This window comes from Lathyrus oleraceus, chromosome 7 (assembly GCF_024323335.1).
Source record: "Lathyrus oleraceus cultivar Zhongwan6 chromosome 7, CAAS_Psat_ZW6_1.0, whole genome shotgun sequence".
In the NCBI taxonomy this organism is placed as follows: Eukaryota; Viridiplantae; Streptophyta; class Magnoliopsida; order Fabales; family Fabaceae; genus Lathyrus; species Lathyrus oleraceus.
In genome coordinates, this window is record NC_066585.1 from 123,195,323 (window position 1) to 123,267,411 (window position 72,089).

Here is a 72,089-nt window from a genome sequence, read left to right on the forward strand (position 1 = left end):
TTATAACGTAAGCTAATTCAACTGAACTGCAAATATTAGTATTTTTGTTTTTACTATTGTAACGTATTTCTTCGTGATAATTTAATTATGCGTTCTATTGATAGGTTATTGGAGAAGATTTGTGTTCTTCATGTTGAGTAATTTTTAATTGGGTTAACAAAGAGTAAAAGGAGAGATGGAAAGTTGAGATATGTCAATTACTCGAATTTATTTTCCCCCTATTTTGATTGACTTTTTATTTAACATTGTATATACCATTGGGCACAAATATAAAGTTTCATAACTTCTCCATATCAATTTTTGTTTCAATTTATAATCAAACACCAAAATAAAATTATAATATATTGAATACCTCTACTTCTAACCGTTACATATAATTGTTAATTAACAAATATTTTTTACTCACAATCTTGCTTACTACCCACACATTGGAGATCTGAACATTGTTTCTGTTCCTCGTAAGAATATATCATGTTTTAATTGCATTCGAGCCGAAACTTCCTTGCTACTCATGCATGAGAGGAATGAAATGTTAATTTGTACTTCGCATCGTAATGGATAAACACCGTTCATTTATGAAAAAAAATCGTCACGGTGAGGAGGAGAAAATGTTTGATTGGTTGAAGTCATTTTTAGGTGGACGACGGATATTTGAGAAATAAAGATTTAGGGGGCTAATTGGTTACGACCAAGGTTGGATCTTTCGTTTGGGGTTACTGGGGTTTTGATCTTGATGGTTTAGGGGTGAATATGGGTTTAAGTTAGGTTAGGCTTAGGGTTAGGTTAAGGAAGAAAATGAAGATTCATCTTCTTCAAGGTTAGGGTTCGTCCAAGAGGGGTTAGGGTTCTTATGGTTCGTTCATAAGGGTTAGGGTTTTTGGGTTTTTGGGTTGAAATTATTAGGGTTCATGTGAACCCAGGTTAGGGTTTATCTGGGAACCCTAGGATTTGTCTATTTAGGATTGAAGGTTTAGGGTTCTTAAGGGTTTGAGTGGTTATGGGGTTTTTAAATGAACACTTGAAGTTTCCGGTTGAACTTGAACCGGAAAATTGGGTTTATGGTGGTTTAGGGGGAGGTCAAGGTGGAAGAAGGGTGGTCGGAGGAGGAAGAGAAGGGTCGAAGTTGAGAGGCGAGATGATAGACCAATGTTTGGTTCAAATCGGATACACGAAGAAAGTGGAGGACGTTTCAGCTACAGAATCTCAGGGGAAAATACCTTATGAGATCCCTTATCAAATAGGAGAGGCGCAAGCATCATTTCAGATCCCCGTGCCAATATCTTCTCATACAACAATTCAAGTACCGATTCCACTACCTTTTCAAATTTCAGTACCGATGAAGTCAGAAGACCCTATTGTCTTCCATGTTCTTGCACCGTTCCCATTTGAAAGTACTAAGTCAATACCATGGAATTATAATACTATGGCGTACGTCGGAGAGAAGCATCTAGTGCTAGAACCGACAATTACTAATATAGATGGTATTGGAGGTATCACTCGGAGAGGAAGAGTGTTTGCCCCCGAACAACCACTAAAGAAGAACACTCCCATGAATTCAAATGGGAAAGAAGCCATAAGTTCAAGGGAGGTACCCTATAAGAAGGTTGTGACTCAAGAAAAAGCGGAGGAGTTCTTAAAACTTATCAGAAAGAGTGAATATAAAGTGGTGGATTAATTAAACTAGACGCCTTCTAAAATCTCTATACCGTCTGTTTTTCTAATAGAGGAGCTCTATTGAAAACTTTGAATGAGGCGCATGTCACCCAAGATATAACAGTGGACCAGTTTGACGAAGTAATGGCTAATATTACCGCCAGAAAGACAGTCCCATATCAAGGCCTTGCATATATCAGTTAAGTACCAGTATAGCCTCCTCTCATGGGTATTAGTAAATATAGGCTCATCTCTGAATGTCATGCCTAAAAACACTCTCGGGAAGCTGAATGTTGTGAGGACTTCCATGAAAGCTAGCACGTTGGTAGTCAAGGCTTTTGATGGTTCGAAAAGAATGGTAATTGGAGAAGTCGACCTACCAATAATGATATACGTTTATGGTTACCTTCCAAGTGATGAACATTAACCCATCTTACATTTGTCTTCTAGGACTACCTTGGATCCATGTTGCATGAGCCATCACTTCCTCCCTTCATCAGAGGTTGAAATTTATAGTAGATAACAAGTTAATAATTATTTAGGGCGAGGAGGACATGTTTATTAGACACCTATCATCGTTTAGATATATTGAAGCAAATGGAGAAACATTGGAGATACCTTTCCAAGCTTTGGAGATTGCAGCGGCCAGTCGGAGAAAAAATGTTCCGAAGAAAGAAGGGCCAGTCTCTACATGGGAGAAGATTTCAAATATGACTGAAAGTGGAGATACAATGGGATGGAGCAAGTTGTTGGAACTACCTAAGAAGAATGATTGGTTCAGGATGGGTTACAAACCGACCAATAATGAGTTCCAGAAGACCAATCAGAAGAAGCTTTGCACGCTCCAAGAAACGTTCCATAGTGTTGGATACAAAAGTGAGGATCATGTGGCTGTAGTTGAAGAAGGAAATGAAGATATGATCAACTTGGTGTGTCGCTTCTTACCGGATGCTACTATCAACAATTGGAAGTCCGTTGAGATTCCTAAGATGATTTCTAGTTCAAAGTAATTTACTATTTTTCTAAAAATTATAATAAGTCCTTTGCTCTGCCCAAGGAAAATGGATAAGCTTTATAAGCCCCTGTTTGTTTCAATGACTTATTTATCAATAAAATCACATTTTTGTTTTCAATTGAGCTCCATTTTCTTTCATTTCATGTTTTTCAAAAAATGGCATTATCCTTTTATACACTCTCATTCCTAGCACTTCATTCAAAAGATAATAATAAATCAAAATCTTCCTCAATGCAGATTAATAAATAAACCTATTGAAAACGAAATTGCTATAATCCCTTACCACTTAGAATTCCCAATTAACCAAGTGGAAGAAGATGATGAGGATGATTGCAGACGAGGTGGCAGAAGGGTGGCCGGAGGAGGAAGAGAGGGGTCGGAGTTGAGAGGCGAGAGAGAGTGGGAAGAGAGAGGTCATAAAGAGAGAGAGAGTAGAGAGAGAGAGAGAGAGGGAATAAATGAAGAAATGAAATGGAAGGAAGGGATTTGCAATAAGTACTCCATCGGTCTCCTCCTTGCTGTGTGCCAAGTGATACTCAATTATGCCCCAGATCAGTTGACTATCTCAGTCAACTGACGATCACGTGTACACATGCTTATCATGCTCCCTCTCCGACTTTACATCCCAACTCTCCATTGCGTATACTTTGACTAGTAAAACAAATCAAAGACTATGATTTCAACTCCTATGGGCCTTCTGATCATGATCCTTCGTCCCAGAGAGAGTAAATCGTTGACTCTCTCCCCATGGACACTCCCCTAGCATTGGGCTTCAAAAAACTAGTGTGTTGTGCCTTCCTTATCATTTATACCTCCTAAGTAAGAGCCCATTTTGTTGAACTAATTTTGCACCTCGAGGTTGTGTTCACTTTGTTTTTCCCATTTATTTTCTTTTAATTTTAGATTAGTGGGTAACTAAGCTATTTTAGGAATAATTATAATTTAGTTAATTATTTAATTAATGTTTGATAAATTGTTTTAATTTAATAATTACTATAAACAATATCAAAAAGCAAATAAAATTTAATGTTTTACGATTAGTATTAGGATAGTTTAAGGCTATTAGGTTAAATCAAATAATCAATTAGGATAATTAAGTTTATTTTTTTAATTAATTTAATTAATATAGTTTATAATTAAATATTTTATAATAGAAGTACTTTCTCTTAACATACAAAATAATTTTAAAAAATGATTAATATTACTAGGGTGATATTAGGATTAATGTTTGGTTTCTAAATAGGTTATATAGTTAGGATTAAGATCAAATCACTAAATAAAAACATATAAATATTCTATAATAATTGGGTTAAATTTCTTATTTAAATAGAATAGCAATCATATGTATGTAATGTACCCTAATTTCTAAATCAAGCTAATCATACATTTTTGCAATCAACTAAAATAAATTAATATCAAATGCTAACACATTCAAATAACCGGTTCTTTTTCCTTGTGCATTGAGATACTTTTTAAAATCAAACATTCCTCCATCATTGATGTGTTGATAACTTTAAAAAAAAAATATAAAACCAACAAACACACAAACATTTTTTAGCCGAACTACGGTACTTTGATACCTCATAATGCTCGAGGGTACGTAGGCACATAGTTGTAACACTCTGGCGAGTACAATTATAAAAAATATTTTTTGTTCCTTCTTAATTAATCTTGTCTTAAAAAAAATAGTAGAATAATCTTATGGAAAATAAATAAATAAAGTATTAATCAGAATAATAAGTAATCTAAATGGACATCCTTTAGACAAACAAACTTAATCCTAGAATTAGAGAAGACTCACATTGAGTACAATGGAAGTGCGGGGTGCCTAACACCTTCCTTTCACTTAACTGACTCCCTAACCCTAAGTATTATTCTTAATTTTTTGGTTTTATCATTAGTTTTATGCTGTTAAGGAACGAATAAAGGATGGTGGTGACTCTGTAAAATTTCTAGCCGTGATACATTGCATATCACTCTTTCTACTTATTTTAAAAAGTGTCTAAGACATAACGAGTCCACATTAAGAAATAAATATGCATCAAAAGATATTTTCTATTCATCTCTCTATTTTTTCATGAATGTTGTTGAGAAATTCTATTAGCTATATATTCAAATATTCTTATTCATACTCTTATTATCCTTATAGATAAATATGTGGTAGAAACTAATGTATATATGCATGCTAAGTTATTTATTTGTTTTATGTATTAAAGTAAAATTATAGTTTTAATCTTTATGGAAATCATGGCTTGTTTTCTTCGGAAAAGTTTAATGCGAAGAGTTCCAAAGGAAGAGCCAAGACTGAAGATCATAGGTTGGCTTTGCATCATGTGAAGCTCCCCATGTTCAACAAAGTTTTGGGTCATTAATCTAGAGGGAGGTCTTTTGCATATGTTACGCGTAACTCTCGTAACCATCAAGGTGTCTTTAACTTCTCCTCTAAGCTTGCTTAATAACTTATTTTTTAAATTGGAAAGAAGGAGATGAAGAGGTTTGAAAAAGCATATGTTGGGAAGGTTTTGGACCCTAATTCTTCGTATAATATGTACAAGATTTTCACCATGAGGGGTATTTTTCTCTCAAGGTGACTCCCATCGGAGCCAATCTTTGTCTTCTTGAAGAAGATGAAGAAGGTGAACTCAAAGCTTTAGTAGAGGGGGTGAAAGATTGGATTGGTCATTAGTTTTCGAAGGTCAAGAAATGGAAAGAAGGTGATGTTGATCTGAAGAGATTAACGTGGCTGTCGTGTTATGGCATTCTTTGTCATACATGGTCTATCCCATTTTTCATTTTCCTTTCTTCCAAGGTTGGAAAATTTGTTTGTTGCGATGAGAATGCATCATATTTTTATAACTTGGATGTAGCAAGCATTATGGTTAGGACTTCGTGTGGGATGCTGATTAACGAGTTGTTCAACGTAAGGATTAATAAAACCTCCTTCAGAGTAAGAGTAGTGGAAGAAACTATTTACCTTTCTACTATATTGGTGAAGAAATATATTTCTTCTTCCCTTTCAGATTCTAAGGGCCCGTTTGAATCAGTTTTGCTTTTCACTTTTTAAAATATGTTTTATAAAATTGTTTTGGAAAAGTATTTTTAAGAAGAGAACTATTAAAAAAATTATTTGGTAACATGACTTTTCAAAACTGTTTTAAAAATGAGAAAATAGAAATATTTGTTTGGTAAATTATTTTTAAAAACAGTTTTAAAAATGAGAAAATAAAAAATGATAACTCAATTTTTAAAAATTACTTTTTTAACTAATATAAAATGAAAAACAATTTTAATAAATAATAATTAAATTTTTAATGACTCATATTTATATATACAAGTGTAAATTTTATTACTAAATAAAATCGAGATAGAAACTTCTTGTGATTAAATATATGATTTAATTCCTTTTTAGAGTCAAGTTAATAACTTGTTCAAACAAAAGTTATCAAAATTTTATAGGGTATATCAATATCTGAAGCATACATATGAAATCAAACTAACATAAGTATTTAGAAATAACCACTAAAATTCAAAGTTGCTTGTATGAAAATGTAACATAGAGATAATTAATTCACTTAATTGCTACGGTGTACCCACATCTCATCTCTAATATGATTTCTCTTCATTGTCATTACAACTGCACCTTCATTAGATAACCTTGTTAAGTTGTCGACATTGGAACTTGTTCCTTCTATGATAGGACCTTCTTGTATTCCCTCAAGTTCGATAGGATCCATTTCTTCCCATATCCTAAACAACTCGTCCGGTAAATTCCACTTGCGTATGTAATTGTGAATATCACAACACGCAATAACTATGAGTCGTTGCCTAGAAGGCTTATAAGGAGACATCAACTTTAAAATAGGAAATCTATTTTTCAGCACCCCAAAACAACGCTAAATTGTCATCCTTAGAGAGAGTGTCTATAGTTAAATAACTCTTCCAGACTTCTGGGTTGTCTACCTTGACCTCTATATTCTTGTGCGTGATACCTTTCACCCCTATAAGGGGGAAGAAAACCTCCAATACATGGATACCCAGAATCAACGAGATAAAAGGAACCTTCATCAAATAAAATATATGTTAGTTCAACTTTGTTAATTTCATTGAACATAATTTTATGTTGATACCATGACTTATCTCTAGGTGGCCAAGGAAATTCAGCATTTTGATTTGTAATTGCATCCAAAAGAATCTTTGAATCATGTGCACTTCCTTCCCATCCCGAATATACATACGTAAACATCATGTTAAAATCACAAGCACACATGACGTTTTGTGTGATTGTTGCCTTTCTATCTCTACATGAAATTTGTTTTTCTGCAGGAACCGATGCACTGATATGTGTACCGTCAATCGCACTTATGCAATTCTTTAAGACATAACCCAAATAATATGAATAAGTAAACCATAATCAAATTATGTTGAAATAAAGATACAACTACAATAGAAGAATATGAATTATGTGCATACCTTAAACCAAGGATAGTATTTTGAACTATTTTTAATTCTTTCAGGAAACTCTTTGGACTCTTGCTTTATTAGTTCCTTTCCAAATCGACAAACTGCCCTTAATACCTCCTTAAAATTGCGTGATATTGTTTCAGTGGAATGTTGAAAGCGGATTGAAGCAACTCTATGACGAACATTATGACCAATTATGAATAAAAATGTAGCAACCTTCTCTTCAACAAGCACATCTCTTGAGTCACATAAGTAGTTCTTCTCCCGCAATTCATTACAAAAATTAATAAAACATTCTTTCTTCATTCGAAATAAATCAAAACAACTCATTCCAGATCCATTTAATACTTCAGCAACAAACTCACGACCAGTCAACGAAGATGTCAACACCTTTACTTTGTTAAAGTATTTCTGATGATAATTATAAATCATACTATTAAAGAGAAATTCTGCGAATTCATCATCACTTGCATAAAAAGTAGAATCATCACTTGCATCAATATCAATTCTGGTTAGAACCTGTCATACAATTTAATAACAAAACTTTAAGAATGGTACATTCAATAAAAAGGAAATAAAAAGGTTTTATAACATAACTATAAAATTCAAAATACGGCATAAAAACACAAACAATTGTCAGCAAACAGAACAAAGTACACAATCATAAAAATAATAAACAAAGTACTAAGAGAAGTATGTCTCATTACTATCACCATAAGTTTAAGTAAGACTTTATCCTTAAAGTCTAAGTACCCATCCACGTTTCCTCTCAACAGACATGGCGATGAACACTTCTCTCCAATCAGGATTCATAAACTTTTCCAAAGCTTTTCCATATGCATCATGTGGAATGTCTTCCATCTCATCCAGAACAGTCACACACTTAGTAAGAGAGCAGTCTGATGTTACACCTGAAGTAGCCTCCACACTCCTATCCCTATACCTCTCAGCTTTTGCCAAAGATGCTTTAGCCCATGCCAAAAGTGCCTCTCCCATCATATGTAATGTATACTCTTTCTTTGATCGTACTTGAACTTGTCTCTTTCCACTACGTGTGATGTGCTCAACTTCATGTAGATCATCGTCTGAACTATCATCATTAACACGTACATGACTCGCACTCCCATTGTTAAGGTATTGATTGTCAAGCTCATTTTCTTCATTTGTATTTGGAGGGTCTTGAGTAGATGAATGATGAAGTACTCCAGTTGCATTATTTTTGTTGAATATGATTTCCAACAACTTATAATGATCACACCCTTTCTTTTGAAATTGAGAAGCTTTATCATGTACCTAAAATCAGTTGCAAATAGATTAAAAACTTTCAAAACATTATAACTATATTTAACAAACAGTAAATGCATTATAATCAAATTGTTAAACAAACAATAAAATGTTTTATCACAGAGGAATTTAATGGTAAATTGAGATAAAAGAGAGGAATCAACACAATTATATTGATTTTGGTATAACAAACAGAATCAAAGTGGTTCTGACGTGGATTACAGTGTATAAAAAACGATAAAAATGACATAATAAATGATAGGCTAGGAAGTTTGAGAAGCCTAAAATCTCCTAAGAATAACTTCCAATTTCTAATTTGCCCACTCCCCTGCATCCGTTTGTATTAATTCTAACCGTATCTCATGCTTTTTGTCCCTTGCCACAAATTCATGCCTTGCCTCCTTATGAGGGTTCAGTATAAGTAAAGGCTTTAAAATGAAACAATAAAATAATACAGAAAGTGCAAACATACAGACAAAAGAGAAAGAGTAATATAATGCATCATGTCGTAGGTAAGAAATGTTTGTTGCTTCTGTTGCTGCTTGTTCAACAGTTGTTACCAGAAGTTAAAGCATTGTAAAGTGTACAAACTAAGATTGCTTCTAAATTACAAGAAAGTGTACTATAAACTATAAAGTTTGGTTATATATGGTATGATACTGGTGGCAATAACCTCAAGTATTTTCTAAGGAAAGTCAAGTGATTAAGAAGTTGTTCAATCACTCTCCTAGTAACTTTTGAACTAACCGATTGATTGGTAACTTGTGTCAATGGATTGGTAAAAAATTTATAAGCCAACCAACTGATTGGAACATTAAGCCAATCAATTTGATCAAGGTCAAGCAATTAACCAAACTATTAAGACAACACATTAATGACTTGCAACAACTCTATATCCAGTATTAACCAAGCAATTAACCCTTACTATCTTTATTTAATGTTATTTAGTGTTTTATTTCCGTTGCTACTTACTCTTAAGAACATACTAACCTTGTTTAAAGCTTAATTTGAGAAAAATATAAAAGTACTCGCGAATTTTGAATACCACAATTCACCCTCTCTTATGCTTTAAGTCACTCTTCCAACACCATCATCATGACATCAAGTTGCAAACATCACTCGTCCAACTGTAAACCATAAGAAGGTTCTAAATTATGAGACTTATGATAGACTTTTCTAAAGGGACACATGATCATGGAAAATGATTGAAGCACGAGTATCAAATAATCTTATAATACCCATCTTACCTTAAAGGTTATATGCCCCCAAAACCATTTTTTACTATATATCGACAGTTAAAGGATCATATTAAGGTACACATTTTTTAAATCTTAAATACCTCTCACAATAGTCAGTAATTTAGGCGTCGAAGTATTTGCATATACCACCTCTCGACGGCAGACCAAAACTTCAAAATACAATTTGAATCCCTTAGTTCACCATCAACCCAAGCTCACTCTTTCAAAGAGTGGGCTTCCTATATCTCATACCTGATTAAAATTAAATGTTGTTTCGTATAGGCCAACGGCCTAGGGACTCACCTCTCCTGTCAGCCAAATGCCTAATAACACGAGTTCCACTTATTCCCCCTGATTCATCAAGCTCAAGGTATAAATACCTTCACAAAGGATTTTCAGGTACACACTTTCTAATCTCCACTCTCATTGCAGTTTTCTCAAACACTAAACTGACTTGGGCATTGAAGTGCTAACCATGCAAGTACCCCTATTTGAATCGTCGTATTGGAGATTTGCAACGTCGAGTCAAGATCGACACCGATCAAAGACGCTGACCCAAGATCAATACTTTCGGTTCAAGAAACATTGTGATCGCAGCCTTCGATTCACAAAATCATATCGTAGAGTCACTTGTGAAGCATCGCTCCATCGTGATTTTTGCAATCTCATCCATTTCTGGTTCCATAACGGAACAAATACTAATACTTTAAATGACAAAAACTCAAAATGAAAATGATTAAAACACCAACTTTAAAATTTGACTTTCAACTTATTTTTATGGAATTTTTTATCTTACTTTAAAAATATATACAAAATAATTTAAAAATATATACAAAATAATTTAAAAATATAGGTTGATTTAATAGTAGAGAATAAAAATATTTGCATGTACTTTTATAAGATTAAAAATATGATTTTTTTTATGATGATAATAACAAACAAAACTTTATAATTTTAAAAGAAAAAAATTATTTAACTTTAAATTAGAATATTCTATTGTTTATTTATTTATAGAGATATTATAAATAACTAATGTAACAAATGGTGTATGAAATTTAGCATAAATTGGTCATGGTTTATAGATAGAAAAAAAATACTTTTATAAACTTATGCAAATATGTAAGTGCATTACATTCACTTTTTATTTGTACTACTTAGCTTTTCATTCACTTGACTCAATTATAAAAAATAATAAAATTGGTTATAATTACATATGTGCCATTAATGAAAATTGTCACTTTTCTTCGTATTTTTCATTTGAGATTTGAAATACAGAAATCCAAAATTAAAAATGAAAAACATATTAAACCTGTTTTTGTTTTTCACTTTTAAAAACAATAAAAATGAAAGAGTTTTTAAAAACAGTTTTCTAGAACATTGTAATCAAACAAATTTTTAATTTTATAAATTTTGAAAACAAAAAAACTGTTTTTAAAAACTAAATCAAACACACCCTAAATCTTTGGCAACTCTTGAGTGTTCTTCTTTGGAGGATTGCATTGGGAAGGAAATTGGTTCCGAGGAAGACAAAGTTGTAGTTTATCGAGGCAAAATGCATGATGGGTATTTTCAAAAGTATTTGAAGGACAAAGGTTTATTAGTTTTAAATGATGTCAGTACGGTGAAAAGTGTTTATGTTGTGGAGAAGCATTGTGAATGAGCGAATGTTAATGTACTAGGAAGTAGCTCAGATGGTCTAGGAGTCATAGATAAGGCTACTGCTCTTAGGATTTTTGGGGATGGTGAAAAGTCAAAGGAAGTGGTGGGACCCCATAAGGTTAATGCGTATGTCAAGCTTCAATCGGACCAGGTTAAGGCCTCAAGTGATTGTTTTGATTTTATGGTGAAGACCCAAAAGTCTTGTCCCTTAGTGGGCCATAGGAAAATGGCAAAAAAAGAAGGGGTAGTGCAAATGTTTCATCTATCAGATCAACAAATAAGGTAGGGGAGCGATCAAGTTACTCTGGGGATTATTTCCCCTCTTCGTCTTCAGTACCAAGTGTTCCATCCCTTGTGTGTGTAGAGAATTCTCTTTCTCAATCGTTTAACCAAAGCATCATCAATTCTATACCGTCAAAGAGAAGTCATGGAAAGATTCTCATCATCTCCAGTCTTTGTTGCCGAATTTGTCGGTCTCTTCGTCTCGGGATTCTTATAAAAGGTGTTTTTCTATCATAGATTCAGAGGTCAACCAAGGAAACAAGAGGTTTTAGGCGGAAATGGATTTCAAGGTGTCGAAAAAAGTTTGGGAGATCATCTATTCTCTAGGTATATCTGGAGAAGGAAGAAAAGAAGATTACGAGGACCAAATTAGGAAGATAGAGATAAGAGATAAAGAAGTATAGAACAAGAGGGAGAAAGAAAAATTTATTGCTCAATGAATTTTTTGTCAATTAACATTAGAGGGGGTGGCAACAAGGTCAAAAGGAAAATGATTGCTCAATTAATTCAATCGGGAAAGGTGGATGTTTGATTTATTCAAGAATCCAAGCTTGCTTCTTTGGATGCCAACTTAGCTGCTTATCTGTGGGGAGATGCGAATATGGAATGAACTGAGTCAGGTGCTATAGGGGCGGTGGGTGGAATCGTTATTCTGTGGAGGAAGGACATGCTTAAGCTTTCTTTAAGTTTTAAAGGAGAAGGTTTCATGGGGGTCAATGTCATTTGGAGGGGTCAAGAGATCTTCTTTATGAATGTGTATTCCTCTTGTCATCTAGTTCTCAAGAAGAGGTTGTAGAGGGAGTTGATAGCTTTGAAGGTGAAATTTAACAGGGGGAATGAATAGTAGGGGGGATTTCAATGTTGTGTCTTATAGATTATAAAGGAAAGGAATGAATGAAGGAGGTAGAAGAGGGAGATGACATATTTTTATTGTTTCATTGAAGAGCTTAACTGTATTGATGTTCCTAGAATTAGAGGTTGCTTTACTTGTTACAATAGAGCTGGTTCTTCCATGAGCATATTAGATAAATTTTTCCTTTCTGAAAATGTGATTGCGGATTGGAAGATTGTCGGTCATTATGTTGGTAAAAGTGACATCTTCGATCATTGCCTTATTTGGTTAAAAGCGTGCCACGAGGATTGGGGGCTTAAGTCGTTAAAATTCAACAATGTTGGCTTAAACACAAGGATTTTTCTAACTTCATCAATAAAGAATGGAAGTATTTAAAGGTCTCGGGAATAGGTGATTTTGTTTTGAAAGAAAAACTGAGAATGCTGAAGTTTAGCTTAAAGAAGTGGAACGTTGAAGATTTCGATTGGATTGATTTGAAGGTGGAAGATGTGGTGTCAGAGTTTAATAAACTTCATTTTTAGTGTGTAATTCAGACGCTACTTTCATTGATGATTTAGTTTTGAAGAGGGAGTTCGCTACTTCTGAGGTGTGGAATCAACTGATCTTGAAGGATTTGTTAAGACAGAAATTGAGAGCTTCGTGGTTGAAGGAAGGCAACATGAATTCTAGCTTCTTCCATAGGGTTATGAGAGCTAGATACAGAAGAAATTTTATCTCTTCTGTTAACTCATCTGATGGCATGAAGGAGAAAGTGGATGAGTTCAAAAGTGAAGTGCGTAACTTTTTTAAGGCTAGCTTTCAAGAGGAGAATATGTCTAGACTGGTGCTCAGTGGTGTAGATATGTTTTGTCTCTCTAGTGAGGACAATAAGTATCTTGAGGTTGCATTTTCGGAGGAAGAAGTTAAGGTTGTAGTGTGGATTTGCAACGATACTAAAGGCCCTAGGTATGACAGTTATAGTTCCAGTTTTATGCAGAATTGTTGGGAGACTATTAAGAGGGATATGGTTCGATTTGTTATGGATTTCTACTCTAAGTCTACCTTGTCAAAGGCTACTACAGTTTCTATCATTACACTTATCCCTAAGATCAATAATCTGTAATTCTTGGTTAACTATAAACCTATCTGTCTGGTCAGTTGTTTTCAAAAGATATTGGCTTCTCGTTTGAAGAAGATAATAGGAAGTCTCATTTCAGCCGACCAAACGAATTTTGTTCCTGGAAGAAGCATATCTGATGGTGTTGTGGTGGTCAACGAAATTTTGGACCTTGCAAACATACGAAAAGGGAGTGTATGGTTTTGAAGATTGATTTTGAAAGAGAGTACGATTGCGTAAGTTGGGATTGCTTAAGGTATTTGTTGAAAAAGTTGAACTTTAGTGAAAGGTGGATAGTGTGGATGGATGCTCTCGTTTTCAAAGGCTCCACGTTGATTCTTATCAACGGTACTAAAACTAAGGATTTTATGGTGGGTAAAGGGATGAGGCAAGAAGATCTGTTGTCTCCCTTCCTCTTCATCATTGCTATAGAGGGTCTTACTAGGCTAATGAAGAACGTGGTGGATTCAAGATTGTTCAACGGTTTCAAGGTGAATAAAGAAGTCTCTTATAGTGTTGTGCAGTTCGCGAATCACACATTTTTTGTTGTTGATGGTAATTAGGGTAACCTTTAGTGCATCAAGGATTTACTCATAGGTTTCAAAATGTTGTCAGGTTTGAGGGTTAATTTTTCAAAAGTAGTATAAGTTGTGTCAATTTGAACCTTGAGTTCTTAGAAGCGGCCTCAATTTTTTTTTGCATTACGGGGTTTATTCCATTCCTTTCATTTCTGGAAATTTTGGTGGGAGATAGTCTGAGAAAGGCTAAGACGTGGAAATTTGTTGTCGAAGACTTAATGAGAAGATTAGCTATTTTAAGAGGTAGAAATTTGTCAATAGGAGGTATAATGGTTTTAATCAATTTGGTGTTGAACGCAATGTCAATTTTTACCCTGTCTTTTTACAAGGCCCCTACGAATATCATCAAGGAGATTATAAAAATTCAAAGCAATTTTCTATGGGGAAGTTCCTATAATTTAAAGCATATTAATTGGATTAATTGGAATTAGATTTTCTTGAATAAAGAGAATTTAGGGTTAGGGATTAAGGATATCGTCACTTTTAATAAGTCCCTCATTTTAAAGTGGAAATGGAGAATCATCATGGAAGAAGATGCATTATGGAAGGTCATTTTAGAGCACAAGTATTCTTCTTGTTCCTCTAGCTTAGCTTTAGCGGTGTTGAGCAATGATGGTAGAAATATATCATATATTTCGGGTACAACAAGGTGTGTCATGCCTCAGAAAATGAGAACACGACGCTCGCGAAGCGCAATCACACGTTCGCGGGATGGACTAACAGAGTCGCTATCAAAATTTATTTATTCCTAAAGAGGGAAAGGGAAAATATCGATAAAACCCCTAAAAGAACGACAATGAATTTGCTCGTCGCAACCAAATCATGATTCGGGAGTCGATTACGCAAGGGGAAGGTATTAACACCCCTCGCGTCCATTGTACTAAACGGGAAATGCTTGGTTAGCTGTGAGCATTAGTGTTAGCTTGAAATATTAGGCTTCTCAAGTTATTAAAAGGGAAAAGAATAGGACTAAAAGGTTTAGTTTTTATTAGGGCGTTTGACGAGACTTTGAATCTCTCTCTTACTTATCTTTGGGTGCGATGGAGAACTCAAGGCTACGTAGTTCTAGGTAGAAAATATTTTTTTATTGGTTAATTTTAGCGAAAGCTATTTTGTGTCAATCGACGAAAAATATTACTTGCCCAAAAACAGGTGAGGAGTGGACGTTGCATCATATTGAATGGATTTACAAATCAAGATTCACGGGAAACGTCACTTATCTCAACTCACATGATTGTAGACGAAGCATTGACTGACATCATCTCGAGAAAAACTACCTTTTGTTTTTGAAAAAAGTTTGAAGATCAAATGTGCAACATTGAGAAAAGAGTTTGATGTGTTATATGTATTTTGAATGATGGCGGGAGCTTGGATGGGAGAGATATCCATCTGGTATCCTAGCCTCTTGAGCTCGTGGTATCCACCATATTCCTTTTCCACCTTATTTGCAAAAGATTTTGATATTTTTAGTTGTTTTAAGGTTTTTGATTGAGAAACGGTTTTCGAAAGTCGCATTGAAAGTTTTATGGATGGAAAAAGCTTGGATGGGCGAGATATCTATCTCGAATCTTAGCCTCTGGAGCTCGTGGTATCTACCACGTTCCTTTTCCTTTTTTATTGAAAAATGTTTAATAAGAATTAATTTTTTTTCATTTTGATTTGGGAAAATGAGTTTGACGTTGGATCACGCTTTTTATTTGTGATGCGAAATGGAAACGATTTGAAAATGGTTGATGGTGAAATGGATTTGAAGTTTGAATGATGACAACTTGGTGTTAACCAAGTGTTTTTGAAAATGAAACTTAATATTGACCAAATGTTTTTATTTTAATGAAAGGTTGATTTCTTTTTTTATTAACGATTTGTCTAAACGAAATAAAAGCCAGAAAAATGAACATAAATTACAAATTAGGGATGGGGTATATGTAACGCGCCGAAATTTTGTTATTTGTTTTCTTAATATAATTGTGCAATTTATATGTGTTGTGATGTTATGTTGTGTTAAGGGAGACCCTTGAGTGTGGTTCACCAACCTTAAAAATTAGAATTTAAGTTGTTAGAGGTAGGTGAGCAAAAAGGTAGATATATGGGGATGGTGGGAGAAGTAGTGGTTGTTACTATTATTTACTTAGGATGATTTATATAAATAATAGTAATAGTTAATATTTAAATATTATTTTAATTATTATTATTACAATGATATATTAAAATAAATATTTGATTTGGATTTATTAAAATAAATATTTAGTTTAGATTTAATAAAATAATAATATTAGATTTAAAATAAAAATAGAAAAGTGGTTGTTATAAGGGAATTTGAAGTGAGAAGAGGGGAAGTTACAAAATACGTGAAAACTTGGGAAAGAGAGAGCTACGAAGAGAAGAGGAAAAACTAGGAGGATCAAGAAAATCATAATTATCAATAATGGGAGCATAACAATCTAAGGTAAGGGGGAGAAAAATCATTCTTATAAAGGTGTATATCCATGAGAGGGTAGTGAGGGCTCATTCCCTCTTAGGTTTACCCTTTACCATATTTCTGATTGAAATTCTTGGTGGTTTGCAATGTTTATATGATGATATGATTAGATTGTTGTTGTTATATATAAATCCTTGATTGTTGTATGAATTTGATGTGATGATGCTTGCCGAATTTTTCAGTCATGATCATGGAATAAGGATTTTGGGGATATGAACATGATGAACAAATTATAGGAAACTATAAAGTGATGATGTGTTAGTGTTTGTTGAGTGAATTGTTGATATATGTACATGGTTGATGATGAAAATCCTTAAAAATATTGTGAGGGATGTTTATAGGATGGAAATTGGGGTTTGAGACGTGTTTGGTTCGTATTGTTTTAGTGCTTCCAAACAACATCATTTTTAAAAAATCCCTTGTACGATTTTAGTCATAACTTTTGACTCGTGTCACATTTTAAGGTGGGATCCGGTGCGTTGGTTAGTTGGGAGGGAGTACTAAAATTTGGATTCATGGGAAAAATAATTGTAATGGATGTATCAGAGGGTTACAGTAGGTGAAAGGAAGTATAAAAATATGATGGATATCAATGAAGTTTGTATCGGTAATTTAATCGTTGTGTCACAAATGATTGGTATGTGTGTTAATGACGATAGTGGTAATCTAGAAGGGTGAAATACATATTATATAAGTGTATTGAATGATCAATGGGGGACCATGATGTATTATAATATTTGTGTGTGTTAGAATGAATCATAACAAAGTTCGTATCGGTAAATTATTGTGACATGGTGAATCATTTGAATTGTTTTTTCACTTGTGATTGTGATAATTCATAAGAGTAGATTATATTATGCATGGCTTTAGTTGTGTGATCGATTGTGGATCACGACATGAATTATGACAAGTATGTCATTTGTATTTTTTTCCATGCCATGCATTTATAAATTGTTGAGTTGGTGTAGATAAGTTTAAGTTCAAAGGGGAATGTTAAACTTATTCGGAACTTCAAAGGGGAAGTTCAGGATTTTGAAGGGGGGACCGAGTTCGTATGATGAACCATTGATAAACAATTGGTACCACATGCATTGGGTCAAGCTATGGAGTCTTATTGCATTTTCATTATATCGTGTGGTGTTTAATTGTGGTAAGAATGTGGATTGTGAATGATTGTGGCGCATTACACATGAATACTGTCTTTAGCATGTTATGCATGGATTAATTATATAAATGTATTTCTCACCCCTTTTTGTTTGTTGTCTATGTACTCCTTTGGAGTATTGAAAATCAAGTACCTGAGTAGTTGACGGTGCACGATATGTTGCTATCGGTAGGAAATTCTAGTGGAGTCGCTCTGATACATAACACTGGAGATGTTTTGTCTATACGGATGTTTTACCTATGTGTTTTTTATGTTATGTATCTTTAAGTAGTAATGATTGTTGTTTTAACGTACTATTGTTTGGATGTTTGGGTGAGGATTTGGATGCTGAACAAAAAGTATATTTTTATTCCGCTGTAACAGTGTGATTTATATGAATTCAAGTAAACTTTTTAACTTAGAATTATGTGGATGTGACATCCTACTAGATTTAAATATTTTTATTTTATTTATTTATTTGAATCGTGAAGTATGGTGTTACAAAGTAGAATCAAAGCCTTGTTGGTCCATCCGGCCTGGTGGATAGTGTCTTATAAGTTTTTAGTATGTGAATAGTGTGTGAGCACTATTGATATAAGTTCCTTCTAACTATGTTATTGATATGTTTGGAATATGACTGGAAGGAATGATGGTGTTATTGCTGTCGCCTTGCAAGCAGTGGCTCAAGATGTGCAGAACAACTAACAGGGAGGAAATGATGAGTTCCGCAGCTTGCTAAAGTTTTAGAGGAACAACTCACCTACCTTCAAAGGCAGGTATAATCTAGAGGGAGCAGAAGCATGGCTTAGGGACATTGAGAAAAATTTCAGGGTAATGGCGTATGCTGAGACAGATAAAGTACAGTTCGGTATGCATATGCTGACTGAGGAAGCTGATGATTAGTAAGGTAACACTCGCCAGAGATTAGAAGCTGCAGGTAGTCAAATTACATGGACTATGATCAAAGGAGAGTTTCTGGAGCGGTATTTTCCAAAAGATGTACGTGGTAAGAAAGAGATTGAGTTTATAGAATTGAAACAAAGGAACTCAATTATTGTTGAATATGTTGCTATGTTCGAGGAACTTGTGAAATTATATTCACACTATAATGATGTAGCTGCAGAGGTTTCCAAATGTATCAAGTTTGAGAATGGGTTGCGCCTTGAGATCAAGCAGGGTATTAGGTATCAACAGATTCACTGTTTTCTTGAACTGGTGAACAAATGCCGAATATATGATGAGGATAATAGGGCTCAGTTTGCTCATTACAAATGTTTGAGTGAGAAATAGGGAAAGTAGCTGAATCGTGTAAGGCCATATGGTGTTTCAGCTGACAAAGGGAAATAGATAATTTTAGACGGTAGAAGGCCAAGTGTGGGAGGGGCTCCTGCTCCTATCAAGTCCTAAAGGTGTCGTGCAGGACATCACGCCAATGAATATAAAAGTGATGAAAAGAAATGTTTAAAATATGGGAAGTCAGGACATCTGATCGCTGATTGCAAAACTAATGTACCTGCTTGTTATAATTATGGGGAACCTGGTCACAACAACACCACTTGCCAGAAACCAAAGAAAGGCCAAACTAGAGGGATGGTGTTTGTGTTGACTGGGTCTCAGCCTAACAGTTATGACAGGTTAATTAGATGTACATGTTATATTCACAGCATTACTTTGATTGGTATTATTGATACGGGTGCAAGACACTCATTTATTTATGCTAATTTTGTACGAAAAGTGGGTCTTGCTTTGTCGACTCTGAATAGTGGACTAGTTATCGACACTCCATCTAACGGGTTAGTGACTACTTCTTTGGTATGTATGAATTGTCCTTTTTCTATCTATTGCAAGGACTTTGGTATTGATTTAATTTATTTATTGCTGGAAGATATGGATGTAATTATGGGAATGAACTGGTTGGAGTTCCACCATGTTTATATCAATTGTTACAATAAAACTTTACGATTTCTTGCTACTGAAGATAAACAAGATAATGATTTTATATCTTTTAAAGAATTAAAGGAATTATTGAAAGATGAAGCTAAAGCATTTCCAATGTTTTCCTCTCTATCTATGGAGAGTCAAACGACTATTGAAGGGTTACTAGTGGTGTGTGAATTTCCAGAGGTGTTTCTAGATGACATGTTTGAATTTCCGCCAAAGTGAGAGGTGGAGTTTACTATTGATCTTGTACCTAGTACTAGGCCAGTTTCTATGGCACCATACATAATGTCCGCATCAGAGTTGAGAGAATTGAGGAATCAGTTGGAAGACTTGCTTGAAAAGAGATTTATCAGACCAAGTGTATAGCCTTATGGAGCTCCAGTGTTGTTGTTAAAGAATAAAGATGGTAGTATGCAACTATGTGTTGATTATCAACAGTTGAATAAAGTAACAATCAAAAATAAATATACACTTACGGGCATCGATGACTTAATAGATCAACTAGCAGGGGCATGTGTATTTTGCAAAAATGATTTGAGGTCAGGTTACCATCAGATTCGAGTTAAAGACGAGGATATTTAGAAGATGGATTTTAGAACCCGATATAGCTATTACAAATATTCGGTGATGCCTTTTGGAGTGTCTAGTGCACCAGGGGTGTTCATGGAATATACGAACCATATTTTTCATCTTTACCTTAATCAGTTTGTCGTATTCTTTATTGATGACATATTGATTTACTCTAAGTCGAATGAGGAGCATGAAAAACATTTGGGAGTTGTAATACATGTACTTAAAGAAAATAAGTTTTTTGCGAAATTAACAAAGTGTGAGTTCTGGCTCCCTGAAGTGAGTTTCCTCGGTCATGTGATTTCTGGTGTTGGCATATCATTGGATCCATCCAAGGTAGATGCAGTACTATAATGGGAAAATCCTAAATCAGTTTTAAAGATCTGAAGGCTTTTAGGGTTGGCTGGTTATAGTCGTAGATTTTTTAAAGGGATTTCAAATTTAGCCCTTCTGTTGACTCAATTAAATCGAAAGGGTTAGGCCTATGTTTGGGATATCTATTATGAAAAAGGCTTTTGAGAACTCAAAAAGAAGTTGACTATAACTCCAGTTTTAATTTTACCAAATTCTTTTGAACTGTATGTGGTATACCATGATGCATCTAAAATGGGTTTAGGCGGTGTGTTGATGCAGGATGGTAAGGTGGTGGCGTATGTTTCACGACAACTGAAAGTACACGAGAGGAATTATCCCACTCACAATTTTGAACTATCAACAGTGGTATTTATGTTAAAAATCCTGAGACATTATCTTTATGGTTCAAGGTTTGAGGTATATAGTGACCATAAAAGTTTAAAACACTTATTTGATCATGGAATTTCTGAAGGATTATGACTTTGGTGTAAATTATCATCTAGGTAAAGCTAATATTATGGCTAACGCTTTAAGTCTGAAGTCTATTCATATGTCGACATTGATGGTTAGGGAATTAGAGTTAATTGAACAGTTTAGAGATATGAGTATGGTTTGTGAAATGACACCGGAAAATGTGATGTTGGGTATGTTAAAAGTAAAAAATGAATTCCTTAATGAGATTAGGGAGAATCAGAAATTAGATGTTAAGCTGGTGGATCTATTGCCTTCAGAGAACGCAAGTGCAGATGGTGATTTTAAGGTAGATTAATATGGAGTACTGAGGTTTCGAGATAGAGTATTTGTGCTTGACAACCCAGAACTGAAGAAATTGATTCTTGAGGAAAGTTAATGGAGTAGTTTGAGTATTCACCCTAGGGCTACAAAGATGTATTAGGATCTCAAGTAAATATTTTGGTGGCCAGGAATGAAGCGAGATGTATCACATTTTATGGATGCGTGTATGACTTGCCAGAAATCAAAAGTAGAACACCAGAAACCTTCAGGATTGATGCAACCTTTGGACATTCTAGAGTGGAAGTGGGATAGATTTCCATGGACTTTATGGTGGGAATACTGAATACTTCTAGAAGGAATGGTACTATATGGGTGAATGTTGATAGATTGGCGAAATTAACACATTTCATTCAAATGAACATCATGTTCTCTTTACCTAAGTTAGTTGAGATTTATATCCTTGTGATAGTGAAGTTGCATGAAGTTACTTTGAGTATAGTTTTTTACAAAGACTCTCGCTTTACATCCAGATTTTAGGAAGATTTGCAAGATGCTTTGGGTACTAAATTAAAGTTTAGTTCTGCTTACAATCCGCAGACTGATGGGTAGACTGAGAGAACTATTCAGTCATTAGAGGACTTGTTGAGGGCTTGTATACTCAAGCAAGGATGTACTTGGGATGGTCATCTGTATCTGACCGAGTTTACTTATAATAATAGTTTTCATTCTAGAATTGGAATGGCGACATTTGAAGCATTATATGATCAGAGATGTAGGAAACCTTCGTGTTGGTATTAATCGGGTGAGAGTGTTGTACTTGGATCAGAGATTGTCCAGCAGACTACTGAAAAAGTGAAAATGGTCTGAGATAAAATGAAAACATCATAGAGTAGGGAGAAGAGTTATCATGATGGGAGAAGAAAAGATTTGTAACTTAAGGAAAGTGATAATGTGTTCCTCAGAGTTAATTCTGTGATGGGCGTTGGACATGCGCTGAAATTGAAGAAGCTGACTCCTAAATTTATTGGTCCATATAAGATTTTTCAAATAATTGACGTTGTTGCTTGTAAAGTGGCCTTACCACCCGATATTTTGAATTTACATGACATGTTCCATGTATCAAAATTTCAGAAGTATATTCATGATCCATCTCATGTGATTAGGATTGATGATATGCAAGTGATGGACAACCTTACGGTAAAAGCATTGCCCGTGAGAATTGAGGATCATAAATTGAAGAACCTGAGAGGCAAAGAGATTGCTCTAGTGAACATTGTTTGGGGAGGAGTAGCTGGAGAAAATATGATTTGGGAGCTGGAGATCCGTATGCGGGAAACCTACCCAGAATTGTTCGCGTCAGGTAAATTTTCGAGGACGAAAATGTTCTAAGTGGGGGAGAGTTGTAACGCCCCAAAGTTTTATTATTTGTTTTCTAAATATAACTGTGCAATTTATGTGTGTTGTGTTAAGGGAGACCCTTAAGTGTAGTACACCAACCTTATAAATTAGAATTGAAGGTGTTGAGAGAGTGTGAGGAAAAAGGTAGAGATATGGGGGTGGTGGGAGAAGTAGTGGTTGTTACTATTATTTAATTAGGATGGTTTATGTAAATAATAGTAATAGTTAATATTTAAATATTTATTTTAATTATTATTGTTACAGTGACATATTAAAATATATATTTGATTTGAATTTATTAAAATAAAAATTTAGTTTAGATTTAATAAAATAATAATATTAAATTTTAAATAAAAATAGAAAGTTGGTTGTTATAAGGAATTGGAAGTGATAAGAGGGGAAGATACAAAATACGTGAAAACTTGGGAAAAAGAGAGATAGGAAGATAAGAGAAAAAGCTAGGAGGATGAAGAAAATCATCATTGTCAAGAATTGGAGCTTAAAAATCTAAGGTAAGGGGGGGAGAAACCATTCTTATAAGGCTGTATATCCATGAGAGGGTAGTGATGGGTCCTTCCCTCTTAGGTTTACTCTTTACCATGTTTTTAATTGAAATTCTTGGTGGTTTACAATGTTTGTATGATGAGATGATTAGATTGTAATTGTTATATATAAATCCTTAATTGTTGTATGAATTTGATGTGATGATGCTTGTCGATTTTTTCTGTCATGATCATGAAATAAGGGTTTTGGGGATTCGAACATGCTGAACAAATTATGGGAAATTATAATGTGATGATGTGTCGGTGTTTGGTGAATGAATTGTTGATATATGTACACGGTTGATGATGAAAATCCTTGAAAATATTGTGAGAGATGTTTATAGGATGGAAATTGGGGTTTGGAATGTGTTGGGTTTGTAGTGTTTTAGTCCTTCCAAACAACATTATTTTTTAAAAATCCTTTGTACATTTTTCGTTATAACTTTTGACCCGTGTCACGTTTTAAGGTGGGATTTGGTGTGTTAGTTAGCTGAGTGGGAGTCATACAATTTGTATTCAGGGGAAAATCATATTAATGGATTTATAAGAGGGTTACAGTAGGTGGAAGGAAGTGTAAAAATATGATGGATATGAATAAAGTCTGTATCGGTAATTTAATCGTTGTATCACGAATAATTCTTATGTGTGTTAATGACGTCAGTGGTAGCCCAGAAGGGTTGACTACGTATTAGATAAGTATTTTGAGTGATCAATGATGGACCATGATGTATTATAATATTTTCGTGTGTTAGAATGAATCATAATGAAGTTCGTATCGGTAAATTATTGTGACATGGTGAATCATTTGAAAAATTTATTCACTTGCGATTGTGATAATCCAGAAGGGTTGATTATTTTGTGCATGGATGTATTTGTGTGATCTATTTTGGATCACGACATGAATCATGACAAGAGTGTCAGTTGCATTTTTTTCCATCCCATGCATTCATAAATTATTGAGTTTATGCAAATAAGTTTAAGGTCGAAGGGGAACATTAAACTTATCAAAAACTTAGAAGGGGAAGTTAAGGATTCTGAAGAGGGAATCGAGTTCGTACGATGAACCGTTGATAAAAAAATTGGTACCACATGCATTGGGTCGAGTTATGGAGTCTCATTGAATTTTCATTATATCGTGTGGTTTTTAATTATGGTGAGAATGTGGATTGTGAATGATTATGGTTCAGTACACATGAATACTATCCTTAGCATGTTATGCACAGATTAACTATATTAATGTATTTCTCACCCCCTTTTTGTTTGTTGTGTCTATACTCCTTTGGAGTACAGAAAATCAGGTACAAGAGTAGTTGACGGTGCATGATATGTTGCTCTCGGTTGGGCCTTCTAGTGAAATCGCTCTGATACATAACATCGGGGCTGTTTTGTCTATGTGATTGTTTTACCTATGTGTTTTTCATGTTACATATCTTTAAATAATAAGGATTGTTGTTTTAAACTACTATTGTTTGGATGTTTAGGTGAGACTTTGGATGCCGAACAAAAAATGTTTTTTATTCCGATGTAACAATGTGATTTATATAAGTTAAAGTAAACTTTTAAACTTAAAATTATATGGATATGACATCCTACTAGATTTAATTATTTAAATTTTATTTATTTATTTTAATCGAAAATTAGGGTGTTACAAAGTTGTATAAGAGCTCGCTTGGTCCGTCCGACCAGGTGTATAATGTCTTATAAGTTTTTAGTATCTGAATAGTGTGTGAACGATATTGATATAAGTTTCTTCTAACTATGTTTTTAATATGTTTAGAATATAGCTGGCAAGAATGATGGTGCTATTGCTTCCGCCTTGTAAGTAGTGGCTCAAGCTGTGCAAAACAGCCAACAGGGAGGAAATGATGAGTTTTGCAGCCGTATAAAGTTTCAGAGGAACAAACCGCACACCTTCAAAGGCAGGTATGATCCAGAGGGAGCACAAACATGGATTAGGGACATTGAGAAGATTTTCAGGGTAATGGCGTGTACTAACACATAAAAAGTGCAGTTCGATACACATATGCTAACTGAGGAGGCTGATGATTGGTGAGGTAACACTCTCCCGTGATTGGAAGCTGCAGGTAATGAAATTACATGGGTTATGTTCAAAGGAAATTTTTTTTGGAGAGGTATTTTCCAGAAGATGTACGTGGTAAGGAAAATATGGAATTTCTGGAATTGAAACAAAGGAACTCAATTGTTGCTGAATATGCTGCTAAGTTCGAGGAACTTATGAAATTCTATCCACACTACAATGATGCAACTGCAGAGGTTTCCAAATGTATCAAGTTTGAGAATGGGTTGCATCCTGAGATCAAGCAGGGCATCAAATATCAATAGATTCGTCGGTTTCCAGAACTGGTGAACAAATGCAGAATATATGAGGAGGACAATAGGACTCGATCTGCTCATTATAAAATTTTGAGTGAGAAAAGGTGAAAGTAGTTGAATCTTGGAAAGCAATATAGTGTTTAACCTGAAAAAGGGAAACAAATAATTTCAGATGGTAGAAAGCCAAGTGTGGGAGGGGCTCCTACTCTTATCAAGTACTACAGGTGTGGTGGTGCAGGACATCGCGCCAATGATTATAGAAGTGATGAAAAAAATGTTTAAAATGTGGGAAGTCAGGGCATTTAATCACTGATTGCAAAACTAATGTGTTTACTTGTTACAATTATGGGGAACCAGGTCACATCAGCACCACTTATCAGAAACCAAAGAAAGCCCAGACTAGAGGGAAAGTGTTTTTGTTGACTTGATCTCAGCCTAACAGTTCTGACAGGTTGTTAGGGGTACATGTTTTATTTACGACATTCCTTTGATTTCTATTATTGATACGAGTGCAACACACTCATTTACATATGCTAATTATGTACAAAAAATGGGTCTTATTTTGTCTACTATGAATAGTGGACTAGTTATCGACACTCCAGTTAACATGTCAGTGACTACTTCTTTGGTATGTATGAATTGGCGTTTGTCCATCAATGGTAAGGACTTTGGTATTGATTTAATTTGTTTAGTGCTGGAAGATATGGATGCAATTATGGGAATGACCTGGTTAAAGTTCAACCATGTTTCTTTCAATTGTTACAACAAAACTTTATGGTTTCTTGCTCCTGAAGGTAAATAAGAAGATGTTTTTATATCTGCTTAAGAATTGAAGGAATTGTTGAAAGATGAAGCTAAATCATTTTCAATGTTTGCCTCTGTATCTGTGGAGAGTCAGGCAAATATTGAAGGGTTACCAGTGGTGTGTGAATTTCCAGAGGTGTTTCCAGATGACATGTTTGGATTTTCCCCCAAGAGAGTGGTGGAGTTTACTAGTAATCTTGTACTTGGTACTAGGACGGTTTCTACGGAACCATACAAAATGGTTGCATCAAAGTTGTGAGAATTAAAGAATCAGTTGGAAGACTTACTTGAAAAGATATTTATCAGACTGAGTGTATCACCTTGGGGAGCTCTAGTGTTGTTGGTGAAGAAGAAAGATGGTAGTATGCGACTATGTGTTGATTATCGACAGTGGAATAAAGTGACGATCAAAAATAAATATCCACCTCTAAGAATCTATGACTTAATGGATCAACTAGTGGGGGAATATGTATTGAGAAAAATTTATTTGAGGTCAGGTTACCATCATATCCGAGTTAAAGACGAGGATATTCAGAAGACAACGTTTAGAACTCGATACGACCATTACGAATATTCGGTGATGCCTTTCGGAGTGTCTGGTGCACCAGGGGTGTTCATGGAATATATGAACCATATTTTTCATCCGTACCTTGATCAGTTTATCATAGTCTTTATTGACGACATACCGATTTACTCTAAGTCGAATGAGGAGAATGCAAAATATTTGAGAGTTGTACTACATGTGCTTAAAGAAAATAAGTTGTTTCCGAAATTGTCAAAGTGTGAGTTCTGGCTACCTAAAGTGAGTTTCCTGGGTCATGTAATTTCTTAGTGATGGGATAACAGTGGATTCGTCCAAGGTAGATGCAGTACTACAGTGGGAAAAATCCTAAATCGGTTACAAAGATCAGAAGCTTTTTAGGGTTGGTTGGTTACTATCGTAGGTTTATTGAAGAGTTAGCCATTCCATTTACTCAGTTGACTCAAAAGGGCCAGGCATATGTCTGTGATATCCATTGTGAAGAAAGCTTTAGAGAACTCAAAAAGAAGTTGACTACATCTCCAATTTTAATTTTACCAGGTTCTTTTGAACCATTTGTGGTATACTGTGATGCGTCTAAAACACGTTTAGGAGGTGTGTTGATGTAGGATGGTAAGGTGGTGGTGTATGTTTCACGATAACTGAAAGTACACGAGAGGAATGATCCCAATCACAATCTTGAACTAGAAGCAATGGTATTTTTGTTAAAAATCTGGAGAAATTATCTTTATGGTTCAAGGTTTGAGGTATATAGTGACCATAAGAGTTTAAAATACTTATTTGATCAAAAGGAGATGAGCATGCGGCCGAGGAGGTAGTTAGAATTTATGAAGGATTATGACTTTAGTGTAAATTATCATCTAGGTAAAGCTCACGTCGTGGCTAATTCTTTAGGTCGGAAGTCTATTCATATGTCGGCCTTGATGGTTAGGGAAATAGAGTTAATTGAATAGTTTAGATATATGAGTATGTTTTGTGAAATGACACCAGAAAGGGTGATGTTGTGTATGTTAAAAGTAAAAAATGAATTCCTTAATGAGATCGGGGAGAATAAATAATTGGATGTTAAGCTGGTTGATCTATTTCCTTCAGAGAATCCAAGTGTAGATGGTGGTTTAAAGATAGATGAATAATGAGTACTGAGGCTTCGAGATACAACATATGTGTCTGATAATCCTGAACTGAAAAAATTGATTCTTGAGGAAAGTAATAGAAGTAGTTTGAGTATTCACCATGGGGATACAAAGATGTATCAAGATCTCAAGAAAATATTTTGGTGGCCAGGAATGAAGCGAGATGTAGCACAGTTTATGTACGCATGTCTGACTTGCCAGAACTCAAAAGTAGAACACCAGAAACCTTCGGGTTTGATGCAACCTTTGGACATTCCAGAGTGGAAGTGGGATACTATTTCCATGTACTTCTTGACGGGATTATTGAATACTTCTAGGGGGCATGATACTATATGGGTGATTATCAATAGATTGACAAAATCAATAAACTTCATTCCAATTAACATCAATTTCTCTTTACAGAAGTTAGCTGAGATTTATATCAGTGTGATAGTGAAGTTGGATGGAGTTTCTTTGAGTATAGTTTCTAACTGAAACCCTCACTTTACATCCAGATTTTGGGAAAGTTTGTAAGATGATTTGGGTATTAAACTGAAGTTGAGTTCTGCTTACCATCTGAAGACTGATGGGTAGACTGAGAGAACTATTCAGTCATTGAAGGACTTGTTAAGAGCTTGTATACTCGAGCAAGGAGGTACTTGGGATGGTCATTTGTCTTTGATCGAGTTTACTTATAATAATAGTTTTCATTCTAGTATCAGAATGACGTCATTTGAAGCATTATATGGTCGAGGGTGTAGGACACCTCTATGTTGGTCTGAATAGGGCGAGAGTGTTCTACTTGGATCAAAGATTGTCCGATAGATTACTGAAAAAGTGAAGATGATCTGAGATAAAATGAAAATAGGATAGAGTGGAAGAAGAGTTATCATGATGCGAGAAGAAAATATTTGGAATTTAAGGAAGGTGATCATGTGTTCCTTAGACTTAATCCTATGATGGGCGTTGGATGTGCGTTGAAATCGAAGAAGCTGACTCATAAATTTATTGGTCCATATAAGATCTCATGGAGAATTTGGGTTGTTGCTTATAGAGTGGCCTTACCACCCGATATTTCTAACTTAAATGACGTATTCCATGTACCACAACTTTGAAAGTATATTCGCGATCCATCTCATTTGATTAGGATTGATGATGTGCAAGTGAGGGACAACCTTATGGTAGAAGCATTGCCCATGAGGATTGAGGATAAGAAATTGAAGAAGATGAGAGGAAAAGAGATTGATCTAATGAAAGTTGTTTGGGGAGGATTAGCTGGAAAAAATATGACTTGGGAGCTGGAGATTCGGATGCAGGAAACGTACCCCGAATTGTTCTCGTCAGGTAAATTTTCAAGGGCGAAAATATTATAAGTGAGGGAGAGTTATAACGCCCCGAAATTTTATTATTTGTTTTCTTAATATAATTGTGAAATTTGTGTGTGTTGTGATGTTATGTTGTGTTGAGAGAGACCCTTGAGTGTAGTACACCAACCTTAGAAATTAGAATTTAAAGTGTTAGGGGTGTGTGAAAAAAAAGGTAGAGATATGGGGGTGGCGTGAGAGGTAGTAGTTATTACTATTATTTAATTAGGATGATTTATATAAATAATAGTATGAGGGAGAAAACAATTCTTATAGAGGTGTATATCAATGAGAGGGTAGTGAGGGGTCCTTCCCTATTAGGTTTACTCTTTACCATGTTTTTGATTGAAATTATTGGTGGTTTGTAATGTTTCTATGATTAGATGATTAGATTGTGATTTTTATATATACGTACTTGATTGTTGTATGAATTTGATGTGATGATGCTTGTCGATTTTTTCTGTCATGATCATGAAATAAGGGTTTTGGGGATACGAACATGATGAACAAATTACGGGAACTTATAAAGTGATGATGTGTTGGTGTTTGGTGAATGAATTGTTGATATATGTACATGGTTGATGATGAAAATCCTTGAAAATATTGTGAGGGATGTTTATAGGTTGGAAATTGAGGTTTGGGATGTGTTGGGTTCATACTATTTTAGTCCTTCCAAATAAAATCATTTTTTAAAAATCCTTTATACATTTTTAGCCATAATGTTTGACTCGTGTCACGTTTTAAGGTGGGATTTTATGCGTTGGTTAGTTGAAAGGGAGTACTATAATTTTTTTCTGGGGAAAAATAATTTTAATGGATATGAATGAAGTCCATATCGGTAATTTAATCATTGTGTCACAAATCATTGGTATGTGTGTTAATGACGTTAGTGGTTGTCCAAAAGGTTGGACTACATATTAGATAAGTGTATTGAATGATGATGGACCATTATGTATTATAATATTTGTGTGTGTTAGAATGAATGATAACGAAGATCATATTGGTAAATTGTTGTGAAATGGTGAATCATTTGAAAGATTTGTTCACTTGTGATTGTGATAATCTAGAAGGGTGGAAAATGTTATGCATGGCTGTAAAAGTGTGATCGATTGTGGATCACGACATGAATCATGACAAGTATGTCAGTTGTATTTTTTTCCATGCCATGCATTCATAAATTGTTGAGTTGGTGGAGATAAGTTTAAGTTCGACGGAGATCGTTAAACTTAGAAGGAACTTCGAAAGGAAGTTTGGGATTTTTAAGAGGGGGTCAGGTTTGTATGATGAACCATTGATAAAAAATTGGTACCACATGCATTGTGTCGAGTTATGGAGTCTCCTTACATTTTCATTATTTCATGTGGTGTTTAATTGTGGTGAGAATGTGGAGTGTGAATGATTATGGTGCATTACACATGAATACTATCCTTAGCATGTTATGCACCGATTAATTATATTAATGTATTTCTCACCCCCTTTTTATTTGTTGTGTATGTATTCCTTTGGATTACAAAAAATTAGGTACTTGAGTATTTGACAGTGCATGATATGTTGCTATCGGTCAGGTTTTCTAGTGGAGTTGCTATGATACATAACACTGGGGTGGTTTTGTCTATGGGGTTGTTTTACCTATGTGTTTTTCATGTTACCTATCTTTAAATATTTAGGATTTTTGTTTTAAACTACTATTGTTTGGATGTTTGGGAGAGGCTTTGGATGCCAAACAAAAATTGTATTTTTATTCCGCTCTAACAATGTGATTTATATGAGTTAAAGTAAACTTTTAAACTTCCAATTATGTGGATGTGGCATCCTACTTGATTTAGTTATTTATATTTTATTTATTTATTTGAATTGGGAAGTAGGGTGTTACAGGATAGATTTTGTCAATGGGGAGTAAGAAATCCAATAAAATGCAAACCCAATACCCAAGCGAATGTAAACACAATAATCCCATTGTAAGAAGACCTAAGAGTAAGCGATGAGACTGGAAACAAACTGAACTCATTGTAAGAAGGCCCAAGAGTAAGCCACAGGACAGGAAACCAACCGAAATTGAAAGCCAACCGTATTTAGTTCTAAGCTAATTTAAATTGGATTCATGTATGAACCACTTTATAAGAAGCCGAGTAAGTGAATCTATACGTCTAAACGATTTTTGGAAGTTAAATTGGATTTTAACTCCAAATTCGCAACCTAGTGTAAACAAAATAAAATTACTGCAGCAACCAAATATATTATTATTATTATAGTAGTGTTATAATTTTTTAAATCAATTCATAGTAATCAAAATAAAATAAAATATAATAAATCAAGGAAATCCAACTTAATCATAACCAAAAATAACAAAGGAAAACAAGGGATGTAACTAGCAAAAACTAAATAGGGCTTACATCAAATGTTAGATACAAGCCCATAAGCAATAAAAAATGTGATTTAAACTTTCCAATAAATAGTGACTCAGATTTATTACAGGGACAAATCACACACCATTCCCTAGCATATTACTCTACCTTGAAAACCATTTTTCATCATTATTTATTTTATTTGCAATTATTTTTATAAATTTGAATCTAAACCCCCCAACACATGTTTTTGTTTAATTGAACAACAATTAAAACTCAATATTTGCGAGTAGTCCTTGAGATCGTTATTACTATAAAGGAAAAATAGTACACTTGCTATTTTTCCGATCACATGGAAATAAACTCATGAACCATACTTGAACCAATGTGGCAAAACGCGTTCTTCTTTTACCATGATGAAACCCTAACACTATGATGAATAAGTCTTGATTATGATCCTTTGTCCCTATTACTTTTGACTTGAGACCAAAGCCTCCTCATACCTATCTTGCACGCTTTGATACAAGGTAAGGCATCAAGAAACCTTAATTATCAATGCCTTGCATTCTATTCATGATCAACCATGCTTGAGTACCAAGAACCAAATGATATGATAATGATATGATGTGCTAATGAATGAGATGATATGCTAGGGTGAAAATGAGGGTATGAAAATGATAAATGAACATCATTCACTCAATGCTTTTTATTGCATCATCCGCACTTTTAAACATAAGAAAACCCACAACCGTAACATCTAGCAGCAATTTTGGTTGTTGTTGAACTCCATTCCCGAAGATATGTATTTTCGTGAGCTTGTCAAAATCGTGGTTTTGACATTATTTTAGCATCGCTTTGAATCTTTCCTATTCCTCACAGGGATTGTTTTGCTATGCCTTGTGAAAACATCACGGAAGATGTCTTGGCTTCTATGAGTTAGTTGTGAGGAAATAATGTGTTTAGGAGTTTTTCCTTCAAAAAGTTCCAGTTTGTCATCATTGATGTAGGTATATCTAGATACCAGTTCTTTTCTTTTCCAATCAGATAATGTGGAAAGAATTGTAGGAATACCTTCTCTACTTAATTTTCTAGAGCTCCTAGCACTCCAAGAATTTTATGACGTGCGTGTGCGGATCTTCATAACCTAAACCTGCAAAAGGATTACCTTACAAGATTAGAAATAATCATGTTTTCATTTCAGTTTGTCGGGCATGCCTTTGCATTCTAAGGAGATGAGCCAGACGTCTGAGACTATCATGATATGGTGTGCCATAATTGTTGTTTCCATTGTTGTTGGTGTTGTTGTTGTTTTCAGCCATGGTTCTTTGATTTCAGACAAAAGACTCTTCTAGATCTAGCATTTCGTCTATTTTTTTCTTTTTCCTGTTTTTATAGAGGTTTCTACATGTGGTTCTTTTGATTTCATGATTGAATAACAAATGATTAGCAAGAACCTTACCTTGCATAAACTAGTAAAAAGAAGAATTAATTCTAAAGGTTAATGGATTAGGTTTATAAAAAAATACATAGCTATTAACAGTATGTACACAAATATAAATAATGTTTAAAATATTAAAAACTATGTTATATCTTTACAACCTAGCACCAGTCCCCGACAACGACACCATTTTGTTGCATTGCCAACAAAAATCAGTAAGAAAACTTGTTGGGGGTAAATTTCATCATTACGTATTTATCATGCACATACACAGGTTAGTAATATTCTCCTCTACTTTGCTATTAATATTACCACATTTTACTCTCATCGTATCTCCTTTCAGTCTCAACACCATGAGATCAGTGCATTAACTAATAATTTGATATATCGTATATTAACTAATGAAGAGCAATTAAGTTCCAACAGTTTTAAAGCATCAAGTATCCACATCGATCCATACTAAAGTATGTGTGGATATTTAACCTAAACCTATCTCTAGGCTCTAGTATCTAGTAGATGATTATCTTGGATCTAGTAATGACAAACACCTTTCAATGTCAAGTCACACCATGGAATCATGTTTTAGGTAGGAAAGCTAAAATAAGCATTAAGATTAAATAGTCATCAATATTAAAGCATGAGTAGAATTACATAGAACACCATGACCTATTTAGTACATAAATATAATGACTACATCTAACCCCAACAAAGAGATTTTAGCTACGCTTATTCATGGTATCATAAATGCCGATAATTCGGCTAAACTGATCTTGGGAGTGTAATCTACCCTGTCACTTGATCAATGCTTCTGCCTTCATGCTCCCTCTCTTAATCTCCTATTGTAGACTAAAGTGAATCTACTTCGATTCTGTGATGCCTCGATCCATCGAGAATCTTTTTGCACTGAGTTGTAAACTCCTATTCATAGGAAAAATATGGACTTATCGCTAGGTGATCGTTATCTAGCCTAGCGCACCTACCCTAGTATAACATGCTCAATCCAACCTATTTTTCTTCATCAATAATAAATTCTTGCATGTCTTCCATGTGTCCTTTCCCACCTTTCCTCGCTTAGCGCACCATCATATCAACAAGAAATCTAACCTTGCTTCACCTTGAAGTAATTGCAACTATTTATGCCATATGGTCAGTCCATCCTTCGCTTTGCGAGCCTTGTTCTTCACAATTTTGCTTTATCTTGGTTTTTGTATCCTGAATTGTTATTTTCCAAACCTTTTCATCTGGTTTTAGCTATTTAAGACAAGAAAAGTTCAAACATGGGTTTTTCTCACTTTTTATAGATAAATTAAGGGTTTTGTATAAATTGCGTGTGAAATAAATTAATAAGTATCGACGTACTTGACATAAATTTGACACTTATCAATGGGGAGAATGGAATCTCTCTCATCTCTCCTCTTTTACTTAATACACTTTATATATTCTATAATTAGTCATAGACTTATTTACTAAGAAGTAGGGGTGTTCAGTGTGTTTGAGAATCAATGGTGTTTTAGAAATTATGAAATTACAAGAATCATGGGTAAAATAGACATTTTATACTAAAAGATAAATTAGTCAATTTATGATATTAATTAGAGTTAATAAGGTTCATTACTTGCTAAAAAACATTATTAAGTGAAATGGCCATTTAGTAATTAGGACAAAGTTTTAGCTATAATTATGTAACTTTGCATGCACGTGAAAATAATTAGAGAAACCAACATTTATACTTCATTTTAATTCCATTACATACTTGGAATATAGAGGAAATAGCATAATTGTGTCCCATACAAGTTATCCTTGCATATAAGGTCAATCCATCACCATAAACACAAATTCAAGAAGCAATTCTTGATTGATTGGTAGAGAAAGAACAATTTGGAGAGAAATGTATGGATGACTAGGGAAATTTGGAATAAATAAATAAATAAATAAATAAATAAATATAAATATATATATATATATATATATATATATATATATATATATATATATATATATATAATATATATATATATATATATATATATATATATATATATATATATATATATATATATATATATATATATATATATATATATATATATATATTTCTTGACTTCAAGGGGAGCACGAAAATTGGAGTAGAAAATTAAATACTTGTCGGGAAAGAATATGAAGATGAGACATTCTAGAATAGAGGTTGAATATACCATCTCCTTAAAAATAATTATTTTTACGAAATCAGAGTTCAAATGGATAAGCTAAATGTAATGAGTGGAATTCAAAATGTGGCGAATTGATACAATACCATATGTTTTCTTATTATCATAGAGACAAGAATTCAATCAATATCATCAACTCTAGAGAACTTGAAGTTGCTTTGACAAGCAGTTTAATTTCAGTGGCTTAGAGTTAATACAATCTTAATTCAAGGGATGAATGTCCAACAAATTAAATGTATTATATACCTACACTTTTATGATAAAACAATATAAGAAAAATCTAATTCTAGATGACATTGTAATGATGAACAATACATAAGATAAATGATAATATGCAGAAAACTAAAAGAGATAAGGATAGAAAAAGGTACACCAAATATATAATGGTTTGGAAATTCGTCCTCCCTATGTCTACTCCACTCTTCGCTCATTTTCACCATAAAAAATGGTAATGTCATCTACTATTTTTAAAGTTAAAGATACAAGTATTTTGAAACAACGAACTATTATCAAACCGAATACTAACAACCTAATTCTTTAATCAACACAGATCTAAAATAAAAATTCCTCTTGTTGAAGCAAATTACTCAACTGCTATAATTCAACATCTTCAATGATCTTGATCCAACAAACTTAATAGTCATAATGATCTGTTTCAAGCTTTAATTCTGTAACACACTTTACTCGGATCCGACAAAGACTTGCTTGAGTGATTGTTCTACAAATGAATAAGGACAACTCCTAACTTTGTTATGCGGCAACCTTTACTCATTTCCACCAAAGTGTTTCTTGGAGTATGAATAAAATTATTCTCTTGCTTGATACCACCAACCAAAAATATGGGGAAAAACGATCATTTATCCTAATACAAACAACACAATTTCACACAAAAAATATTAAATTTCTAATGCAACTTAATCTACCCCCTCACACTCAGTCTTTAGAATTAAGAACCACAATAATAGTTTCTTGATATAAGGTTGAAGATGATGAATATTATCTAAAGGATTTCATACAACACAACTATAAAATTTTCACACTCTCAACATTCTAGGAGGTTTTTCACAAGGTTGAATCATGGAGATAGTGTCTTTATGAATGAAGAAATATTTTCATGGTTTCTCCCAATATTCCTGAAAAAGAAAGATTGGATTCTTCATGAATTTTTTTAGTACATAAAATATAAAGATTCGATACCTTATAAAAGAGTTTCTCTTTTCTTGACATTAATTTGATGTTCATTGTTTTATCAATGTGATCATCATGTGTCATTATTTGACATCAAAATTTTGACATAGTCAACACCTCTTGAAAATAGACAAACAAAAATGTTTAAATATGTGCTAGATATAAGGCACAAAAAGATGGGAAAAACAATGTGTTTGGAGTCAAATCACGAGCTTTTATGATTTTAATCAAAGAGAGAATGAAGTGAATCAAAGGTGGTGAAGTGAAATTTTTTGTTACTTGTGATTTGAATCAAGTATGGGTGTGTGATTCGAAGTAATGATTCGAATCACAATTAGTTTTAAATAAAATGAGATGACCTTGATTCAAATCAACATCCTTGTGATTCGAGTCGTGGAGTATTGTGATTCAAATCACATAATTCTCTAATTCAAATCAGAATGACATAAATAACTTTTTCACTTCCAAGCAAGTTCATGGTCCGAATCACAACTTGTCTGATTCAAATCAAGTCATTCAAAAACCTTAATTTAAGACTTCTAACTTGAGATTTAAGTAACACTCGACATTTTGATTTATATCAAATTGCAAAAGGTTAAAAACATTTTTTTATGGATCCAATTCCAATTGAATAAATGGAGAGGTATCTCAAAGATACATGTCTAAGGAATAAAAGATAAGACTACAAGAAAATTACAAACAAATTAAACAAATACGATCAATTAAATAACATATATAGAATATTTGACAGATCATCAAAATAACAATATTGACATCAATGCAATTTCAAGATTTTCTCTTTAATGGAGTTATCATTGCAATAAAGGCAATTATCATCTTCTTCTTGATGTCTTTTTTCTGTAAGTCTTGATATTAATTATGAATATATAGGGTTGAATAATATGTTTGAGATTAAATTAAGGATTCAAGTTGCGTAAGAGTTGTAATTTCATTTTTAGATTGATGGATGATGCATGATGAATCCTATGTTGTTAGCTTGTTAATTGTTAAGAGATTGTTGTGATTAATGTTTTTTAATTGTCCGTGAACATGTGTGATTGACCAATTAATGTTAGAGATTATAATATAGGATTGATTTTGGATTAATTTTGAGAAAATAATTTCTTTCCTGTGTTCTAGTTTAGCCAATAGAGTTAGGGGTGTATGAATTGAGTCATAGCTATTTTTGATCTTTCAATCGAGTCATGAGGGTGAATGAGTCGTTACAAGAAATCAGGATTTCACCATGTTATTTAATAACAAATTAAAGTAACCTCATAAAATTTAGCATGTACATCCAACCCAACACCTTAAAATAGAATATAATCCAATTGGTGCCATCTTGTGACCCCTTTCTCAAAAATCTTGCAAGAAATTACTCTCTCCTCCTGTATACTCTCAAACACAACTTTAGATGTTCATTTATTTAGAGGCAGATAGAGGAGTAACAAATATAGGATTTACGACAAGATATCCCTTGTTTGAAATTTTTTATATATAAAATAATTTTATAGAATGTCAAGGTCCCTCATTTGTTGTTTACTTTTACCTCCTACAAACTAAAGAGTTTTTAACATATCAAATAGGTGATTGGCTACTCTATGTTCCAATGACAAATTAACAAATAAACACAATGAAAAATTAATATGTGGAAGAAATTCAGTTTTAATACTTGCAAGAACTTATAAAGATAATTTAGCAATCAAAAGGAATAAAATACACATCAATATATTAATGTAGAAAATTCCTTAATGTATGGTAAAATTATGAATTACTCGTACTAAATAAATAAATCCACTATAATCAAATAAATATTTTAAAGGGTCTCAATTTAATGCACAAACAGTACATGCAACCATCCAAAATATTAAAGAACAAAAGCTTACAATTGAGAATACGAAAATGAAAAAAAAAATCCAAATATGCTCTTTCAATGTGAAACTAATTTCTTTCTGCTCAAACCTCTTCTTATCGATCCTAATGGTAAATATGAAGATCCGAGCTTTGCAAACTTGCTCTCAAAAAATTAGCCTGATACAATGACGTACAAATCCGTAAAATATAATTTTCAACGAAAGGTTTGACAAAACCATGATACATAATGCTAACCTAAATACTCTCAACTTCGACCTTCACTAGGATTCGTCTCCAGTTATATAAATGACATATAATGGTCTAATATACTCAAGCTTTTCTCCACATGTAAATGGAGCCAAATACTTGACAAATCACTCTCTCACAACTATGTGGAGTTAATTGTCAAACTTATGATCTTACATCAAGTTTCAAATTTAGTCATCATGGTAGTGTTTTAGTCATCATATCACAACCATTATCAACAACAACCATTATCAACAACCTGAATTTTAGCTAATCCTAACAACAATATGTATCTGTATTGGTCAAAAAGTACAAGATAAGGTATACTTAGATGCTTTTGTAGGTTTATAACAGTTTTGGATAATAGGGATTTCTCAACGACAAAAAGCCATGTATGGTTGTGTTACGGTGTTTACGGTTATCTGCAAGGTTAACTCATGTAAGTAGAGAGGCTCCATATACAAGCATGTTGTTTTAGGTATTGTGTGTAAGTTTTGAGTGATCCCTTCTCCAGTTAGAGGGAGAAGTATTTATGAAAGCCTTTGGGCCTAGAATTTAAGAAACCCTTGGAGGAAGTAATCACTCGCCATTGACTATGGAAGGCTACTCACTACCTATTTTTTTAGGGAGTCATGGTATGACCCTTTCTTATATCCTTATATGGCAAGCGTGAGGGTAACAATACTATCCACATCCTCTGACTCAAGGGCGAGCCCACATATTTTGTGAAGATGTCGCCTAGGTGAGATGATGCTAGGCGAAGAACCCAGAGTCGCCCCTGTTTAAGACTCCCAGAAATCTAATGCTACACAATTCCTCAAGCATGTGGGCTTGCAAATGGCGAAGTATTTTAAGCCTTTCTTCCTGATTTTGTCCCACGGTTGATGGTTAACCGTTTGTTAAGAGATAAGTCCATTATTTTGGGACGCAACCCCCTCATATGATAGACGAGTCCCCCAAATAAAGACAACCTTGTTAATGGGATGTGAGTCCCCCAGCTTGAGGATGAGTCCTTCAACCTTGTTAAGGTGAGACCTTCCTTTTTATTGGCATATTCCCCCTCAATTGAGGATGAGTCACAACCCCTTGCTAGATGTCCCATGATTATCTAAGATGTTAGCTTGGAATGTCAATCTGTTATTTAGATGGTCATGTTTACTTCCATTTAATGAAAGTAATTATGACCTAATTTTTGAGACCTTAAACGATAGTTCCACGTGCCAAAAGCGTACTAAGTTTTACAAAATTATGAATGAGACAAAAGTGTTCTTTATGGTTTTACCTTGCTTATAAAATCTTATATTTCCATTTCCTTTGCTCTATTTTTATTCCACGTCTTATGCCAGTTCCTTTGACCTACATAGCTTCTCTACACCTCTCTAGTTCTTCGTTCACAATCTTCCCAGGTATGGATTTATTTTTTCTTCTATAGTATTTATGAGTAAGTATTTATAAAGAAATGCTTGAAATAAGGTTTAAGTTAGTGTGTAGTTGTAGGTTTTAATGAGTTATAATCATCCCATTTGACGATTTCAATAATGGTGGTGATTTTTTTTCTTCTTCTATTTTCCTAGGAATAAAAAAATGGTTTCCCCATTCGTCGTGCCTAAGGACGCCGATGACATTGGACCTTATTGTACTTCTAACAAACATATCCTCTATTTTTTAATAGAAGTGAGGGTTTCATCTTCAGAAGACAAGGAGATGGTTATCTTGAAAGCTTTTTCATCGCCGAAGAGAGTGACCATACCTGTCTCCTATAATCCTCCATCCCCCTATTTTTACTTCTACCTCTCCTTCATTACTACTACAAAAAACACATTTAACCTCGGACAAGAAATGGATTTAGCCTCGGCTACATAAGCAAGGTAACAAATGACGCCATGAAAAGTGACCACTTTGCCCCTCAGTTTTTAAATAATCGAGGGGTAAAGTTATCTGCACATGGGTTCAATGGCCAGCGTCTGCCTTTTTATTATTTTTAGAACTAGATGGCGCGCCCAATATTAAATCTCAATTTTGTATAAAACCAAGCTAATAGTGCAATATTTTTACCTCTGTTCTAAGTAAAAACCAAGGGGGTAACATTATTTTTTTATACTTTTGTTTGTACCTTTATTACAAAACCATATCATAGAATATAGAACCATATTTGCAGATTTTTGAAATAGAAATTTGTACATTTTTCCAATTTCTCAAACAGAAATGTTGCACCACACATATTAATTATTTACACCAAATGCAAATCCAAAATGGCACACACCTTATAATTTTAAAACAAAACTAAAACAAATTATTAACCAACAAAAGCAATAAAAAAATGAAAACTCTTGTACGTTGTTCAAAAGTTCTATGCTAAGATTTATCACTGGTCATTAAACATCTAAAAATTTGAATAACATTTGAACCAATTAGGATAATCATCAACAACATTAAATCTTTAGTAAAAGGAATAAAAATGAGTAAAATGAATAATTATAAATTACTAAGTGATATAAAACATGTACTTACTAGTTTTCCCATAACCCCACTTTATGATCAAGATGAATAACATGCCCATCATCCGAATCATTTTCTTCAGATAAATGACGTAAGTGTATTGCGAAACAAGGGGGCTCATAGTTAAAATCCTGATTTTCATCAATATTATTAGGAAAATATTTTCCGTGAAGAACAATTGATCATCTAGTGTTAGAAGGATCAGTGACATAAAAAACTTGTTTTTCTTGGGTTTCCATGATGAAAAGTTCATTCTTATAAGTTTCCTTTCGAAGATCAACCCGTGTGAATCCTAATTCATTGGTTTCTACACCAGTGTTACTGTCAAATCATTTGCACTTAAATAAAGGCACTTTAAAAAACAACATAATCAACCTCCAAAATCTCGTCAATGACCCCAAAGTATGCTCTAGATGCTAGTATAATATTGTGATGTTTGGAACTAGAGAAGTACATGGATTCAACTTCAACCATAAACCCACTATTTTGCATGGTACTACGATCATCCTTTGATTTTGTATAGAATGAAAATTTATCAATGTCGTATGCACTCTAAGTAATTACATTAAACTTAGACATACATAACAACCATTTAATTGTCTCTGATGCACTACTCTCTTTAGAAACTCTTTCATGAAACCAAGTTATGAAAGTTTTGTTATGCTTTGTCAACAACCATCTTTCATTCATCCGGGGAAATTTTTTCTTTATAAGACTTTTGTGAGGAGTCAGGTAAGGTTGAACTTCATCCATTTTATTCAATATATACAAATGTACTTGAAGAACTACATCTCGACCAAAATTATTAACATTTAAACCTTGAGTACCTCTACTATCATATCTTCCATCATGAGAGAGTCAAGAATTCCTATAGAATTCACTTCGATAAATAGTTTGTACAAAACTCAATAGCTTCTTCTATGATGTACCATTTAATAATCGAAGCCTTGAGACGGTGATGATTTTGTGTATACCCTTTAAAGATCTTCATGTATCACTCTACCAGATACATCCACAGTAAATAAATTGGACCACAAATTCTAATCTCCCTTACCAGATGAACAACTAACTCAATCATAATGTCAAATAATGATAGAGGAAAAAACATATCTAATTGACACAAGATAATTGTAGCCTCATGTTCCAACTCGTCTAAATTTCCAGGATCAATGACTTTACTACATATTACATTGAAGAATAAGCCCAATTTTGTTATAATTACCCTTTCATTTTTAGGTAGAATGCCACAGATAGCCAACTAATTTGAGATCTTTCATTGACACAAGTTTCTTCATATTTGATGAGTGCCCTTGGGGAACTTTGATACCCTACAAACATTCACAATTTTTTTATATTTTTTAAACAGAGTGTGACAAGTTGGGGGCAAATATGTTATATTTCCTATTTCTTTTGGGGATAACTCTTGTCGTATATCCACAACCATCATATCTTCACGGGATTTCTTACTATCTTTTGTCTTGCCTTTAATGTTGAGAAGTATTCCAATCAAAATCTCACATACATTTTTCTCCATATGCATCTGTTAGCTCAAATTTTTGACGCCCACTTCAAATTACCAAAATTGGAAAGCATGTGCTGGTTTCGACTAAGAGATGATTCGACCAGCTGAAGGTAGACTGGCTTAGTTGATTGGATAAAGATCAAGCTTATAACTGAAATTTTGGAGCAGTTCCTTAAGGAGCAGTTAGAAAATGGTTTCAATCAAAGATTTGAAATTTAAATAAAGGAGGGAAGATTACCTTCGTTAGAAACCGCGAGGATACACGTGGAAGCAAAGTGAGCGAACATACGCATGCAGGACGCCACGTGTATCAACGTGATTGAAGAACCATCAGAGCGGTTATTTCGATCCAGTATAAATATAGGGTCTTAGAGTTAGAAAAGTGTGTATCAAATTGTGTACAAAACCTGCAAATTTACTAAGTATTCGTGTGAAGAAGAACTGTAAAACACAGAATGTACATTGTCTACACCATTGTTTAATCATTTCAAAGCATTATAAAGTTATCTTTACTTTCTCTTCAGAAGTATCTTTCCTTGTTCTTTATTCTCAAACACTTTATTTCTTGCTTCGTCATTTACAAGTTTGAAGATCTTTAGTTCCTTTCCTTACCTTGAACTTTTACCTTACATTCTTAAAAGATTTCAGCACTTACAAACCTTTTTTGATTACTTTTAACCCTTCTATAATTCCCGTCATTTACTTCTTCTTTAATAGTTATAAGTACTGATTTAAGATTATTCTTTTGTTCAAGTTACTCTTTTGTCTTTAAGTTTTATTTAGCGCCTCGATTTGACGTTTAGTCCGATCATTTATTAACGTTACATTTACGAGAAATTTAACATATGTCCTAGGATCAATCTGATCGATCCTGTGAGTGACCAAATTTAGAAATTTGGAAGATCAGCGGTTGTTTACGATTTTTCAAGGTAAACAAATTGGCACGCCCAGTGGGACAAGTGCTAACATTCTGTTTGATTGCTAAGTTTTGTTTGAGAAAAGAATCGTTGTATGCTTTTAAGAAGTGGTAAAATATCCATAAACGACAAACGACGAATAGGGAGAGAATCACAGACGGGGATGGCAAATATGAATCCGCCAAAAACTCAAAATTCTCAAAACCCATCAACTAGAAGCATAGTGCCTCCCTCTTCTTCGATGGGGGAAAATACGGGCACGACACATGCGTCCGAAATAGTTTCGTCTATGGTGCGTTCCATGCCTACGCATTCGATCTCCAACTCTGAACCAATTCTGACTTATGTTGGACCTAGGGGACCTCCCCACACTTCTTCACCGATTAGGGACATTCCAAATAGGTCGTTGGTACCCCCTAGTTTTTCAATACCATTTAGCGGTTGAGAACAGCCGTATGGAATGCCGACTTCAATGATGGCCAATCTGCAGAATATGGGTTCTACTTTTTCGGAACCATCGGCTAACATAAATTCACCAGTGCAAGGGTCCGGGATAAACGTGGGTCAAACCAATCAGGAATTAGGTTTAAGACACCCAATACAACTACCCACTTTTACCAATAATTCTGCGGAGGCATAGAGGCAACAGATGGACGAAAGCAATCATGAAATGGTCCAAATGTTAACTCAAACTTTGGCCATTGTGCTAAATCCTTTGATTCAGAATACAACTCATTCGAACCAACAGATGAAAGCACAAGTGGCTCGAATGTTTGAGTTTCTTGGCATACCTCAGCACCAGCATCCCCTGCCCAGGGATTGGGTAAGAGAGAATCAAGATCCCGCGCTTGAGGAGGACCTTACCATTAACCAGATCCCACAAAATCAAGGGGGAATAGTAGTACCTCCTAGGATCGAACCACATGTACCCAGGGAACCAAGGGTGTTAATGGTAAATAGGAATCAAAATGCTGATGATATCATACGACAAGTTCGACGTGATGATGTGGCAGCGGATAATAATCTAACAGCTATAATCGAGAGAATTATGGTTCGAAATGGGGTAAATTTTGGTCTTAGAAGACCAAATTATACATCACCTTTGGCAGAATATGTCTTACAGACAGATGCGCCCCTAAGGACCAAAATCCCCAAATTCACCAAGTTTGTCGGGGATACTACTGAGTCTACTGTCGAACATGTGGCGGGATATCTAATTGAAGCTGGAGATATGTCAAATAACGAGAATCTTCAGATGAAATTTTTTCCAAGTTCTCTTACCAAGAATGCTTTTACATGGTTCACAACTTTTCCCCAGAATTCGATCCATTCATGGAACCAGCTCGAAAGAATGTTCCATGAACAGTTCTACATGGGGCAAACGAAGATAAGTTGGAAAGAGTTGGCTAGTGTCAGACGAAAATTCATTGGGCTAATTGAGGATTACCTGAATAGATTTCGATTACTCAAAGCCAGGTGTTTTACGCAAGTTCCAGAACATGAGTTGGTTGAAATGGCCGATGGGGGCCTTGACTATTCGATTAGAAAGAAATTGGATACTCAATACCTAAGGGATATGGCCCAGTTAGTTGATAGAGTTTGACAGGTAAAACATTTAAAAGAAGAAAAGGTTAGAACAAATAAAGGTAAAAGGGTAGCCTATGTCGATTTTAGGAAAGATCACGAAGATTCAGGCCTTGAAGTTCCATACTTCGAGGACACTGAGATCGATCTTGCTGAATTGACACAGGGGCCACCATATGCATGCAAAGTTTTGGCCCCTTCGAATGGGAGAAACCCTGTAAAAATTGAAAAGGATTATAGGTTTCCTAAGAAAACATATACTTTCGGCGTTACAAAATGTGACGAAATTTTCGACCTACTGGTTAAAGATGGTCAAATGATAGTACCTTCGGGTGCTAAAGTACCTCCTTTAGAACAAAGAAAAAAATGAGGGTTTTGTAAGTACCATAGTTTTTTGGGTCATAAAATGTCTCAATGTTTTCTTTTCAGGGATCTGGTGCATAATGAAATCTAGGAAGGAAGACTCAAGTTCTGGTGCATAATGCAATCTAGATGAAAATTGACTTCGATCCTCTACAAATTGTTGAAGCTCATTATACTGAGCCAGAGGAGGTGAATTTCATTGAAGCTGCTGATGATTTCTGTATGACCGAAGTAACTGAAGACTTTGTCCATGAGCCTGTCATGGTTAAAGTACATGAGTACTTCGAGCAGGCACCTCGTGATGGTTTGGTCCTAAGGGGTACGAAACACATCGAGAAGGAAAATGTTGAAGCCTCAGATATCGAGGATGCTAGAAATTCAAAGTTAGTGATGATCACTAAAGAGACCGCCGATAGTTTCATTCAGATGGACAAGGCCACTGACGACCTTCAGAAACAATTCCAAAAGCTGGCTATTATTGAGGATATCCACATGGAAGTTAATATGGTGGAGGTATCTCGAGAAGTCTCAATGGAGGTCGATGATGAAGGTAAGCAAGAGGAATAAAATAAGGTCGCCTTTCCTAAGGAAGAAGAAACATTGTCAGATTTCCTTCGAAGGTGCCAAAATAAGAAATCGGAGTTGATGTTATGCCCCAGATGCAGTGCTGTCTTCGACCAAAAGGTAGCCCAGAATCTGGAAGGGGTTAGGAGAGTGCACCACCAAAATGGCCATAAAGCCATCAACAATAATCAAGCGGGTAATCCATAAAGGTTCTTCGATCCCAGGAGATATCCGGATCCTAGGTGCCTTATGGTGAAGTTGAATGAAACCAAACAAGCTGGACGAAACTTCCAACCCATGACCTTTAAGCCAAGCATCGAGGGTCAGATGGGAAGTGGGTCAAGCAGGCTGAGGGGAGAAAATATGGCCATGGCAAGTGGCTGAAGTTTGAGGTTGAAAGAGGTTCATCGCTGGCCTATCGCCAGGAATTCCGATCAGACAAAAGGACCGCTCATGTGTCTGAAAATTATAAAGGAAAGAATACCATGACGAGGTCCTAGTGGATAAGAGAACAGAGAAGGCGAAAAGCCAAAACAGAAGCTGGAGAAATGGACCGGCTGAATCAAGTACTAACGTGATGGTGAAGAAAAAGGATGACCTTAACCTCACCAAAAGAGATTCCAAGATTTAAAATAAGACAACCGGAGAAAATCAGATGGCTGCCGAAGATGAGTTATTAACTGATAACTTTGACTCTAGTTCATAGGATTCCTTAGACATTTTGGTCGAAGCGGTATATGTGATGCCCAGAGAATTCGATCGGATCACCGAAGTCGATGATAATGACAGTATCGCCGAAAGGGAAATGACTGCCCACAAACAAGTTTATTACTATATAATGAATAATGGTTGTGTTGAAGAGCATAATGCTTTTTTCGAGCGGCCTAGTGACACCATGAAGAGCCATTTAAAACCCCTCTTCATCACCGAAAAATTCAAAAACATCCCAGTTAACAAAATACTGGTAGATTATGGAGCGACTGTAAATATGATGCTCCATCGCATGTTGGCGAAGATTGACAAATATGACACTGATGTCAAACCTCATAATATGGTGTTAACCAATTATTAAGGCAAAGTAGGCTCCACCATGGGGGCTATCCAAGTTGAATTGACTGTAGGAACGGTCACTAGGTCTACAATGTTCATGATTGTAGAGACAAAGGCAAACTACAACATGTTGCTGGGAAGAGAATGGATCCATGGAGTCGGAGTAGTCTCGTCTTCGATGCACCAGAGGATTATAATTTGGCTTCCAGATGGCATTGTTGAAAATATAGAGGCGGATCATGGATATTTCAAAACCCCTATTAATCATGTCGATATAGGCCAATTCAACAAGCAATTGGCTACTATAACCCCTTGTGATTCAACTAAGTTTTCGTTCACACCTGATGACAACACCTACTGTTCCTTATCGCTCCACCCCCACTATGGTTTCCAGTGGGACATAGAGGTAGTGGGCGAAGACAACTTCAGATATTTAGGAGTAGCCGGAGTTGACCCCACAGGGTGGGGAAGTGAATTCTGTGATGATGACTGAGTTTGTAGCATTAAAGAGGATTTTGGCCTACATAGCCGAAAACAAGCAGCAATTGGCCTTAGAGACCGAAATAAAAAACATGGTTGTCGAAGCCAGTGAAGTTTCTCCATCAGTAGGTCCTGGAAAAGATTTTGACCTAAGACCACCTGACGAAGGTCAAGACGAAGAGCCAGACCAGAAGCTTGACGCAATCTACGATGACGAGCCTTTGGGTTTCGAGAAGGACTCGCTAGCAACCAATGTTAAGATGATGGATCAAGATCCCCTAGAAGAAGTAGACTTGGGAGAGGGGGTAATAAAAATGCCAACTTACATCAGTGCCAACATCCATCCTAAACTCAAGATCGAAGTAGTTCAGTTGCTGAGAGAGTTTAAAGACTGTTTCACATGGGACTATGACGAAATGTCTGGTTTAAGCAGGGAGTTGGTCGAATTAAAACTGCCGATAAAGCCTGGGAAGAAGCCGGTGAAGCAAAATCCAAGACGATTCGACCCATCAATATTGTCGAAAATCAAGGAGGAAGTTGAAAGACTTCTCCGTTGTAACTTCATTCGTACTGTCAGGTATGTCGAATGGTTAGCTAACATTGTGCCAGTTGTAAAAAAGAATGGTACGTTTAGGGTTTACATAGATTTTAGAGATTTGAATACTGCAACCCCAAAAGATGAGTATTTGATGCCAGTGGTGGAAATGTTGGTTGATTCTGCCACATGTTATGAATATCTAAGCATGCTCGACGGGTATTCCGGGTCCAATCAGATATTCATTGCTGAATAAGATGTCTCAAAAATGCATTTCGTTGCCCTGGAGCCTTAGGTACCTACGAATGGGTAGTGATGCCTCTTGGTTTGAAAAATGCAGGGGTAACTTACCAAAGAGCGACGAATTCGATTTTCCATGATTTCATAGAAACTTTATGCAAATCTATATAGACGATATTGTTGTTAAGTCTATTTCGGGGAAGAGTCAAATAGAACACCTTTGAATATCTTTTGAACGAATGAGAAAATAAGGTTTGAAAATGAACCCTCTAAAATGTGCTTTTTGTGTGCAGGCTGGGGATTTTCTAGGTTTTGTGGTCCATAAAAAAGGGATCGAAATAAACTAGAACAAAACCAAAACCATCATGGAAGCAAAAGCGCCATCAACAAAGAAAGGTTTGCAGTCACTACTGAGCAAGATCAATTTCCTAAGGAGATTTATCTCAAACCTTAGTGGGAAAATGCAAGTGTTTCCGCCTTTGCTTCGACTCGACAAAGAAGTGTTCGAATGGGGGCAAGCTCGCAAGTGGCGTTTGATAAGATCAAGGCGTACTTGAGCCACCCACCAATTTTGACGCCACCTTGTAGAAATAAAAGTATGAGATTGTACATGTCTACATCTGATAAAACCTTAGGGAGCATGTTAGCACAAGAGGATGATAATGGTCTCGAAAGAGCTATTTACTACCTCATGAGGGTTTTAAACGATGTAGAAACTAGATATAGCATGATTGAAAAGTTGTGTTTATGCTTATATTTATCCTGTACAAAATTGAAGCATTATATCAAACCTGTTGACGTGTATGTTTCATCTCATTATGATATTATTAAACATATGTTATCTAAACCAATTTTGCATAGTCGAATTGGGAAATGGGCATTGGCATTGACTGAATTTTCCTTAAAATATATGCCATTAAAAGCTGTGAAAGGCCAAGTAATAGCAGACTTTATAGTCGATCACTCCATTGACGCCGACGCTTTGAACTATGTTGAATTAGGGTCGTGGAAGCTATACTTCGACGGATCTAGCCATAAAAATGGCACAGGTGTAGGAATCGTAATTATTTCTCCAAATAAAATTCCAACAACATTCCAATATAAAGTGGAAGGCATTTGTTCAAATGAAAAAGCTGAATATGAAGCCCTCATAGCAGGACTTGAAATTTTGTTGGAATTAGGGGCAACTCGAGTCGAGATAATGGGAGACTCAGAGTTAGTCATAAAAAAATCACGAAAGAATATAGGTGTGTTAAGGAGAATCTGATCATGTATTTTATAATCGCCAGTCGATTGTTAAAAAGTTCGAAATGATTTATATTCGACATATACCACGAATAGAGAACATGATAGCTAATGACCTGGCCCAAATTGCATTTGGGTATAAAATTTCGAAAGAAAAGTTGCAAAAAGCCATAGAAGTTAGAGGAAAGGTAGTGGAAACCAGATTAACTCCCCTGGATTTAGAACAGACAAGATTAGGATGTGCTGATGAGGGAAATTTCGAAATATTGGCGAAAGACAGTTTGGCAGATGAGGACTGGAGAAAGCCAATAGTAGTATACCTACAGAATCCCACAACCTCTACTGATCGAAAAACCAGGTATCAAGCATTAAGTTATGTTCTTTTAGGTTCAGAGTTGTTTAGGAAATCTCCAGAAGGAATTTTGCTGAAATGCCTTAGTGAGTCAGAGGCATACTTTGCCCTTACAACTGTACATAGTGGAACATGTGGGGCACACCAAGTCGGTCATAAGATGAAATGGATTTTATTTCGACAAGGAGTGTATTAGCCTACTATGTTGAAAGACTACATTGAATTCACGAAAGGATGTCAAGAGTTATAGGTGCATGCAGGCATACAACATGTCCCTGCAAGTGAATTACATTCTATCATCAAACCATGGCCATTTAGAGGTTGGGCTTTAGACTTGATCGGAGAAATTCGACCTCCCTCATCAAAAAGTTAAAGATACATATTGGTAGGAGTTGATTATTTCACAAAATGGATTGAAGCCATCTCTTTTCCAAATGTGAGCCAAGAGGATGTGATCGAATTCATTCAAAAGCATATTATTTATAGGTTTGGAATTCCAGAAACAATCACAACGGATCAAGGGTCAGGTTTTACTGGTCGGAAAATGCAGGAGTTCGCCATAGACATGGGTTTCAAATTGTTAACGTCGACACCCTATTATGCTCAGGCAAATGGAAAAGTCGAAGCTGCCAATGATATGATGCTATGAGGGATCTTAGGGTCAAAATTAGGGTCTTACAGATGCCCCTATTTAAGGTCATTCTAGCCGGAGATATGAAGGTTAAAATCTTCGTCTCGACGAAGTAGAATGGGCTTAAATAATAATAAAAAGACGAATTTTGGTCCCTAAGAGACCTCATGATGCAAATGTATGCATGCAAAAGTTTAATACTCTGTGGGGAAATATGGCCACAAAGGAAAAACCGAAAGTCCATAGGAGTAGCACACTCACTAGGGAGACAGAGACTCTGGGGGAAATAGGGTAAAGATGCGTGAGCAGGTCACGACTTGAAAACTTGTTGGGAGACACAAAGGGATTCCATGAAAATAAATCGATGGAAAGACTCGAGATGACGCAAAGATGCATGTATTAGGGAATATGCCAATATAACAAGATTATCCACAAAGGATACCTCGGATAAAAATCCGGACTTAGACGAGGAAATCCATAAAGGAAACAGTTGAGGAAAAAACAATTAGATATTATCGGCTACTGGGTAATAAACTCAAAGAGAGACATGTGATCACAACACCGGTTACTGGGTGAGAAGACAACATGCTAAGGGAGATAGAATATCTAAGACCGGTATAAGGGTGAGAGATATCAATCATCTGAAACGTCTGAAGAGGACCCAAAAGGTATAACTCAACTCAGGAAATTTGACTCCACAGGGGACAAAAAGTCATAATAGGGAGCAGAAGGAAGGAACACCAGGGATACCGGTTACTGGGAATACAATAGGTGACCAACCAGGCGTGAATTGGGAACGAATCCAAGACACTCATCATCCGAAAGGAGGGCTGAAAAAGCAAACTCGTCCTACAGGATAGGTATTCGATTCCATAAGGAAATACGAATCTTACTCAACTGGGGAAGAACAAAACTTCGACTGAAGAGTGCATGAGATATATTATCTATTACCGTCAGAACGTAGATAACATACTCGCATGGAAGATTATCCACAACCAGTTAAAGGGTTAATAAAGGATAAATCGACCGAAGAGAAAGGACACCAGGATACCCGTTACTGGGTATAAAATGATGACCAATCAAAGGGAGAAACAATAATTACCAAACAAGGGTAAATGAAAGATGACTCACAGGGGATGAATTGCTTGAAAAAAGCACTTATCCAAGAGATATATCACCGGTTACTGGGTGAAATACTCAAAACGAAGGAATATCCATACCGAATATTGGATAAGGATAACCAACAAAGAGGGGATTACATCTACCGGTTACTGGGTAGAAAACCACAGAAAAAGGACTTACAACTACCGGTTACTGGGTAGAAGGCCACAAAGTTCCACTAGGGAAAAGACGGACAATTACTAGTTACTGAGTAATTGAACAATTAAACCACAGGAAACTGCAGGGGAATAACAAAAGAGAGTCAATCTAGGAACAAACTAGAAAGACACAATTAACAAGACTCAACCCAATGAGGATACAACTCAGGGGAGTAATTCCATCCCAATACACAATTAGGGAGGAAACTTAAACAAAAATCATCCACGAGGACATAACTCAGTGGGGAATATAGAAGGAAAGATAGACACTTTCTACCTAAGGGGCTGACTCTATATGGGGAGATCAGACACAGTCATCTGCTTGGAACAAATGTTTCACCAATAGCAGGAGATAACAAGCAAAGATATATGGTAAAGAATGCAACATGAATATCTGAATGCTATAATTATGCATGTATATGCGTGGTTTATGTATGATTAATGTTGACAAACAAACATATCTAACACAAACAAGTCCGAGAATCAATGGACAGACATCCGGTATAACATCTCAAAAGAGAAAGGTCGGGCCCACAGGAGAAATCAATTCTGGTGGGGATACATCAATTACCAGGAGATATGGACCACTGTTGGGGACAGGCAAAGTCTCAGCTGTGGAACATGCAGAGATATCAATAAGATCTATCATAGAAGAACTCTAGTGGGGATCTTATCAAGGGATGATATGAAATTCTATGGGGAACAACCACCAAACAGACTCATCAATCAAGCATTCTCTTCTAACTGCTGAAGAGAAATCTCTGCTAGGGGAAAGAGAGAACAATTGCTCCGTTGGGGGAGAAAATAACACATCTTCCTCATCGTCGTCCAATACGGGAAGAAATCTTCAACCATGGAGGGGAATACAAACGTCAAGCTAGGATCAGGAAACTCCACTAGGAAGGGACTATAGGCGATCCAACTGGGGATAGTCTGCTGACAAGCAACCCTACTAGGGATGAGCTATAAGCCAACCTATTGGGGATAACTACAAGTACCTCCGGAGGAACTGTCCTGGCTGAGGGAAACATAAGTGGATCCTTTATCAACACGTTCCATGCTAGGGATGAAAAGGGGAACAAACCCTTCATCAACTGCTCTAGGCAACTACTGCCGAGAAGGTATCTGAAAGATAACTTTGCAGGGAACATATGCTTACTCGGCTGGAGATTACTATTCATGCTAGGGATTTCTACTCACTGGGGATAGACAAACCTCCCCACGAATAGCATAACATATCAACTTCTATCAATCTATAAGGGATTTTAGGTCAGTCCACACAAGGGATGACAACCATATAATTGATAAAACACAAATGCTAGTGCCTGATATAGAGGTATACACATCTCTAAAAGATCGAGGCCAAAACTCCAAATTCTCTGGGGAGTTAAGGATGCATCGCTTTTATTTGCGCTGACTGGGGAGACAACCTAAAAGATGATGAAGAGGATACAAACATGCTAGAATATGAATAAATATCCTACCCTTTTGGGGATCGTACTATCCTTGGGAGAGCACTGAAGATATTCCAATTATCCTCTTAGTCCTTGTGAATGTTCACTTTGTTTAAAAACAGTTTTATAAAAACTTTATTTGTTTAAAAAAATGATATTTATCAATTAAAACATGCAAACATTTGTTAAATAGAAACAAATAAGAGTGCAAAGAATTGGATAAAGGCTCAAATTTATTTGATAGAATGGTAGTCTGCAAATGGCGAGACTCCATGGATCTTTACAAATTTGAAATTGGTGATATATATTGGAAAAAGGGATACATTGAACATAATGACCATTTCTCCACCAACTCTGAATCCAATGTATTTGAAGCTACAGTTGATGATGACTGCGCGAGAATCTTTGACAGAAGACAGTTGTAGAACGAAGTCTTGTCAGGATGCAGTTGCTTGCCAAATCCCTAATTTTTTCCTAGATTTCCCCAAGGTGAGGTACTCAATCTAGCGGGATATATATATTATTATTTTTTTATGTCTCTACCTTTTGCCTAGACCGCCCTTTCGGGTTTTCAATCCACCGAGACAGTCATTTTTGCCTAAGTCGCCCTTTCGGGTTTTCAACTTAGCGAGTTATTCTATTTTTATTTTAGGCGAAGTATTTCTTAACTGCATCTGAATTCACAGGACGAGTGAAATCCTCCCCATCTATAGTTGTAAGTATCAAAGCACCGCCTAAAAAGGCTCTCTTAACAACATATGGGCCTTCATAGTTTGGAGTCCACTTGCCCCTGGAATCGGGTGCGAAAGAGAAAACTTTCTTGAGCACGAGGTCACCTTCCCAGAACACACGAGGCTTGACCTTCTTATCAAAGGCTTTCTTCATCCCTGGCTGATATAACTGACCATGGCACATGGCAGTTAATCTCTTCTCTTCAATCAAGTTCAACTGGTCATAACGACTCTGAACCCATTCAGCCTCAGTCAACTTGGCTTCCATCAAGACTTTCATTGATGGGATCTCAACTTCCACGGGGAGCACAACCTCCATGCCATATACAAGGGAGAAAGGGGTTGCCCCTGTTGAAGTGTGAACGGATGTACGATAACCATGCAAGGCAAATGGCAACATCTCATGCCAATCTTTGTACGTAACAACCATCTTCTGGATAATCTTCTTGATGTTCTTGTTAGCAGCTTCAACAACCCCATTCATCTTGGGTCTATAGGGAGAAGAATTATGATGTGCAATCTTGAACTCACAACACAACTCTTTCATCATCTTGTTTTTCAAGTTAGATCCATTATCAGTAATGATCTTGTCTGGCACACCATATCAGCATATAAGTTGGTTCTTGATAAACTTCACGACCACCTGCCTGGTCACATTTGCATATGATGCCTCTTCAACCCACTTGGTGAAGTAATCAATAGCTACGAGAATAAAACGGTTACCGTTCGACGCCTTTGGCTCTATCATGCCGATCATGTCGATTCCCCACATGGAGAAAGGCCATGGTGAGGAAATAACATTCAGAAGTATCGGGGGAATATGAATCTTATCCGCATAAATCTGACACTTGTGGCATTTCTTCACATATTTGCAGCATTCAAACTCCATTGTCAGCCAATAGTAGCTTGCTCTCAACATCTTCTTTGCCATAGAATGTCCATTGGAATGAGTACCAAATGAACCCTCATGGACTTCAGTCATTAACAGGTTTGCTTCGTGTCTATCCAGGCATCTGAGCAGAACCATGTCAAAATTCCTTTTATAAAGCACATCGCCATTAAGGTAGAAACTGCCAGATAATCTCCTCAAAGTCTTCTTATCTTTAACAGATGCCCCGGGCAGGTAAATATGACTTTGGAGAAAGCATTTGATATCAGAATACCATGGCTTATCATCTTTCACTTCTTCAACTGCAAATACATGAGCTGGTCTATCCAAGCGCATCACAGTGATATTGGGGACTTCATTCCAATACTTCACCATAATCATCGAAGCAAGCGTAGCAAGAGCATCTGCCATCCGATTCTCGTCTCGAGGAATATGATGAAAGTCAACCTTAGTAAAGAAAATTGAAATCCTCCTCGCATAATCTCTATATGGGATGAGGCCAGGCTGATTCGTCTCCCATTCACCCTTAATCTGATTAACAACAAGGGCCGAATCACCACAAACATCAATATGTTTGATCCTAAGATCAATACACTCTCCCAAACCCATGATACATGCCTCATACTCCGCCATATTATTCGTGCATTTGAAAGTTAGCCTTGCTGTAAAAGGAAAATGTGTGCCCTGAGGAGTAATAATCACTGCCCCAATACCATTTCCATACTGATTAACAGCGCCATCGAACACCATACCCCATCAGGGACCAGGCTCTGGCCCTTCATCGAACGTAGGCTCATCACAATCTTTCATCTTCAAATACAGAAACTCCTCATCAGGGAAGTCGTACTGAACAGACTGATAATCCTTAATTGGTTGATGTGCCAAGTGGTCAGCCAAGATACTACCTTTAATAGCTTTCTGAGCTCGATACTCAACATCATACTCAGATAACAGCATCTGCCAACGGGAAATCCTCCCAGTTAAAGCAGGCTTCTCAAAGATATACTTGATTGGATCCATTTTGGATATCAACCAAGTCGTATGATTCAACATATACTGGCGTAAACGCTTAGCGGCCCAAGCCAAAGCACATCATGTCTTCTCAAGCATTGGGTACCGAGACTCACAATCAATAAACTTCTTTTTTAGATAGTATATTGCATACTCTTTCTTCCCTGATTCATCTTGCTGACCCAATACACAACCCATGGAGTCATCAAGTACTGTCAAGTACATAATCAAGGGTCTCCCTTCAACAGGTGGAGACAGAATCAGAGGCTCAAACAGATACTCTTTAATACTGTCAAAGGCCTTCTGGCAATCCTCGGTCCAATCATGACACTGATCTTTCCGGAGGAGCTTGAATATAGGCGCACATGTGGCAGTCATGTGGGATATAAATCTGGAAATATAATTCAAGCGGCCAAGAAAACCTCGGACTTGCTTCTCAGTTTTGGGCGCAGGCATCTCTTGTATTGCTTTGACCTTGGCAGGATCAACTTCAATACCTTTTTCACTGACAATAAAGCCCAATAACTTGCCGGAACGGACTCCAAATGTACACTTGTTCGGATTCAGGCGGAGTTTGTACTTCCTCAAACGCTGAAAAAGCTTCAACAAGTGCACTACATGTTCAACTTCCATTTTCGACTTTGCTATCATATCATCAACATATACCTCAATCTCCTTGTGCATCATATCATGAAACAAGGTAGTCATAGTGCGTTGATACGTGGCTCCGGCGTTCTTCAAACCGAAGGGTATCACTCGATAACAGAATGTTCCCCAAGGTGTGATGAATGTTGTCTTCTCCATATCCTCGGGTGCCATTTTAATCTGGTTATAACCGGAAAATCCGTCCGTAAATGAGAAGACATTGAATTTAGCTGTATTATCTACCGACATATCAATGTGTGGTAGAGGAAAATCATCTTTCGGACTAGATTTATTCAAGTCTCGATAGTCCACACACATTCGGACTTTTCCATCTTTCTTAGGCACGGGCACAATATTGGCCACCCATTGAGGATATGTAAAAGTCACCAGAAACCCTGCATCAATTTGCTTCTGAACTTCTTCTTTAATCTTCACTACCATATCAGGATGAGTTCTTCTGAGCTTCTACTTCACAGGCACACACTTAGGCTTCAACGGCAAGAAATGTTGCACGATATTAGTATCTTAACCAGGCATGTCTTCATACGACCAGGCAAAGACGTCGACGTATTTCGTAGCAACTCAATCAACCCCTTCTTCACAAACTCTTCAAGGAGTACCCCAATCTTCACTTCAGGAACGCAGTCTTCAAACCCCAAATTGACTGTTTCCAGATTCTCAAGATGCGGCTGAATGATCTTCTCTTCATGCTCAAGCAGACGGGTAATCTCACCAGGAATCTCTTCAACATCATCTTCTTTGGCCTCAAATACAGGGAACTCAAAGTTGGGAGATGGTGTTGGATCATAATGTTCAATGGGTTTGACCAACCTGCATAATGATTTTGAGTATAAAAGAGATTTCAGAATTCAAACAAAGAAAATCATTATGCAAATGAAAAGATTGACTTTATTCTCCTTTTTTAGGGTTTTATGGTGATCACCAATTTCATGCAAAACGCAAAAAGGAAAAAATAATTTGGATAAACAAACATTTAACATGTGATTATTGAATGAATATCATTGTATTAATCAAAATGTGCCAACAATGTCATCACTTCTCTTTTCGGCATGGGAAAAGGGTTTTTAAACAAAATGAACATATTACATGGACTTATGGATAACTGTTGGAACATCAACAACGACCCAATTATTGCAGATTCCGCCAGGTACGACAAAGTTACCAAGGTCTTCCTCTTCATCATCTTCTACTATGGCAACAACTTCCTGATCTTCAACCGTGGATAAAACCATCACTCTGGAACAGCCCACGCTCGTTGGAAATACCTGAAGAATACCCTATGCCAGCCCAGGACTTATTATCTTCCATCCTTATCATTTGCCCCAAACCAGTAGTTACACCATGCTCAATGGCCAACTTAGCATCATTGTAGGAAGCAAATGAAGAAGGTCCTTTCCTTGAAGGCTCAGCAATAGACAAGGCATGGAACGGAGTCCCAACCTCATCCTCAGCATCGATGTAGGAAAATGAAGATAAGTGACTGACCAAGAGAGCCATCTCTCCCCCTATCACCACCAACTTTTTTTTTCATAAACTTTATTTTTGGTGTAGGGTGGATGTCACGGCGCCTGCCTCGTGAATCCATGGTCTGCCAAGCAAACAACTATATGATGGATGAATATCCATGACCTGGAAAGTGATATGGAAATCACTAGGTCCAATCTTGATCGGGAGTTCTACTTCACCGATCACAGTTTTCCTTGATCCATCAAAAGCTTTCACAACCACTCCACTCTGCCTCATGGGAGGCCCCTGGTATGAAAGTTTGGCTAGAGTGGATTTTGGCAACACATTAAGCGATGATCATGTGTCCACCAACACATTGGACAAGGCATCATCCTTGGAGTTCATAGAAATGTGTAGAGCCAAATTGTGGTCTTTTCCCTCCTCGGTAAGATCAGCATCACAGAAGCTCAAATTGTTGCAAGCGGTTATGTTTGCAACAATGCTATCAAACTGCTCAATTATGACATCGTGGTCCACGTATGCCACGTCCAACACCCTCTACAAAGCTTCGCGGCATGGCTCAGAATTCATCAACAAAGATAACACAGATATCTTTGATGGAGTTTGTAGCAGCTGATCAACAACGTTGTATTCATTCCTTTTGATGAGCCTTAGCATCTCATCACAATCCTCTTTCAAAATGCCATGTTGGCCAACCAGAACAGGAGTTTTCACAGATTTATCAACAACAGGGTCAACACCCTTCACAGCAGGATTATTCGAAGAAGAAGTCCCCACGGGACTAGCAGGGTTAACAACAGCCTTTTTCACAACGTCTTCATGGGGTTTCAGCTGCGCCGAGAAAACACGACCACTACGGGTCACACCACTGACGTCAGAAATGCTTACTACGGAAGTTGAGGTAAAAGGCACCTCCTTTCCATCTTCTAGCATGACTGCATTGTATCTGTAGGGAACAGCTTTGTCAGATGAATACGGGACAGGACCCGCTGGCTTGATTACGAGAGCTGGAGAAACCTTCTTCTTGCTGCCATCATATTTGACGACAACAGGCTCTGGAATCCTGAATACAGGAGAGATAACATCAACTTCATCCTCGTTACAATTCTGAAGTATTTCAATCATACCCTGATCCAACATCTCTTGGATGTCCTTTCTAACTTGTCGACATCCTCTTTCATTGATAGTGCACACCTGGCACCTATCATGGTCGTGCTCGTAGTGACTGTATCCACACAACAGTTTATGCATATCGACCAAAGATTAACTGATATCATTAACAAGACATTGTATTTACCAGGGCAATGGACCATATTCACAACAGTTTTCCCATGCTCGGGCAATGGCTTCTTCTTCACATTAGGACCTACGTCCTCGAAAAACAAAATCCCACTTCTCACAAGGTCTTGAACCTTGGTCTTCAAGGGATAACAATTTTCCAAGTCATGTTTGGGGGCACCAGAATGATATACACAATGTAATTTAGGCTTGTACCACCACTGAGGGTTGGTCGGTATAGCAGGAGGGTCTCGTGGAGTAATCAATTTTCTATCAATCAGAGAAGGATAAAGTTCAGCATATGTCATTGGAATCGGATCAAAAGTGACCCTCTTCCTATCGTAGTTGGTGTTGGTGTTATTGTTGTTTCGAGGCTGGTAGGCCTGTTGTTGTGGACGATGTTGTTGTTGTTGTTGATGACGAGCTTCTCTAAAGGCAAGTGATATATGAGCCACCTGGTGTTGGCTGACGGCATGACGCATGTTCTTCCTCTTCATAGAGGGTCTTCTCTGGATATGGGAAGACACAGCATGTGCCTCTCCCTCCTTCTTCTTCGCAAAGCCCCCATATCTCTTTGCTGAAGAACCTTAATCTTTAGTCAAACGTCCCTCGCGGACCCCCTCTTCCAGTCTCATTCCCATATTCACCATCTCGGTGAAGTCTGAGGGAGCACTGGCTATCATCTTCTCGTAGTATAAAGAACTCAAAGTCTTCAAAAAGATCTTTGTCATTTCTTTCTCTTCAAGGGGTGGCACTATCTGAGCTGCCAACTCGCGCCATCTCTGGGCGTACTCTTTGAAGGTCTCTTTCTCTTTTTGGGACATCACCCTCAACTGGTCCCTATCAGGAGTCATATCCATATTGTATTTATATTGCTTGATGAAAGCTTCGCCAAGATCGTTGAAAGAGCGGATGTTCGAACTCTCCAAACCCATGTACCATCGGAGGGCAGCACCAGACAGGCTGTCCTAGAAGTAGTGGATAAGAAGCTGATCATTATCTATTTGTGTTGACATCTTGCGAGCATACATCTCAAGATGGATGAGAGGGCATGTGTTTCCCTTATATTTCTCAAAGTCAGGTACTTTGAATTTAATAGGGATCTTCACGTTGGGCACGAGGCACAACTCAGCAGCACTCTTATCGAAGAGGTCTTTAGTTCCTTGCGTAGCTCAAGGAATTGGTCTTTCATTTCGTCCATCTTCTCATAAACATCTGGGCCCTCAGATGGCTCAGAATGATAGATGGTGTCTTCAACTCTTGGTAAGGTGTACACAATGGGAGGTGACACAAAAAGGACCGGGCTAGATGCCGGCAGAGAAGTGAGAGTTGGAGCAAAACCCTCGGGCACAAAGTTGGCGGGCATTCCCCAGGGGAACCCGGCTGGCATAGTTGGAGCGAAATGGGTTATGGCAGCAGGCACAGTTGAAGAAGCTATCTCTGAAATAACCCTCCTCTGGAGAGGAGTTGCAAGAGTTGGCGATGATTGGCTTTGGGCAGCCGGCACTGACTCCATCATGTCAGTCAACCTAGCTATCTCATCCTTCAGTTCCTGGTTCTCTTGCTCTAAATGCTCCATGATCTTCGGAAGATTAGACCTTGTGTTATACCAGTGCGTCAGCTTGTCTTCAAAATAAATGAAGAGAAAAGAGTTAGGCCACTGATCAAGAAGCTCAGAGCAAAACCTGCTTATGCATATGATGCATGCAATGTTTGTGCATATGATTTATTTTTATTTGAGGAACTTTATAGATATCTATTTGCAAATATTTGAAAATATTAATCTTTTAAGACATATATGGAATATTCATAGCAATAATATTTGGAAAAACTTTTACACCAAAGAAGTAGTACAGTCTTGGTAACCAAATACAATACAAGAGGAAAGGAAAATAGACATTCTATGGAGCCCTAGAAACAATTGTCCAAAGCTCTCGAGACCGGAAGATAAGCTGCACGAAGCCTCTTCACCTCTCTCTCATAAGCTGCTTCCATGTCCGCCTTCTCCTTGGCAAGCCGCTCATACTTCCTCTTCCAAAACCTGGATAACTGAGGAAGAAGAGAAGTAACCACATCATCAGGCCCATCAATAACCTGATGCTCTAGAAATTCTATCACTACACCTTTATCCCTGAGCTGCTGAAGAAGTTCCTCTCGCTCACGAACCCAAGCACGCGACCGGTCTTCATCTCTCAACTCCTCTACTCCTTGGTTAGGAAGGGTTGAAGGCCCAACCATAACCACAGGGGTAGGTCTCGGATAATCATAAGGCATGCGGTACTCAAGAGCTCTCTTCCTCACCCAAGCGGTGTAGGGTTCCAAAGCAATGCAATTCTTCGGACCAAGCTCTTTCCTTCCCTTCCTATGAACTTTGCGCCAGGTGCGGACCATCCTCTCCTTCAAGTTCTGGGGATCTTTACCCTCTTGAAAGAACACACCTTCCAACAAAATGTTATTAGGTTTATTCTTTAAGGGGAACCCAAGCCGACGACGAGCTAAAACAGGGTTGTAGTTAATTCCACCACATGTACCAAGAAGAGGCACATTGGAGAATTCACCACAAGAATCAATAATCTGAACGCCATCATACACACGGTTATACCAAAAGATATCATCATTAGTGAGATACATAAGTCTCGTAGACCACCGTAGACATCCCTCGTTCTCCTTGAAGGCAAGCGTATGAGGCAATTACGAAATAAACCACTTGTACAACAGAGGCAAACATCACACAATGGATCCACCACCCTTTGCATTTCTCATATGCAAAGAGAAATAAATGTCACCCAACAGAGTTGGAACGAGATTAAGAATAGAGAAAATCCTAATAGCATTCACATCCATAAAATTGTCGATGTTGGGGAATAACACTAGTCCATCGATGAGAAGTACAAACACGGCTTCAAAGGCGTCCTCACTCATGGCCTTCCCAAACAGAGTAGCTTGGGCAATGAGAAAATCAGTTGGGAGACCTTGAATTCCACCTTTGGTAGTCATATGAACAATAATCTTAGATACATCTATATGAAGCATGTCAGTAATCTCTTGGGAAGAAGGAACCCTCTCCAAACCACTGAACGACAACTGATCCAGAATAGGTATACCCACAAGATAGGCATATTCTTCAAGTGTAGGCAATAGCTGGAAATCCAAAAAAGTGAAGCATCGATACATAGGATCATAGAACTACACTAGCACACTCATTAGACCTTCATCCACCTGAGTAGAAAGAATAGACAGAAGCTTCCCATGGCGAGCTTTGAACTCCAAAGGCTCTAATACATAAGATGCCAAACTCCTTAACTCTTTCAAGTCGGGTTGTCTGAAACTGTACTTCTTCGTATTCCTTATTTGCTTATCCATGTTTGAAAATTTGCAAATAGACCTCTTAAGTTCCTTGAAAATTTTCTTTGTTGATGATATGGATGTTTATGAATGCATGAATGTGTGGATGTAACAATCACACTCAAGGATCAAGCAAGTCACACCACACAAAGGTCACGGGATGGCTCACGTCATCATCAATATCAATCATCCATTTTGGTGGATACCTCATCAACACCCAAGTTCCATTGATATTGAGGATATACGAGAACAGATCAACCGCGAATCAAGGGTTTGTTGCAAGTCACGAGCATGGAGTCTCGGTTAAGAACCACTCAAAGGGAGTGTACTATGGTTAAACCTGACAATCGTGTTCTAAAAAGGTCCCCATAGTCATCATCTCATCTTTCAGATATTATCAGATAAACGACTACTCGTATTCCAAAAATATTCTCAAGAGAGACTCTTATGAGTGTAGTATCGCGTAACAATCGTATCAAATCTTAGACTTGAACGATCTTTTCGTTACGCCCTAAAATAGGCCAAGATGGGTTGGGTAATCTAAGGTCCTTGGCTTCTAAGGTTTATATTGGAAAGAGTAATGCCTAACCACGACTACTCGTGTGACATTATTGATCCCAACAAGACCTCCACCAAGTGAATGGGCTTGCAAGTCAACTTGCTAAGGAATAACTCCACACAAGTCAACAAGACTATGTCATTCTCCTATCATAAGTGCACTCGAGTTCGGGTATAGAACTCATCTCACAAGAGACAACCAAGCACACAAGCAATTGATATATCAAACAATTCATACATTACAAATAATATAGTCATCCCAAATTTGCACAAAAAATATGTCACAAATAAATATAAACATATAAGACATACAAGCAAAAAGTAGGCTAAACCCACTAGGAAGCATGAATAACAGATCCCCAGCAGAGTCACTACTTTTCTGTAGCGGGGTATTCGTTACCTTATGGTTTATTAACTAAACCAAAAGTAAGCATACAATTCGAGTCGCCACTGCACTTTTATTTGTCCAAAGGAAAGGCTAAAAAGCGAACAAAAGCCAAGTAAGAAGTTTTATCAAATCAAAAACTAATAAAAATGTCAGAGATCTAGGTAAGGGGGTTAGTTATGAAATGGGAAGGTTTTAAGCACCCAAAACATCCTTAGTACTCTAAGGGAGCCCTTTTTGCAAAAATGTGTTGTAGGTTGGTATTTGTGAAAATATGTGCAAAAAGATTGGGGGGATGAGAAGAGAATATACATTATATTTACAAATTTGTTGTTTGAATGGATAAACCCATTGCCTACGTACCATCACAAAGGTAGGATTAAAACCTCGTAGTTCGGGGTAGAAATCACAAAAAATATTGGTGAATTGATTTGATCAAAAGCCTTAAGGTCTTTTGTTATCAAAGGGAGAAAACTCAACCTAAACCAACAATCTACCATGTGAGGAGAGCTTTAACATACTAGTGAGGGGTTAACCCTATAATAAGTATGGAAGACTTATAGTCCAATCACTAAGGATAAGGTGAGGTTTACATAAACCACTATGATAACTCAAACCTATGGCTAATGTTTATGAAAAAAAGGTTTTAACAAAGGTGGCCATTGGAACCACAAAAACAACTTGAAGTGAGTTGTATTTACAAGTTAGAAGTATTTACAAAATGAAGTCAAAGTTGAATTAAGGTTCATTCACAATGAGTATTAATGAAAAAGGTTTGAAAAATCAAAGGCATAAAGCCTAGGTTTCTAGTTTGAAAATAATGTCAAAGTTTGCACAAAAAGTAGTTTGGTTGGGGTTAAAGTGGAGAGAAGAAGAGAAGGGCTAGTCCTAAAGCATACAAAGATAAGAGAAGAGATAAAACCCTTGGAGTTCCTTTTCGTGAGATCATAAAGATGATCCAAGATGCTCCTTTCCTTTGGACTTAGCAATCATTCAAGCAATCAAACAAATATTGAATCAAGCTCCTAGGATCTCCATTTGGCTTGTTTCTCTTGACTTGGTTACTCATGACAATGGTCCTTCTTACTATCTCAAGATGGAATCCCTATCACACAAGAGCAAATATCAAAAAGTTCACAACACAATAAGAGGAATGGACAAAGAATGAGTTTAGATTAGGGGTCCTTTGAAGTCAACTTTAAGATTTAGCATTCTAAAGGCATGAGGCCTAGTTGCTCTTCAACAAGTTTAGCATTCTAAAGGCATGAGGCCTAGTTGCTCTTCAACAAGTTTAGCATTCTAAAGGCATGAGGCCTAGTTGCTCTTCAACAAGTTTAGCATTCTAAAGGCATGAGGCCTAGTTGCTCTTGAACTCCTTTAAGCATAGGTAAGGTCCTAATTCTATGTCCTTTCTCCTTTTTGCATTGGGTTTACACAAACAAAGACAAAACAAACATAAAGCAACAATATATTTATATACAATAATGAGCTCAAATGAGCAAAGGGAAAATGACAATAAACATAAAGTATGTGCTCAAGTGAGCAAAAGGGAAAAGCAATATGAATAAATGAGCAAGAAAGTAAATTGCATTAAAGTAAATTGCAAGAAGTTAAATGCTTGAATTAAAGTTAGTAGTTAGTAGTTAATGTTAGTGTGTCATAAGACAATTTAGCGCTATGTTAAGCAATCGTAAGTGGACTAATGTAGTAGTCACACCTATCTGAGGTCGGTCAATAAAACTATAGGAAAATAAACACAAGTTAGAGATCATGACTAGTAAGCCAAGCTCCTACAACTTGCCATGCCAAAAGAAAAGAATGAAGGTCTTGTATGGACTTTAGGTTTTTTGCTTGACCAAGAAGCAACCTATCTTGGACACAAAGAAACTCACTTGATCTTTGATCAACTTGAGTTTGATTTGGATCAAAGAAGGTTAAGCCTCTCATATGTCAAGACCAACCACAAATCATTAACTCATTGGCTAAAATAAAAAGAAGAAATGAGATGAAGATGAAATGAATAAAAGGAGAATTCAAATGAAATATCAAAACACAATGATCAAATATGGATCAAATCATCATCAACCAATGTAAAACAGAAGAGAAATGAAGATTAGAAGTCAAGAAGTCAAATATATTATTTGGTATTTTTCGGAATTAAAATAAATGCAAAATTAAAATGGACAAAATATGGTCAAACCTCAAATTCAATTTAAATCACTTGGATAAGTCCAATTAAATTCTCATAGGTCTAACATCATCAAACAAGGTTTGACAAAATTTTCCAATAATTTTTGAAATCAGAAACTATTTAAAATTAATTAAAAACAGTGAAAAATAACACAAATGAATTAAAATCTCAAATCAATTAAAAAATTGATGAGACTATTTTTCATAGACTTATCATGATCCATATGTGTTAAGAAAATATTTTTGGAATTTTCAGATATCAAAAAGTATTTAAAATGAATTAAAAACTATTAAAAACAAAATAATTCACAAAAAATATTAAATGAAGTCACAAAAATAATTAAAAGTCAGATTATGAAACTAGATTTTTCAAGAAAATTTTTGCCATTGGTCTCATATTTTTGTGACTTCAAATAAAATAGTTATGAATTTTTGAAAATAAAAGGAATTAATGAAATTAAAATAGAAAATAGAAAATAGGAAAAATGCGCTGCCATTGGATTTGATTCATTAATTGATGTGGCACCATCCAAGGGCTCAAAGGCGCGATCATACCATATGCCTTGGTCAAGCGCGTCACATGAGGATTTAAAATAAGTAAACATAACATATGACCAGGATTAAAACGTTTCCACAAGATCTGATGGACATGATGCTCCCACGTGGGGATGGTGGTGGAAACCACCATCTTCTCCGGCTAGAGAACAAACTCTGGCCACCACGCGCAGGGTTTTCAACCTCAATTAAAATGAACAAACAAGGTACCAAAATGAAGCTGGGGTGATGTACATCACCCCTGTAACCTTGGATTTTCCTCAAAGTTTATATTGAATGAGAAATCTGAGCTTGAAAATCAAGGTGTACAAACTGAAATGTCTCAATTCATGAAATTAAGACCACCACTGGCCTGCCTCTTTCTCGAGGACTTCAGAAAACATTTCAAACCAGAGAAATTCACATGATATAACAAGATTCAAATCAAAACAGTTGAGTGATATACCTTTGAAGTGCAGCTTTAAACAACACGATCTCTTCAAGCTTTTGATTCCAATTTGATCTTGAAGTAATGAGGATGCAAGGCTAAGGAATTAAGACTTGAAGATCAACTAAGGATGTTGAAATTCAAGCTTGAAATTGAGAAATGAAAATGGAAATTCATTTGAGTGAGGTTGGGTTTCCAATTCAGCAGGGTTTCAGATCACCTTGATGTTGAAATTTGAATGAGCAAGGCCCTCTATTTATAGCTGGAGATGAAGCAATGAAGTGATTTGCTCGTGTGCATGAAGTTTGGGTCCTCCATGCATGGGCCTGTACAGGAGCATGTGAGGCCCAAAATTAAATGTAATTGTAAGCTGAGATCATTGTGAAGTGAATTGGACGTGCACAAGGCCTGGCACTTGCTTGCATTTCAAGTTACAAAGCGAATTGCATAATTGATCATAAACATTGAGCTCTTCGAAAGTCACACATGGAAAATCCAAACATGGTCATGTGAGTAATGGTTGGAAAGCTCTTGACATAAGGAACAAAAGCTATGTTGGGTAAAAATCCATTTGGAGTTTGAAAATTATGAAAATTGGCTTTGAAGTTTGAGGTATAAAACATGTCTAGGTTCCCTTTGAAATTTTTTGCCAAAAGTGATTAACTTCAAGCCCTTCTGTTTTAGTGATGCAAGCCTCAAATGGAAAAACCTCCAATATCAAAGTTGTAGATATTTTCAAGATGATAAATTTAGACTTAAATTTTTCATCATTTGGATTTTTAATGAGAAAGTTATGGGCACTTGAAGTGGGACATTTTTCAAATTCAATGGTTTTGGTCCAAAGTGACCTATAATGTTTTGTATTATCACATGTGTTTCTTTTAGGATTATGAAATTTTGTCCAACATAATATTTTAAGTAGACATCTTAATATTTCCAATTAAATTGGTCTCACCTTAAAATCATAAAAAATAAGGAATTTAAGTCCTTAGGAAGTTGACCCAAAATTAGGGTTTCAGTCAAAATGACCTATAATATTTTGAAATGAATGATGACCTTCAAAGTTTCAAATGGATTTTTGATGAACATGAAAGTTGTTCATATGGTTCTTAAGAACATGTTTTATCTTGGGATCATCTTCATTTGACAAACATATCAAAAGTTAGGTCTCAGGGATCCTCAGTTTAGTCAGATGACTTGGTTGGTCAACTTCTCAAGGTCAAACTTCAAATCTTGATGAATGAATGATTGAGGATACTAACATAGGCTCATATATGCATAATATAATGAATTAAAGAACTTCCCTTTATTGAATTTGATCATAGGTTGAGGTTGCTTCATGAGCAAGGCATAGTCAATGCATAGTTGAATTAGGGTTTCCTTGGGAAAAAAATCCTCAAGCCCTTTGGTTTATCTTGATCAAATTAGAAAATTGAGATACTTGGGAGACATATATGATGATTAGGAACTTTTTGGACCATTTTCATGCTTGCTTTCATCTTCATCTAGCCATTTTATTGAGCTTATGAGCCTCCTAGGAGCATGGGATCTCATGATTACTTGAGCTTCAAAACAAAAGAAAGTTAGTGACATATTTTTGTGCTTTTGGTTAGTAATTAAAATAAGAAAAGCAATAATATACAATAAAAGCATGCTTGGTGGTCTCAAACCACTCTCACAAGTCCCAACCGTAGGGTTAAGGAACCACACATGCTATGATCCTTTAGGCAATGCATTGAGCAAATGATATGATGCCATGAGGGATCTTAGGGTAAAAATTAGGGTCTTACAATCGGTAGGTACCACATAACTTTTGAAGGAACACCCTTTCGAGTTACACTAGCATCGTCTTCAACACCATTTTCCTTCTACATGTAGCGTGACTCCCCACATCTCGGGCACCCTTTCAAGTTTTCATACTCTTTCTTATATGATATGAAATCCTTATGACATTGTCCAAACCCAATGAACATAATATATTCTTGGCCTCATAATTACGGTTCAGCAACGTGTTACCTTCTAGAAGCATTTCTTTCAACAATTCAAGCAATTTAGTGAAACTTTTTTTCGTCCACCCACATCTTGCTTTAAGATTAAATATTCTTAACGCAACTGAAAATCTTGTAAAACTTTTGTATACCGTATACAATGACTCTTCCATGCCTCTTTGCAAAGTATCTACCATATTAGCTTTCTTGAAAGCATTTACTCCAATATCACGAATCATGTCTTCTAGAGTATCATTTATAAATTCATCATCATCTTGAATTGTATGTGACAAAGATCTTTTTTTTGTCACTTCATAATGCCATACCCATTTCGTATGATTTTTAACAATTCAATCACAACCTAAATGTTTGAATATAGCAACATTTGGATGTTTTTGTGTATTTCGGCAAATTTTACAAGGACACCAAAAAATATCATTATCGTTAGGAAGGTTTTTTTTCATGAAATTCAAGAAAGTGAATCACTCCATTATCGCACTCTTTACTTAATCTATTAGCTTTCATCTAACCATGATCCATAATCACATACAACTTATGAAAATAAAATAAAAAGAGCATACAACCAATAAAAATGAACCGGATAAGTCTCAAAGACCATAATAACAACAACGACATCAACAACATCATCAACCAAGGCCATAATACCAACAACAACAACAATGAAAACAACAACAACAATAATAATAATAACAACAACAACAAACAACAAACAAAAAAACCAAACAACAACAACAACAACAACAACATTAATGGAGAATTGTACATACCAAAAATGTGATGAGAGACTCAATAAGGTTCCAGCTTCCTTCCTCCTTGGAGAATAATGGTGTTTCAGTTTGTTCTTTGGAGAAGAATAATGTTTCAGTATTGTTCGCTAGCTAGGGTGCAAAAATTGAATGCGGCTTAACATTAAATCGAAAGGAATAAAAAATTGTCAAGAGAATTTTTATCTCAGTTGTATTAAAAACCGACGGAACATATCTGACATGAAAACTATAAAAAATAATAAATAAAACATAAACATGCAAGCGCTGGGAATCCAAGCTCAAAACCAGATCAACTTTTTATATGTATTTTTTGGGAAAACCGAGGTAATAGATTAAGTTTTTAAAAAGTAAATAAATTAATGGTGCATTTCAGGTCCTTTGACCTCGGTATTTCAATAACTGATATGAAAGATTCGTTGTGAAATGCATTATTTTTTGTAGTAGGTGTAAGACCCCAATTTTGACCCTAAGTTCCCTCATGCAAATTCATCATAAGCATTAAGCATTGGGATCATACCTTGGCATCCTCCTTACCCCTTTTCATTCGGTTTGTTTTGGGAGAGATTACCAAGAACTATGTGATTGTATCATACTTGTATTTTATCATTTTACTAACCAAAATACCAAAAATATGTCTTTGCATTTGCCTAACTGTTTTGTAGGTAGGACATGATCTCCATTGATCTATCAAGTTCATATCTAGGGTTTGAGACCCTCATGACAAAAGAGCACAATCATGGATTGATACAAGAATGGTTATGAGCATTATATATGAGTTATAATGAGTTCTACATGTTATATTTATCAAAATTTCTTCAAGAGTTTGAGGGTGGTTTGCCTTGGAAACCCTAGTTTGATTGGGTATCTTGAGTAACTTCTCCAAAAAGCTATCTCACCAATTGATCAAATTTCTCAAGGGACACTTCAAATTTCATCATATTATGCATATATGATCTACCATGAGCCTATAAAGTCAATATAATTGAAGGATAGCAAGTTGGTTGATGGTGGTTGGCCAGATGAATTCATGTGATCAAAACCGGGTCTCCGTAGACCCTATCTCCTACAATTTTCACCATATGAAAATGATTCCAAGATAAAACTTACTATAAATGACATTTCAAACAACTTTCATGTTGAGACTTAGAGCTAGTTTTGCTTGGAAAATCATTTTCTATGTTGAAACATTATAGGTCATTTTGTCTAAACCCTAATTTGAAAGTCAACTTACCAAGGCCATAACTTGCTCAATTTTTATGACATGGAATATTTCCAAGTTGCACAATTAAATTCAATATGTCTACTTAGACTTTGACATTTATAGTGAGAGCTAATTCAACTTTTTTGAGCATGTGATATGAGGTTACATTATAGGTCACTTTTGACCTATACCATTGATCAAGTGATTTTTCCAAACTTCAAAAATGCATAACTCTATCATTTCTAATCCAAATGACATGCAATTGGTGACCATTTTGAATTTATTTGAGAGAGCTACAACGTTTATGAAGACACTTTTCTCATTTGAAGCTCACATAAAAAGTTAAGCAAGGTGGAATATTGAGACATATGGCTTGACACTTAGAAAAAATTTCAATATGTTAAAATTTCCAAACTTCCACCTCAAAATTATTCAAGTTCCAAGCTCCAAATGGAAAAGTGTTGAACATGAAAGTTGTTTCTCTTGATCTAACCTTTCCAAAAAGCCCAAGTTCATCCATTTTGGACAAGAAATGAATACGCTGCGCATAGCTTGAAGATGGTATCTTCATTTGGCAAGATTGAACTTCAAACAGCTATGCATACTTGCCTTGCAATCCAACATGACTTCAGCATTGCTTACACTCAATTATCGATCAAATAGAGTGATTTCATGGTCCTGGACACGCCCATGCACTCATGCATCACACATTGCTAATTTTGGAAGTTCATTTCAAGTGTGCCAATATGAACTGAATTGGCTATAAATAGAGCTCCATATGCTCAGAATTTCACACACATTCGTGCTAGCTTTGATCCCAAACCTCTAACCCTCTTATTCCAAAGGATAATCCTGAGAATTTCACTTGAAATTGAGTTTGAATTCTCACTGTTTTGAGATTCAAAACTCCAGGGATCCAAGACCTTTTGAGCATTCAATTCTTCTTCTGCAAGCATTTAGAGTAAGATCAAACACGAGCCAAGGCAAGAACAACTAAATCCAGACCTACATTGAAGGTATTTTCCAGAAATTTTAATCTCTTCGATTCTCTCTCAATATTGCTTAATTCTATTGATTCTTTGGTTGTCTGAAGTCCTACCAATGTAGGCAAGAAGATTGAGTTGCTTTGAGGTCCAATTG

The 72,089-nt window shown here is 36.0% G+C and overlaps 4 protein-coding genes across 4 annotated transcripts; all 4 read left to right on the forward strand.

Annotated features, from left to right (window-relative positions):
* Positions 1–12,508: 12,508 nt before the first annotated feature.
* On the forward strand, positions 12,509–13,547 carry LOC127102377 (uncharacterized). The gene is made up of 2 exons (XM_051039747.1): positions 12,509–12,812; positions 12,979–13,547. The coding sequence occupies exons 1-2, from the start codon at positions 12,509–12,511 to the stop codon at positions 13,545–13,547; spliced, it is 873 nt and encodes a 290-aa protein (XP_050895704.1).
* Positions 13,548–22,317: 8,770 nt separating this feature from the next.
* Positions 22,318–25,104, forward strand: LOC127102378 (uncharacterized). The gene is made up of 3 exons (XM_051039748.1): positions 22,318–22,702; positions 22,813–22,910; positions 25,060–25,104. Exons 1-3 carry the CDS (start codon positions 22,318–22,320, stop codon positions 25,102–25,104), a joined length of 528 nt encoding a protein of 175 aa, XP_050895705.1.
* A 1,062-nt stretch (positions 25,105–26,166) lies between these two features.
* On the forward strand, positions 26,167–26,679 carry LOC127102379 (uncharacterized). The gene is made up of 2 exons (XM_051039749.1): positions 26,167–26,410; positions 26,465–26,679. Exons 1-2 carry the CDS (start codon positions 26,167–26,169, stop codon positions 26,677–26,679), a joined length of 459 nt encoding a protein of 152 aa, XP_050895706.1.
* Positions 26,680–44,602: 17,923 nt separating this feature from the next.
* On the forward strand, positions 44,603–45,681 carry LOC127102380 (uncharacterized). The gene is made up of 3 exons (XM_051039752.1): positions 44,603–45,237; positions 45,328–45,577; positions 45,667–45,681. Exons 1-3 carry the CDS (start codon positions 44,603–44,605, stop codon positions 45,679–45,681), a joined length of 900 nt encoding a protein of 299 aa, XP_050895709.1.
* Positions 45,682–72,089: the final 26,408 nt, after the last annotated feature.

Coding starts and splice junctions, on each gene's coding strand:
- LOC127102377 (XM_051039747.1), top strand. CDS start 12,509: ATGACATATTTTTATTGTTTCATTGAAGAGCTTAACTGTATTGATGTT. Junction 12,813..12,978: donor TTCATCAATAAAGAATGGAA/GTATTTAAAGGT, acceptor TGTGTAATTCAG/ACGCTACTTTCATTGATGAT.
- LOC127102378 (XM_051039748.1), top strand. CDS start 22,318: ATGGGCGTTGGACATGCGCTGAAATTGAAGAAGCTGACTCCTAAATTT. Junction 22,703..22,812: donor CCCAGAATTGTTCGCGTCAG/GTAAATTTTCGA, acceptor TGTTGTGTTAAG/GGAGACCCTTAAGTGTAGTA. Junction 22,911..25,059: donor ATATGGGGGTGGTGGGAGAA/GTAGTGGTTGTT, acceptor TAATATGTTTAG/AATATAGCTGGCAAGAATGA.
- LOC127102379 (XM_051039749.1), top strand. CDS start 26,167: ATGGGTCTTATTTTGTCTACTATGAATAGTGGACTAGTTATCGACACT. Junction 26,411..26,464: donor ATGGTTTCTTGCTCCTGAAG/GTAAATAAGAAG, acceptor AATTGTTGAAAG/ATGAAGCTAAATCATTTTCA.
- LOC127102380 (XM_051039752.1), top strand. CDS start 44,603: ATGGTAAATAGGAATCAAAATGCTGATGATATCATACGACAAGTTCGA. Junction 45,238..45,327: donor TACCTAAGGGATATGGCCCA/GTTAGTTGATAG, acceptor TGTCGATTTTAG/GAAAGATCACGAAGATTCAG.